This window comes from Amaranthus tricolor, chromosome 14, assembly GCF_026212465.1.
Source record: "Amaranthus tricolor cultivar Red isolate AtriRed21 chromosome 14, ASM2621246v1, whole genome shotgun sequence".
NCBI classification, from domain to species: Eukaryota; Viridiplantae; Streptophyta; class Magnoliopsida; order Caryophyllales; family Amaranthaceae; genus Amaranthus; species Amaranthus tricolor.
Window position 1 is genome coordinate 25,511,026 of NC_080060.1, and position 60,000 is coordinate 25,571,025.

At 35.1% G+C, this 60,000-nt stretch overlaps 4 protein-coding genes across 15 annotated transcripts; 2 read left to right on the top strand and 2 right to left on the bottom strand.

Moving 5' to 3' along the window:
* Positions 1 to 704: 704 nt before the first annotated feature.
* Positions 705 to 13,070, bottom strand: LOC130799742 (uncharacterized). Of its 2 annotated transcripts, none has more exons than XM_057662954.1 (4): positions 12,912 to 13,070; positions 12,620 to 12,726; positions 11,234 to 12,323; positions 705 to 1,274 (listed from the first exon to the last, which is right to left on the bottom strand). In XM_057662954.1, exon 3 carries the CDS (start codon positions 12,317 to 12,319, stop codon positions 11,237 to 11,239), a length of 1,083 nt encoding a protein of 360 aa, XP_057518937.1. In that variant the 5' UTR covers positions 12,320 to 12,323; positions 12,620 to 12,726; positions 12,912 to 13,070; the 3' UTR covers positions 705 to 1,274; positions 11,234 to 11,236. The 2 variants fall into 2 exon arrangements, with proteins under 2 accessions (XP_057518937.1, XP_057518935.1); XM_057662952.1 differs by lacking the exon at positions 705 to 1,274 and adding an exon at positions 6,964 to 8,227.
* A 9,826-nt stretch (positions 13,071 to 22,896) lies between these two features.
* Positions 22,897 to 53,716, top strand: LOC130799743 (uncharacterized). Of its 8 annotated transcripts, XM_057662960.1 has the most exons (19): positions 22,897 to 23,154; positions 25,062 to 25,211; positions 25,411 to 25,522; positions 25,846 to 25,922; positions 26,493 to 26,567; positions 28,074 to 28,219; positions 36,288 to 36,652; positions 36,731 to 36,803; positions 37,132 to 37,394; positions 38,637 to 38,839; positions 38,926 to 39,263; positions 39,363 to 39,620; positions 39,729 to 40,039; positions 40,121 to 40,221; positions 40,300 to 40,349; positions 40,430 to 42,458; positions 47,290 to 47,408; positions 47,594 to 47,700; positions 52,757 to 53,454. In XM_057662960.1, the coding sequence occupies exons 7-13, from the start codon at positions 36,292 to 36,294 to the stop codon at positions 39,913 to 39,915; spliced, it is 1,683 nt and encodes a 560-aa protein (XP_057518943.1). In that variant the 5' UTR covers positions 22,897 to 23,154; positions 25,062 to 25,211; positions 25,411 to 25,522; positions 25,846 to 25,922; positions 26,493 to 26,567; positions 28,074 to 28,219; positions 36,288 to 36,291; the 3' UTR covers positions 39,916 to 40,039; positions 40,121 to 40,221; positions 40,300 to 40,349; positions 40,430 to 42,458; positions 47,290 to 47,408; positions 47,594 to 47,700; positions 52,757 to 53,454. The 8 variants fall into 8 exon arrangements, with proteins under 8 accessions (XP_057518943.1, XP_057518941.1, XP_057518938.1 ...); XM_057662958.1 differs by having other exon boundaries at positions 40,121 to 40,217; positions 40,300 to 42,458; positions 52,757 to 53,449; XM_057662955.1 differs by having other exon boundaries at positions 40,300 to 42,458; positions 52,757 to 53,445.
* Positions 28,704 to 32,468, bottom strand: LOC130799745 (uncharacterized). Of its 4 annotated transcripts, XR_009039333.1 has the most exons (7): positions 31,726 to 32,468; positions 30,293 to 30,483; positions 29,869 to 30,206; positions 29,512 to 29,769; positions 29,093 to 29,403; positions 28,910 to 29,010; positions 28,717 to 28,831 (listed from the first exon to the last, which is right to left on the bottom strand). XR_009039333.1 is itself a non-coding variant. In XM_057662963.1 (5 exons), exons 1-5 carry the CDS (start codon positions 31,976 to 31,978, stop codon positions 29,217 to 29,219), a joined length of 1,227 nt encoding a protein of 408 aa, XP_057518946.1. In that variant the 5' UTR covers positions 31,979 to 32,468; the 3' UTR covers positions 28,704 to 29,216. The 4 variants fall into 4 exon arrangements, 1 of the variants encoding a protein (XP_057518946.1); XR_009039332.1 differs by having other exon boundaries at positions 28,704 to 29,010; XR_009039331.1 differs by having other exon boundaries at positions 28,910 to 29,403.
* LOC130799440 (uncharacterized) lies at positions 33,145 to 34,458 on the top strand. The gene is made up of 3 exons (XM_057662532.1): positions 33,145 to 34,023; positions 34,109 to 34,358; positions 34,406 to 34,458. The coding sequence occupies exons 1-3, from the start codon at positions 33,145 to 33,147 to the stop codon at positions 34,456 to 34,458; spliced, it is 1,182 nt and encodes a 393-aa protein (XP_057518515.1).
* Positions 53,717 to 60,000: the final 6,284 nt, after the last annotated feature.

A 60,000-nucleotide genomic window follows, 5' to 3' on the forward strand; every position in this document is an offset into this window, starting at 1 on the left:
TGAATGGTTTGAATGCTTGACTATTAGTTCTTGAGTTACTATTGAAGTGTTGAGGTGTTTCACAAATATATACCACTAATAAGAACAAGAGGAGCAAATGAATTCTGAAAAGTTCAATGCAAACGAACTGTCACAGAAATAGTAAAGAACATGAATGTGGCATAACAAGATATTGAAACACCACGCATCGATGCAAAGCTGATTAAACACACACACACGCATGCACGCACGCACGCACACACACACACACACACACACACACACACACACATACACACACACACACACACACACACACACACACACACACACACACACACACACATATATATATATATATATATATATATATATATATATATATATATATATATATATATATATATATATATAACCAAATGAACCCTCAGATAAGAAGATTAGAACAAAGTTCAAATGACATACCATATTCTGCAAAATTGGCATGAAGCATCAAGATTATGACATATCAACCAAACAAAATGATCAACTCTTTATGGTCTACAAACACGACGATTATTGATCTCGAGTACTCGTACAATGCATACAATTTAACAAAGAAATGGTAAACTTTTGTGGCATATCAAAATTATCATTGACTTATATGTCACACATAGATTAGCATATAACAATAACATTGACTCTCACAAAATTAACCTTTACTACTGAACAGACTCAAAGATTGTGTGATAACTAAAGTTTTTTTTTTTTAAGCAAACTGTGCACCCTATCATTACTCAATATCCATATCCGCTAGCCTTTGGAAGCTTTTCGGGAATGGAGCAAAACGTACAAGTTCGGAGACATTATTCATCTCTTATCTGGCAACCCAATGGCCACCGTATTCCCTTCCCGCTTAACATGACTACATATAAAAGAATTAAAAGAGGATCCCAACTAGTAATACGATTAATAAGTAAGTGCAAATAAGTGAAGCCTTCTTGTTTCGAGTGCACCTTTTGTACTATTCCGAGAGCGTCACTTTCAATCCATACACATTGTAGCCAAGTCGTTTTGCTAGCTCCAGCCCGTACACCTTTGTAGCAGCTTTAGCTATCCCTAGATCCCAATAACCCCTTACACATTTCGTACCAGTAAACATAAGGCAGCCTGTACTATCCTTGGCAGCAACTCCTAGACCCACCTCTCCTCCATGCAAAATAGCAGCGTCGGTATTCAACTTTAATACTCCAGCAGGTGGCGTGACCCAACAATTGACACTCCCAAAGCTTCTTTCTCTCCCTCGTTCATGTACTCTAGCAGAATACAGTTTACAATCCCGGACATAAATGATAAGTAAACTTTTCATAATTGTCAATTAATAAAGTGCTAAATACTCGGGAAAAAATAAACATATAAATAAATTAAAAACTCGAATATTATTTAGCTAATGATAGATTAAAAATCCATATAATAACAAGCAAATGCTTATTTGTGAATTATGATTACCAACTTAAATGCCTATGAAATTCAATGATGGTAGCAAGGTTATCACGATCAGGATTTTACTTTGAAGGATCGGATCGTAAAATCGATCGATCCTACCAAAATCATATATAAAAAGCTTCATTTAAGTAAACTATATCTATTGTATACTCATATTTGAACTAAAATAATGTATACGAATTCAATCTTTTCAATAACTAGTTAAAAAGATGATACGATATACATGCGTATCAATCTTACTTTCTTAGTACTTCCCAGATTTCTTGTATATATACATGTCAAAGTACAAGAGGACGATTTTTATATTACAACACAGTGTCAAGTACAAAATACACTAATTTATCTATATCTATATATCTATTACTAGAACGATGATGGTTGTAGTATTTTTCCCCCACCTAAAATTATTAACTTTCTTATCCTGATTTTTTCCCCTGTTTTCAATCCACCCTCAACAATTTTCTACTACTTCCTCCGTTTTTGACTTCTTGCAACACTTATCATAAACGGAAATTCCCAAATACTTGTAACAAACAAAAAATTTCCTTATACGGTAAATTTTTAAACTACAAAATTACAATTTTACCTCTACTTAAACACATTAAAAATCATTAACACAAACTAATTTTACCTAACCAACTGTATATAACAAAATCATAATCTAGTTAAACAAATCAAAACTCACAACAACCGGCACCTTCCCACTTAATCAATCATCAAACATGCATCTCTATCATCTTCCCCATCTTCATCATCTCCATCTCTCTCCTTGCACCATGTTTGACATGGCGCAGGTTTTCAACACTTCGGCATGAGTGCACACGCTTGAATACGGCTAAGGATAAGGATATCAATACAACTTACAAAAGAGGACAAATAATAGCTTATAATTAGAAGTAATTAGATTGTTCTTGTATTTGTAAAAATAGGCATGTGAGTTTTTAATTAGTCACATGGCTATTTGTGTTTTTAAAAGCCATGTGCTAGGCATGTGTTTCTATTGTCTTGTGCCTATATAAAGGGCCATTTACTCATTGTAATATTCAGATTTTTTATGATTAATAAACCATGTTTTAGAGAGAACAAGTGTTCTTGTTTTTAGGAAGTATTGTGTGTGCAATCCTTCCTGGATGTGTGAGTGAAACACCTTTCTTTTTTAGGGCCTAGGAATTGTGGAGCAATTCTGAATTCTCCAAGAACCTATACAAGACAAGGGAGAGAAACCTTGTATTGTTTAGGAGGATAGGAGCTTGTTTTGGTGAGTGAAGCCAACAAGATCACATCCAAGATCAGAGAAATCTGATCATATCCTTGTTGTTTTAGTAGTTTCTTGAAGGGCCTTTATAATTCTGCAAACACGCAAGTTTGGTCTAATCTTTCGGGCCATACTAGCATCAAATTGGTATCAGAGCCTAAAAGTCCTTGTGGAGTGTAGAATTCACGTGGTTTTGATGTAAAGAATAGCCAAAATGCGAACACGTTGAAGGTGTAAAAAATTTCAGATTCTGTCAGTTTTTTGGGTATGAAACTGATCGTTTTGGAGGACTTTTTGTGGGATTTTTTGAAAAATGTTTTTACACGGTATTTTACATTGAGTTGGAAAACTTTTGGATTTGGAATTATTGGATTTGGTTGAGTAGTGAAGGAGATATGCATGTTTCTTTACAGACTAAAATTGATCAAATCCGGGTAGCTTGGTAAGTTTTCTTCGAAAACCTATCAAGATTCTTTTATTTTGCTCTCATATTTCACCAAATTATCAATACCTATCCTATATTCATTAAACCATATAATTTGTGCACAATTACTTACGTTTCATAGGTTTCTTGATTGAGCCATTTCATTGTTGTTTTGCAAAAAGTACAAGAGGGTTCATTTTTTGCGTCTTCTGTATTTTCTTCATTTCTCTTTCATTTTTGAGCCTTTTTCATCGTTTCTTTTTTTCACATTGGTTCTTTTTGAGTCTAGTTTTTGTTGGGTCTTGTTGTGTAGTCATTGGAGTTGTGGGAAAAAAGATGCGCAGGTGTTTTTGACCAAAGGTCACAGAAACAGTTCAGACTGTATGTGTGTAGTAAATTTTGATTTGTGATTAAACCACACAATATTTTTGAGTGTTTCCACTTGGAGGTGTTTGTAGAAATCTTGGAGTTTATTTTCTCCATATTCCATCAATAATGGAGGTGGTTTGGTCGGTTTTACAGTAGCAAACATTTCATACAATTTTCTGAAATTAAGCTGTATGTTTCTGTTTCTTTCTGTTTTTTGTGCACAAAAATTTACAGAACTTCGTTTCTTTTTATTTCTTTCTTTTCACTATTTTTTTTTACTCTCACACATCATTTTTTTGAGAGAATCTTGAGTCTTAGGAGATAAAATCATCATGCGCAAAAATGAACAAGGCATTTGATAAAACAAAAAAAAGAGACTCTAGCTTGTGAAGTCTATAAAATTGAACTTGAATCATTGTGGAATGAGGAAAAAAGACTTAGAAGGGAACACGTGGAGAGTATATATGAGGATGATTAGTTCTCATATGAGCTTTATAATGAGCAATTGATGGAGGTTTATTGTCAACTAAGACACTTGAGTAAAGCAATTTCTCTTTTTGAAGAGAAAATGAAATTTCAACAAAAATTGCAAGAACAATATGGTGACTCGAGGTTGGTGGTTGTTCATGAATACATTCCTGATATTGATCCAATTAGGGTTAAATTTCAGATTAAAAATAAGCATGTTGCTTCACAAAATCAGATCACACCAATGGTTCCTTCTTATGATGACATTCAAGAACAATGCAAAGAGGGTAATGAAGAATTTGTTCATGATCTTGAAGAGGTAGTTGCGACATCTTGTATGGAGAAGGTTGGTTCTACAATTGAATGCTTAGAAGTGGTTGATTCTCATCCAAGATTGGAGTAAGATTTACAAGTGGAGCAAGCTAGGAAGCATGGGTTTATCAAGGTGAATTTTGCACTTGAAAATCACCTTTAATGAATTTTGTTCATGTAAGTAGATTTGTTGAATTTAATTCTATAAAGATTCGAGGTAGAGTTTTTGCTAAGAAGGGTAAAATGCAGCAAGTTAGTTGGAGTTGTGGCAACACAAGCAAGCTAATCAACTTGGTTAGTTTGTTTAATATATGGGTTTGGTTCATCATGCAAGTGAGGGCATTCATCCTTACATGCTTGATGATTTTGGGAAACATGGTTTCTAAATTAAGTCAAAAGCATGGTAGTGTAGTTGTGGAACATGTTGGGCGGCAGTGCAGTACTAGACAGTAGCATTGGTTGCTGTTTTTGGCAACTATCAACTGAGCAACAGCAACAGCAGTTCTACATGTGCACATTTGGGCAGAAAGGACAGTAGGTTTGAATATGGTTCAGTTGGGTGTGCAGCTTTCTGGTGTACAGTATGATTCAACATGAATGGTTAGAACAGTTGACCATTATAGTGGTCCAGCAGCAGGTTCATCAGCAGCATTCTGTCCTCAACAACAGAACAGCTGGTGTAGTTTGGGGTGGAGTGTGCAGATCAGTACAGCATGTAGCAGCAGATCAGAACAGATCTACACCTTTAGAAGTGGATCTGAGTTCTAGCAGCAGCACCAGATGTTAGTGCACGTCATAATAGCAATTGTGTTCAATGTGCAACTGAGTAGATTAGTAGGTCAGCAGGGGTGTTGGTCCAGCAGGTTCAGCAGCAGTGTGTGTGCAGAAGTTGATCAAGACACCTAACCAGTACAGCAACAGCCTAGGTGATGGTTCAATATGAGTGTTCAACAAGCTTGTAGTGCAGCAGCAGAACAAGTGCATTAGAGAAGCAGCAGCAACACAGATCAAGTGTGTGCATTTCTGCAGGTTTGAACCAGCAGCAGTTTCAGTTGGGTTGTTCAGCTCCTTCTGAATATGGCCTGTGCTGACAGCAACGTTTGAAGATCAGAATGTGCAGCTCTGAACAGTGGTGGAAGACTGAGATCAGTATATGCAATTGGTCATTAGAATATGCGTGGTACTGTGGGGATGAAGGGGTTGTTAGGTCAACAACACCACGTACAGATCAGAATACAGCAGCAGCATTATATGGGCCTATGTGCAAATCAATGTACAGGTGAAGATCAGTAGATCAGTGTATACTCTTGAAGACATATCAGCAGCAGGAGCTGTGTGTAGCAAACAATTGAATGAGCTCATGGAGGACTTAGAATTGAGGACAATTCTTTTCTAAGAAGGGGAGTTTGCACCATGTTTGACATGGCGCAGGTTTTCAACACTTTGGTATGAGTGCACACGCTTGAATACGGCTAAGGATAAGGATATCAATACAACTTACAAAAGAGGACAAATAATAGCTTATAATTAGAAGTAATTAGATTGTTCTTGTATTTGTAAAAATAGGCATGTGAGTTTTTAATTAATCACATGGCTATTTGTGTTTTTAAAAGCCATGTGCTAGGCATGTGTTTCTATTGTCTTGTGCCTATATAAAGGGCCATTTACTCATTGTAATATTCAGATTTTTGATGATTAATAAACCATGTTTTAGAGAGAACAAGTGTTCTTGTTTTTAGGAAGTATTGTGTGTGCAATCCTTCTTGGAGGTGTGAGTGAAACACCTTTCTTTTTTGGGGCCTAGTAATTGTGGAGCAATTCTGAATTCTCCAAGAACTTATACAAGAAAAGGGGGAGAAACCTTGTATTGTTTAGGAGGATAGGAGCTTTTTTTGGTGAGTGAAGCCAACAAGATCACATCCAAGATCAGAGAAATCTGATCATATCCTTGTTGTTTTAGTAGTTTCTTGAAGGGCCTTTATAATTCCGCAAACACGCAAGTTTGGTCAAATCTTTCGGGTCATACTCAGCATCACTCCTCCACCTCCAACACCACAACTCATTTCTCTCTCTCTCCTCCAAACCAACCCAACAACTCATTTCACTCTCTTTCCTCTACAACCACTACTTGCCTTTTTCCCACCACCATCATCGTTTGAATGGTGGTGGATTGCGTTCAAATTGGATGGTCGAATGGGATTGTGTTGGAATGACTTCAATGTGGAATGTAGATCTACATGGTTCAAATGGGATTGCATTCGACTGGGTTCGAATGTAGATCTACATGGTGGTGGAATTGCGTTTGAATGGGTTACATTGTGGTGGTGAATGGGTTGGATTAGTGGTGATCGATTGAAAAATGGGTTAGTTGGACGGTCGATTGGGGTGGTATTATGGTGGTCGAGTGGGTTGGAATTGTGGTAGCGGAGTGGTTGTGGTGGCAACGAAACTGTTGACGGGGTTGTTTGACGTTTCCAATGGTTGGTGGTGGCTGGGGTGTAGTTGTGGTAGGCGGTTTCATCAGTACGTGCTTGTAAGTTGGTGTGGTGGTAGCTGGTGTTTGGCAGTTGGTGTGGTGGTGGCTAGTGATTAATTAAACTAAAAAAATAATAATTTTCTCTTTAATGAGTTACTATAAAAAAAGATGGCTCTGGGAATTGTGCAACCCTCATTGTTGCATGTAATACGGAGCAAGTATAATTTAGTAAGTTGTTAAAGAAGATGATACAAAGGGTTTTCTTGGAAAATTCTAGAGGCTTTTTTTTTATCTTTTTATTTTTTTGAAATTACATCCATAATTGAAATTATCAAATTTGACTTTAAACTATTATAAAAATTACTATGTCGTATAGAATACAGAGTAAATAGATCATTCTTTTTGCGATATTGATGAAGAGCCAAGCAATACTCGAGAATTAACTAGCAACTTAATAAGTCTACAGTCTACCCTAATGAAGTACAAATTACACCACCATCACCTAAAAACAGTTCCATAAATTAATCAATTCTTAGCAACACATTCAAGCTCATCAATGCAAATGTTTTGCAATTACTCCAGCTCTTCTAGCTCATTAATTTTGCTGCATAAGCAAGTTGCTGCGTGATTGTCATCATATGTTGCATAATGGCAATGTCCATTGCAGCTAAAAACATCACCATCATCACCCCAAGCCCTCCTCATGTGATATGTGCATGAGAAACTTAAGTCTGAACTATGAAGCAGAGTATTGAACCACATAGAGTGACGCCTAAATTATTACTTCTACAGACCTTGTAGACCAAATGTGTATCACTACTTCTACAGACCTTGTAGACCAAATAAGAGAATGGTTTGTAGTTTAACTAAAGAATCAGCAAGATCAATTGCTGAAGAATGTGGCGGTTTGCCACTTGCAATTGCTACAATGGCTTGCAGTTTGACTGAAGTGGTTGGTGTTTTAAGAGCGGAGATATGCTTTAATAGAGCTAACATCTACTCATGATCAAGTTGACATGAAATGTGATGTTTTTCGAATATTGGAGTTTAGTTACGCTGCATATTATATCAAAAACATTAGAAACTGAGAAGAATAAGATTGATACATCTTTGGATTTATGAGTGGATGTTAGATGAAATAGAAAATTGGGAAACCCAAGTAACCAAAGGACATGTTATTTTGAATTAACTAGAAATTTGTTGTTCATTGGAATCAGAGTTTTTATCATAAACAACCATCCTTATATTTAGGCTTTTAGTTCACATAAAAGAGCTAATTAAAGTATTTCCACAAAATGGTAAACCAAATACGACACTATAAAACAGTCATCAGTCATCACAAGACTAAATGGCAAAACATCCAGAATCCGAAATTGGATGACGATGAGCAAGCAATAGGAGCAAGTAATCATCCTCAGGACCAACACTATTGCCATACTCTTCCTCAGCAGCAGCTACCCTGTGAAAAGTAAAAATAATTGAGGAACCCGTATCATTAATTGTCTCAATATCACGTCTCTATGATAAAAGACCAAAAAAGAATATACAAGTATGATTCGAGCAGCTCTTCTTGATATTATATATTGACAATAGGACTCATAATTCATAACTTTAACAGCCATTGTCTGAAGAAACTAAGCCTTAAATACAACACAACTATCCTAAATAAGTTTCTAGGCGTAGCAGAAGCATCCAACATGTAGGCATGTAGCACAAGTAAATAATTTTAGAAAAGTGATGATAAACACTAGTTGTCCTATCCTATCTATGAAGGATCACCAAATGGTTGTCGTTAAAACTATTTGGCATCCAAAAAACAAAATGAAGATATCTACATGACTTAAGCACGAAACAACCACCAATTTTTACCATTACACGGCTATGCACGAATACATCTCAACTCTGACTTAAGTACTCAACTAAACATAGAACCACAAAATCGTCAAACAAATTTCAGCATGAGCCAAGCAACATGGTTTTACAGCTGCTACCAGTGCTATGCACAAATAACATAGCATGGCATTTTGGTGATAATCATTTTAATGGTTATTCACAACCAACAACAATAAAGCCTTAGTCCCAAAATAATTTGGGGTTTAGTGGTTATTGACATTCCAAAATACATACTACATAAAAACAAATCGTACGGAAAAAACCCTCCTCAGTACAAGGATTAGTGTCCATTTATCGACAGCTAAAAGTTCTCAATATTCAATGGAAATAGCATTTGATGAAGATGAATGACACCAACCTGAAGTTCTCATCTAAAGCACGGTGTGTCGGTGTATACAATACACCTATTACACAAATTTTTAACTATGAAATGATAGAGGAAAAAAAAACCAGAATTCTGGACATTTAGACATCACCTGTGGATGTGAAGTCATAGTTACCCCTTAGGACAAGTTTTACCATGTGTTGACAGTATATTAACAAGCTAACCTGTTGTCTATTTACTAATCCTAACTTTCACTCTCTTATCATAAGATCACACGTTACTCTCCCCAACTACACTCCATTTGTTTCCTATCCCATGCTCTCTGCTCCAGCCTCATATTTTCTCCAACAAATCATCCTCGTTTGGTAGTGGTTAACCTGGATGGCGAGCATGGTGGCTATTGTCTGTGATAGGCTGCAATTATTAAGTTAATCACTTCTGCCTTATTGTGGATCCTTAATGACCCTAAACCTTAAGGTGGAACAGAGGGAGCAGTACTTTTACAGTCCCTAGAACATTTTATATTCAGTGCCCAAATTACAAAAGTTACTTGAGAGCTATATACACATTTTAGCAATCCAAATCTAAAATCTAATATTCAGACGGGAATACAATGTTGACAGAAGAAAACATGGCAGCACTAAACACTTACTATATTAAAAGGTTTTACCCTACATAGAAAGTAATCACAAGTTAAAAACTTACAGAGGAAGGGGGAAAAAATGTGTTTTACATATTCAAGAACATCTCTATATGAGGAAAGCTAGAGCATTGTATTCAACAAAATGATTCATGAAAATGAACATTTTGGCATTTCCCAATTAGTGCCCTGGTGTTTGGTTTATTTCCAATTTGGTATTCATGAACTTTGGTGATTTGCTTTGGTCAACACAAGTATATAGTGCAAATTTCAACCAGATCACAGGCGTTTTAAACCGTCACAATAATGAAATTCTTGCAAATTTATATGAAAATCCAATATTATGTTCACAGTCATTCTCACACTTTGTTACACACTTGCACCTATAAAATTATCAAATTAGATGGAATTTCAACCATTGTACCTCATGTGTCATGGACTCATAGTATTAAAGTGGGAATATCTCAAACCTCTAGTTAAGAGAAGTGACAAGGCCCTAAAGTGCAATTTAACTAATCATCAATGCATTAAAACTCAAGAGAATACCTTTTTTTTTACCTTACAGAAACCATTAACTACCTTTGCAGAGAGATTAACTACCTCTTCCTCTGTGGAGAGAATATGAAATTAAAAGAATTCAGCTTAATCACATGCTTAGTTTGAAAGGCAAGAGGCGCACCTAGGCGCAACAGGGGTGTGCGCCTCTAGTGGGTTAGGCTCAAAAGGATAAAAAATGAAAAACACACAAAAATAAAGCCCACAAAGTCTGCGCCTTTGCGCTTCTCGAAGGGGTATGTGCCTCAGCCTCCAGAGGCGTTTTTCTTGGCGCCCTAGTGCACCTTGCGCTCAGTGTCACGCCTAGGCGGGCGCTTTTAAAACTAAGATCACATGTCAGTTTTTCATTCAGCTGAATTCACTCCACAAGCAAGAGCACTTTTTTAAAGTGGTCAACCTGCATGACTTTTGCTGATCATGCAGGAGCATCCAATGGCCTAAACCTGGCACCCAAGTTTATACTTCAATTCATTTCAACAAATTTCCTATTGCTTCTTGGCACATCTATGAGAAGATTATAATCATTATTATATTTGGTTTAAGGCTTGCCGTATCTTGGTGATCTTGAAATTTTTTATAAAAGGACTCAAACTTCGTTTCATCATGTGTTCTTTTCAGATTCACATCTTTCACACTTGTCTAATAAATTCTGCATAATATTTTCCTTTAACGTACCGTCGAAATACAATCACTCCAATCATCAAAGAGCATTAAACAACCACAGGTTCTAGACTACGAGGCACGATGAATGTGAGATTTGAACACAATAGCACATTAGAAAACAGCCGAACACCATCAAGAACTTCATAATTAAATATGAAAACTCTACTCCTTCGTAGAGTTATCAAACAACAAAAAGAAACGAGACTCGGAAACTAATCACTAGTGCAAATTTTTGGGAGTGAAAATTTATCCATCAATGCCTCTTTCAACTAAGTTGATGAACAAATTTAGCATTGTAAATCGAATCCACATAAAAAGAGGCAATAAAATACCTTGATAGTAAGTAGAATAATAGCAAGAATAAGAGATGGTAAGATGGAGAAGAGTACCTGCTAAACGGGGAGGAAATGAAACACATTGGTACTTCCCGGAAGTTCATATGAGTAGGAATCACAGACCTTGACGGTTACAGTTTCACCGGTGACCAGCACTTGGAACTTGTAAAAGATGACTTCGAGGGTAAAATCAGTAGGCCGGGAATATATGGGTGTCCAACCAGCAAAGCACAAAATATTGTGGCCCAAATGAAGCATTGCATCGAAATTAAAAGTTTCAACATTCATATCAATATTGTCTTTAAAGCACGAATCCCACCAGACTTTCAACCATATTTTCTTGGTTATATGAAAAGCACAAAGAAGAGATGGAACTCTATGGCAGTGAAAATATATGACCCCATTAACAACAGCAGCAGCATGAGCCCAAAGTTGGAAATCAGAGGTGAGACATTCCCATGTCCCAATAGCATCAGCATCAGGATCGGGAGTGAAAGCATAGAGGGAAGGCAACGAAAGGGGACCACCATAGAGGCGCATAAGAATGCGTTTGTTGGAAGGGTCGGGAAGTACAGGAACAGACACACTACAACCGGCAAGGCTTTGAGGGATAGGGAGAGAGTGAATTGACTTACAGTGGCCAAGGGCACCACAGTCAAGAACCTGGGGCGCAAGGCAAACAGATTCGAAGTTGTAAATATTGCCAAGAAAGCTAACATAGTTGGGAGAAGTATTATCCTCAACGAAGACAGGAGCTGGACACCACACTGGAGCCTCATCAGACATGTCAAGAAATAAACCGCCGGAGTAGAATGTGTGGTTGGAACAAGAACACTCATCAGATGATTGGACGTCAGGTGACCGCGCTCCTCCCACTCCCACTAAGTAGATAAATTTATTCAAAGATGACACCATGGCAGATGAGAAGAACTTAGCCATGATAATTGAAGGAAAGCAAGAATGAGTAAATATATTGTGCTTCAGATCCACCGAGTGACATTCTGCACGAATGTGATATAATTGAGTACCACCTTGTAGTCTTTCTGAAGGCAAGCCTTCATTGCTTTGTGCCAGCATCACAATCCTTTTTTCCTCTCTTTCGGCTTCGAATGTGCTACTCTGCTCTCTCTCTGTCCCCATATCCCTACACACAAAAGCGGCTAATCAAACAAACTAGGAACTTCTAATACCATGGATAGAGATTGTTTTCCTCCGATAAAAAACTAGGATTTACCCAACTGAACATGCAAATTAATCAAACAATTCCCCACCTGACCCAGCCCGACAGCCACTCCCCAGGCCCCAGCCTAAACCCGACAGCCACCCCCTCCCTCTGCACGACTGCACCACCACCGAAACCACCCTAAATTGAGTATATACTGACAGTCTGACAATTAAATACACGATTAACACAATAACTCTAGGCTGTCAAAATCTAACCTTAGAGACTGCTTCAAATCCTTCAATGGAAGAGAGAAAGCTCAGAAAGTCAGAAGCCGCTTCAATGGCGAATTTCGAGTACGCTCCACAAGACCACAAACCAAACCCTGCAACACATTAGCAACCAAAATGGACTCAATTATTAAACTAGACTCCAAAAATTATGTTAAACTCTTCGAGTATCTATAACCAATAGTTCAAGTATCCAACTTCGAAGAACCCTAAATTGAGTATATACTGACAATTAATTAATTAAATTAGGTCAATGATTAAAGAAAAAGAAGCATCTAACCTTTGAGACTGCTTCAGTGGAGGAGAGAAAGCTCAGAATCCCCTTCAATGGAGAATTTCGAGTACGCTTCAATAGAGGAGAGGGAGAGGAACTCGTGGTCTGCGTCTGTGTTCTGGCCTTCCGAGAGGAAAGATAAGGGAAGGAGTCAAGGAGTACCGTGAAAAGATCTAAATTTTTTTAAAAACAGAATGAAATAAAAAGGAAAAAAAAAAGTAGGTTGTCGTGAGTAGGGGTGTAACTTCGGTCAACCATTTGGACTTTCATCAAAACCAAATCAAACCATATTTTATTCGATTTTCATATTTTTAGACCAAATCCAAACCAAATTTATTTATAGACCGAACCGCAACGAACCTTTTTTGAATTCACAGACCGAATCCAAGTCGCATACCAAATAAATTTAGGCCGAATTTTTACAGTGAAACCGAATAGCAAATTCCAAACACATAATACCAAATTTCACTCAACCAAATTACTTTATCAAATTTTTCCACCAAATAACAAATACAAGTACCAATCAGACATTAGACAAAAGAAAATACAATTACTTTATCATCATTGTCAAAGTCTAATAATACATGAAAACAGAGAAACACAATACAAACGATTTTTCTGATACAGTTTAGGTATGGATTACAATAAACACAATTAATTCCCCTCAAAATTACTCTATCATCATCGGCATACATTAATTTATGGCGATTTTTCAGCAGTTCGGGTATGGATTAAAAACGAAAGACAACAAAACAGATAAAAAGTAAAAAACGAAACACATATAAACAAAGGAAAAAAAAAACAAGTAAATACATAGATTAAACAAAAATAAGACTTAGATTAAACGAAAAAAAAAAAACAGAAAAAAGTATATAGATTAAACGAAATTAGGGACTAACCTTGAAGATATTGGACTTTAGAGGGAAAAGGGAAGGTTGAGAGAAAGATGGAGATGGGATGGCAGAAGATTCAATATCCAAGTGGGACAGCACTTAGGGTTACTGGGTTAGGGAAGAGAGAATGAAAGGCAATTAGGTTTCCAAGGAGAAGGGACGACGCTTTAGGGGGTGGGGATTAGGCACTTAAGTTTTGGGCCTGGGCTAGTGGTAGTGGGCTATACTAAAGTACTAAACTATTACAAATTTTGATGTTCGGTCTTGTAAATCGATTTTCGGTTTTCTAAAATTCCAAACCTAATTATTTCGGTTTTTGAATTTTCAAATCTAATCCAAACCTAATTTAAAAAATCACCAAACCATATTTTTTATTCGGTTTGGTCTGGTTCGATTTGCGGTTTTAATCCGAATAAGTTTCACCCCTAGTCGTGGGATCCACAATGACTACATGTGGGTCCGCCACTGGTAGCGATTTAAAGACGTCGAGCCGAGCCGAGCCAACCAACGCCGGTCCGCCGTGGAGCCAGGGAGGCAACACCGCAAGGAGCGAATAATTAGGGTTTGGGGTTTGAGGTGAGAGAAGAGAGAAGAGAGAGTGTGAGTTGTTTTGTGAATTGGGATATCGTGAAAACAGGGGGGAAAAAAAAGTTTTCGGGTTTTTGTTACTCACCAGATTTGATCCTTGTTCTGCGTCCGAAAACGAGGAGCACCAACCACTCCGCCATCTCCCAATATAAAATTTATTATCGCGCATTTTATATATAACCCTTATTTAAGTATTTTTTTTAAATAAAACAATAAAAACTTCTACTTCATCCGTTTTGAATTACTCGATACGCTTTCTATTTAAGGAAGTTTCAAATTACTTGCTACACTTTCATTTTCAGCAAAAAAAACTCTTTCTAACTCTCCCCTCTTACATGGTCCCCTTTTTTCTTTCTTTCTATCTCTCTCTTCTCTAAAAGATTGCCTAGGACCAGTTGAGCCCACTAAACCCACGCTGAATCCGCCACTGACAAGGGCGGTGCAGAAAAATCGGCCAAACATACTAATACATATGCATGGAAATATTAACTGAGTTGCTACACCCATTATACCATGAAACTAATATGATTAAAGTTTGAAACATTGACATGAATGATTGAAACTTTCACTTCAAATATTGAATTTTTCAATGGAAAGATTGAAACTTTAGGGTGAAAATGGAAATTTTTTAGAGCTAAAAGATAAACCTGAAATTTGCCAAGACAAAAATTTCTTTTATATTCGCTAAAAAAATCGCTCTGAAATTTTCAACGTATAAATAATAATCGACAAACACTGGAAAATCCTAATTATTGAAATAACAAAGCTAATCAAATTATATTACAGCAAAAAAAAAAAATTAATATCACATTAATATAGCTCAAAATCAGAATAAACATATCAATTATACCGAAAAAACGAAGAAGTAATTAAAAAAATCACATAATATGTTAGATCGCGCATGAAATTAATTATTATTCAGAAAAGACAAGATGAAATTACTTATTCCGTAAAACGAATGCCGGTAATTGCTTGGAAGAAGAGAAGATAAGGCAAAACTTGAAAGCGTATTAATGTAAACCCAAGATTGATTGATTGATTGATGTAGTAATAATCTACGAAGTAATAATAATAGGGAAGAAGAAGATAATGAAAGAGCGGGTGGGTGGTGGGTAGCTTAAGGCCCAAAATGCATAACCCATACTACGTATAAATTAATTAAGGATACGGGTCTTATCTCCCAAAACGGCCCGTATTCGATTTTTCAAAACTATCTCCTACTTGATGCATGATCTGAACATTCTTGTTCTCGTCAACTTATTCTAATAAGTTTTAGTAAAAATAAGTTTAGTTCAGCTGAAATAAGTTCAGTTCGATAATAATAAGTTCATCTCAGTAAGTATAAGTTTAGTAAAGTAAAAAATTTGTTCAGGTTTTAACAAAAATAAGTTCATTCAGTAAAAATATGTTCAGTTCAGCAAAAGAGAACACGAACTTACTTACTGGAGCTTCAAATATGTCAAACAATTGACCTACTTCAACTCAAAGAAAATCTAACCGGACCCGATGATAACTGTATCTAATGTAATATTGATTATTTTACCATTGTCATTTATTTAAAATGCACTACAAATTCTAATGTAATATGTTGCATAATGGCAATGTCCATTGCAGCTAAAAACATCACCATCATCACCCAAGCCCTCCTCATGTGATATGTGCATGAGAAACTTAAGTCTGAACTATGAAGTAGAGTATTGAACTACACAGACTGATACCTAAAATATTAGTTGCTCGCAACATGATTAATATAAGAAAAAGGAAAATGTTTATCACTGTTGCAGACCAAATATTAAGAGAATGGCTTGCAGTTTGATTGAAGAATCAACAAGATCAGTTGCTGAAGAATGTGGTGGTTTGCCACTTGCAATTGCTACAATGGCTTGCAGTTTGACTGAAGTGGTTGCTGTTTTAAGAGCCGAGATATGCTTTAATAGAGCTGACATGTGCTCATGATAAAGTTGACATGAAACATGATATTTTCCGAATATTGGAGTTTATTAGTTACGTTGCATATTATATAAAAAACATGAGAAACTGAGAAGAATAAGATTGATAGATCTTTGGATTGATGCGGCCGTAAGGATGGCAATGGGTCGGACTCGGCTCGGACTATCCACCCTCCGACTTTGCTCCAGATAAATCTCGAACTATTTTTTTCAGTCCACCTCCACTCGGAGTCGGATTATGCATACTCCAACATTACTCCGACTCGGACTCTCGGACCTCCGGCGGAGTTCGGATTATCATCAAGATTTATTCTTATCGATATCACATTAATGATTTTAAAGAGCGAAAAAATTAATATAGATTAGTCTTTAAATACAACCTATTTACTTCTATAAATCTATCAACATGACATTAGTATACAATTATTCTAATAAGGTATTTACTTCCATACATCAAGTTTCAAAGCAATTTTGATGAGCATATGGTAATGAACTACCATCATTCAATGAAAACAAATACAAATTACCCATGAATACTTGCTCTCAATTATATCATCCAACATCATACAAATACAAATTAGTATACAATTATTCTAATAATGGCAGATTGGAATAATAGCAGTTTTTAATTTGAACAAAAGAAAACAAATACAAATTACCCAGGAAAAATACAAATTAGTGTACAAATTTGAACATCATACAAATACAAATTAGTATAAAACATCATTCAAAGAAAATTGTGATTTTTTTGAATCAGATTATAAAATGGTTAGTTCATGTTTCATCTATCATATTTTGACTCGCATTTTCGAAATTTATTGTCATGTTTTGTTTTTTTTCGGATTTTTTTGTGATTTATTTTGAATAGGCTCTGCCCAATTAGCAAACTGTTGATTACCCTAGTTTCAAACTTGTTTTTGTTGGTGACGATGGTACAGGTAATTTTTTTTAGTGAGTTTTAGGCTTCAGATTTGCGTGGGCTACAGGTATAAATTTTTTGAATCAGTTTATAAAGAAAACAAATACAAATTACCCAGGAAAAATATGAACAAAAGTGTTATCCAGATGAATTTTTCAATTGGGAGTCGAGTTCAGTGAGACGAAGGCACGAAGCTGCGTCAATGGATAATGGCAGATTGGAATTTGGAAGGGATGAAGCTACAGTGCTACACCTACACGGCTGCGGGCTGCTACGATGAAGCTTCGTCAGTGGCAGATTATGTCAATTTGGAAGGGATGAAGCTGCGGGCTGCTACTATGAAGCTTCGTCAATGGCAGATTAGGTCAATTTGGAAGGGATGAAGGCATGAAGCTGCGGGCTGTTAGGTCAGAAATAAGAATTAGAAATGTGAAGTATTGTTTAGGTCTAGTTTTTAGTTTTTTTTACTCTTATGTCAAGGGCTAACCATTTTGAAATCAATGGTTAAAATCCAAAATTGTATGTAATTGGTTATTGAAAATTTTTAAGGATTGATGAGGTGGACATTATCAAAATCATTCATTCATCCACATTACATATCATCAATAGCTTAAATTCAATTAATGGTAAATACAATTTTAATGAATATTTTCTTAAAAAAACCTAATTAGCAATAAAACTGAATAAGAATTATTTAGAATTATGAGGTTATTAGTTAACTTATATATAAATATGATTAAATAAAATTTTAATTCGTTATTAGTGGTTTAATTTCGTTTAATCATAATAATTGACAACTTACAATTAAATCTTTAATATACTATCGATTAAGTATCTAATTGATTATCATATAAACTAATAGTTTAATTTAGTTAGTTTTAGGTTTCATTATACTTAAATAGCTTAAAAACTATGTAAGACTATAAGTCTATAATAGTCTAATCGATTGTTTTGATTAGTTTCGTTCATTCAACTTGATTAAACTTACAATATTCAATCTCACTTACAATTTAACGACATAGCTTCAAGTCTATATTAGACAAGTTCCAATTAAATCTTTATTAAACGATCGATTAAGTATCTAATTGATTAATTTTAATTAATATATAGACTAATACTATATTTCTAATAGCTTATTTTAGTTAGTTTTAGGTTTAATTATACTTAAATAACTTCAAAACTATGTAAGACTGTAAGTCTATAATAGTCTAATCGATTGTGTTGATAAGTTTCATTCATTCAACTTGATTAAACTTACAATATTTAATCTCACTTACAATGTAATTAGTCACTCAGATAGTCAGATATCAAGTTTGCAATTTTGGTTAGAATAAACTTGTTTTCAATATAAAGTTCAAATTTTTCAAAATATAAAAATGCCTTAAATTAAAATTTGAGTCGGATGTCGGGTCGAGTCAGAGTCGGAGTCGGATCAGAGTCGGAGTTGGTCGGATTATCGGATTTTTTATGAGGTCAACCTCCGGTCCGACTCTAAATCGGACTCGGATTATACAATCGGATTCGGAGTCGGATATTTTGCACCTCGGACTCGAATCGGATTAAAATCCTCGGATCGAGTCGGATCAGGGTGGATTCGGACTGAATTGCCATCCCTAAATGCGGGGTTGTTAGATGAAATAGCAAATTGGGAAACCCAAGTAACCAAAGGACATGTTATTTTGAAATAACTAGAAAATTGTTGTTCATCGGAATCAAGGTTTTTATCATAAACAACCATCCTTGTATTTAGGCTTTTAGTTCACGTAAAAGATCTAATTAAAGTATTTCCACAAACTGGTAAACCAAATACGACACTATAAAACAGTCATCAGTTATCACAAGACTAAAAGGAAAAACATCCAAAATCTGAAATTAGATGACAATGTGCAAGCAATAGGAGCAAGTAATCATCCTCATGACCAAGCCGTACTCTTCCTCAGCAGCATCTGAGGAACCCGTGTCATTAATTGCCTCAATATCACGTCTCTGTGATAAAAGACCAAAAAAGAATACACAAGTATGATTCGAGCAGCTCTTCTTGATATTATATATTTGACAATAGGACTCATAATTCATAACTTCAACTACCATTGTCTGAAGAAGCTAAGCCTTAAAATACAACACAACTATCCTAAATAAGTTTCTAGGTGTAGCAGAAGCATCCAACATGTAGGCATGTAGCACGAGTAAATAACTTTAGAAAAATAATGATAAACACGAGTTGTCCTATCCTATCTGTGAAGGATCACAAAATGGCTGTCATTAAGTACTATTTGGCATCCAAAAAACAAAATGAAGAGATCTACATGACTTAAGCACGAAACAACCACCAATGTTTACCATTACATGGCTCTGCAAGAATGCATCTCAACTCTGACTTAAGTACTCAACTAAACATAAAACCACAAAATCGTCAAACAAATTTCAGCATGAGCCAAGCAACATGGCAAAGCCTACAAGCAACAGAGCTCAAAATAAATTCCAAACACCTAGCACCTTAAGGTAAAAATTAAGAAACAACAGGGTTTAAGGTGTAACAAATAACATAGGCTTGATATGTTAAATAGCTCAGCATATCATTTTACAGCTGCTATCAGTGCTACGCACAAATAACACAGCATGGCATTTTGGTGATAATCATTTTAGTGGTTATTGACAACCAACTACAACAAAGCCTTAGTCCCAAAATAATTTGGGGTTTAGTGGTTATTGACATTCCAAAGAAAATACTACATAAAAACAAATTGTACGGAAAAAAAACCTCCTCAGTACAAGGATTTGTGTCCATTTTATATCGACTGGGAAGAGGGGCGGTTTCATCGACCTGAGAAGGGAGGGGCTATTTTGGGGATAGGGGAAGGGGGTGGTTTCGATGGTGTAGGTGGGTCACCCGAGTGGTTTTAGGGGTAGGGAGGGGCCGACGGGCTGTTATCGGATGTTAGCGGAGGCGGGCGGTCGAATTTCGATCGAGCTGGGGGTTGGGGCTAAGGGGAGGAAGGATGGTGGCTGGGAAGGGTTTTTAATAATTTTGTTCCTTTTTTTACAAAAAAATTTGGACCAATTATGTTGCGACACATCACACATGGCTTTTACAAAATAAAAATCACCCTTTCCTTATGTTACTGGTAAAATCGACCTAGTGGAAGAAAATCAACCCAAAAGTTCATAGTGCTCCCTAATAAACGTAAGTTGGGATTATTAAAAGTAAATCGTTGAAAGTTTGGATTAATAAATTAAAGTGAATTTTTCTAAAACAATAAAAAACTTAAATTTAGGAAGCACCCAATATAATAGATTGAAAAGCGAAGACAAGTCGAATTCAGGGTTAATTGGAGGATGAAATAGAGTCGTTTGACTCTTGGAATTGCCCTTTTTAATCTCTTTAGTTTTAATAAAAATGTGTTCCTTTAATGGAGGTGGTGTTACTTATGTTTGTTGGGAGATGTAGCAAAATTTCAATTTTATATTTACATAAACCCTTATTGAAGGAGGATGATAGTAGGTGTTGTTAAACCCATTTGTATATGATAATGGTAAAAGTCATTACAACATCATGACCTTGCATGAGAATATATACTCCATCCGTCCCGCAATTTAGTTTTTTTTTTTCCTTATTTTAGAGATCCAAAATGTTGTTCATGTGTTTCTATTTTTGAATAGTGTATAAAGACCATTATACCCTTATTTTTTGACTTTATTCATTGAACTTCTTAATTTACCCTTAACTTATCCACTTGCATTGTACTTTTTCACTTTCTCTCTCTAACTTTTGTCTATAATTGTACTTTTCACTTTTTTCCCCTTAAATTATCCACTTGCCTTGTACTTTTGTCTAGTTTTTTTTCCACTTCTCCTCCCATTTCTTAAATACCGTGAAAAAAACACAATATGGACTATATTATGGACGGAGGGAGTATAAGATAAGGTTTTGTCAGATCGCAAAGAATTGTGATTGACATGTATGAAGCATAGATCTCAAGAAAATTTTATCCATTTGAATTTTTGGGGTCCCTTAGGGTAAGACATACTAATTTTGGGTTGTCTCCGTCATTTCAGCAACATTAATAGACTTTTAATTGTATGTTAGAAAATACATTGCACAACACGAAACATCATCACCAACTTCCCTTGTTTTATCTATAGTCCCATCGCATGTAAATGTATATTAGTAAGCCTTATATGCGTTGTCCTCACTCGTTGTAATATCTTAAAGGTAAATATCATTAATGACCATAATTGGCATTGTGTCAGGGCTTCTTATGCCAATAGTAACTTATAACTTTACTGTCCTTTTGTTTGTTGTAAACTCAGTTAATTAATTAATGTAATTTCAGCTATTTTTTTTTAAATCTAAAAAACTTACAAAGAATTGATACAAGCTTTGGTGTATGGAAATATTAAAAACTAGGTTAGGTCTCGTGCCATGCACGACAATTTTAAAAAATTAATATCAACTTTTCAATATAATTGGTTATTTTACAACAATAAAACAAAAAATCTAAAAACACTATGGACAATCTTTGATTAAAATGTGAAAGATAAGTGGATATATCTAATAGGTATAAACTTAATAATTTGATATTCTTAAATACAAAGTAATAAAATCATCTATTAAGTAATTGAAATATTGACGTGTAGATATTGTATTCAAATATATAATTATATATAGTATTAACATGTTTTGAATGAGGGCAATAAATAATACTATAATATTGATCTTCATGAGATTTTTGTGTGTGTTTATATTAATATTATGAAGTATAGTGTAACTAATTTTTATATATTAAGAGAGTAAATAGTAATATTTCTATAAATAAAATAAAATAATTTAATATAATAACTCATTTTCACTTAGAAAAGGGCACTACTCTATTGTGAATTCTAATCAATAATTAAACAACATTAAGGGAAAAAAATATAAATACTCCATGTAGTATATCATTATATGTCGCAAATCATATTAATATTTTCTATACGTTAATATCTACTACAAAATGTGAAGAACTCTTCAACACTATTCACAATTAGAATGTGAATAGTGTTTTAGCCTTGTAAGCTGCCACGTCATACTTAATCTATTTCATGCCATCTTCATGCTGCTCTTTCCCATTTTAAAGCTATAAAACCCTAATTTCTGAACTTCTTGATATTGGCAGCCGCTGATAAGTGAAAAACCTCCCTATTCTCATTTTGGCTCCTTGCCAAGCTCTCTAATCAATCGTAGTAATGGTTTCCTCCAAGAAGACGATAAATTTTTGGTTCTGTTTCCTACATTGTTCTCCTACTGATTATCTGTTGATAAATTTTGGCGTTTTGAAACATAAATCAAATATTATAAGTAGGGATGACAATGGGTATTGGACCCGACCCGGATTCGTGGATCCGTATCCGTTTTCACGGATCTGGGTCCTAAAAAATTGAACCCGTCGGATCCGGGTTCGGATCCGGATCTGAGAAAAATACCCAGGCATGGACCCGCGGATCTGGAGGACCCGTTTTTTATTTTTTTAATTTTTATTATATATTATATATATATATCTGCACAAGTAAAGCGCACAATAGCAATCTGAGAAGGAAGATGCATTCTTCGTCCAATATATATATATATATATATATATATATATATATATTAAAATATATAATAAAAATAACTCAATGTTGCCTGCTTGCCTCAAACCCTTTCCCTCCCTTCCCTCACTTCACTACTCACCGCCTCCTTCTCCCTCACGAGAATCATCACGACTCACTCACAGTCACTGCTCACTCCTTCTCCCTCACGCAGCACGGCAGCAGTAGCCCGGTAGCAGTCATCAGCATCACTCATCACTCGAATTTTCACAGTGACACTCGACAGCCGGCCACCGCATACTCCTCCCCTCTCCTCACTGGCGGATTTGAGGGTAATAAACCCTAATTTTGATTTTTTTTTTCTACAATACTTTTGATTTGTGTTGAATTGTTGAGTAGTTTTTAATGTGGATCTAAACCTTGGATTTGTTACTGTTAATTGTCTGTTCCCATATAAAATTTTATATATTCTATAATGAGGAAATGGTTATCTCAAAAAAAAAAAAAAAAAAAAAAAGAGGAAATGGGGTGTTGCCAGATCCAATGGCGTAAAGTCTCCCATGCTTTTTTGCTAATATTTTTTCATGTCAAATAATTTGCTATCAAGATTATAAAAGTTTTGCTAATTTGTATTACCTGTTAGGCTGTAGCCTGTTACCTAGACTTATTAATTCTAGTAGTCGGATGTCATGTTTATTGGGATATTTTGAAGACAATTTTAAGTTGTATAATGTTTTTTTTTTGGGTGATTCATTGTGAAATTATATATATTATTAACATTAGTCTATAAATATCGCTTTATTGCAATCTAACATATTTAAAAATAAAAAAAAAGCAAAAACAAATCAGACCCGTTTTGGACCCGGATCCGGTACCGGACCCGCGGATCCGGTTCTTGAAAACGGATCTGGATCCGGTTCCACCTGGACCCGGTCCAGATCCGACCCGTTGACATCCCTAAAATTTATAAGTAAGTATTATAAGTTACGCGAATTCACATTTGTGGGTATTAATAAATTATTTTGGTATGTAACTTAGTTGTGTAGTTACTCTGAATGGTTTACTTGTATTTGAATGATATGATTAAGCTTCATGCCTTGCAATTTTTCTGATGATTAGATCTGTGTTAGTGTTTGTCCCTAATGAATCATTTCTTTTTCTTGAATTGAACAATATATAGTGTATATTTTTAAATTTTTAATATTTAATATTTGAAGTTGAAGAAAATTGATAACTCTACAACTCATCTTGTGTGTACTGTGCAACCTAAAGTAAATTCTATCTCTATAACTTGCGAATACTCGAAATTTCTTAATTGATTAGACTATGGAAATGTAGCTTGTTCACTGAATTGATGTCTTGTAGGTAGGTGTGTCTTCAATGGAAATGGGAAGATATTGGAGGACTTGGTCCTTGCCGCTGAGAGTAGTGTATTTGTGAACATTGACAGTGAGTTTGACTTGGAAAACATTGTATCTGCTTCTAAAATTGCCGGGAAAAGGGTGAACGTTTTGCTTCGCATAAACCCTGATGTTGATCCTCAAGTATGTGTGTTTCATGATGAAACTTTCATGATTTCATCGATATCCTTTCTTGTTGTTACTCTTTGAAACTTACATGTTTAATGTGCTTTAGCTCAACTTAAAAATTGGATGGTTAATGATTGTATTATGTATAGATGCTCATAAAATTCTGAATGGTGAAACCTTTTCTTATTTTAGTGTCAATATGATGCCTGCCAGCAGTAGTGTCATGTTCATTTGATTCTGGTTTATATTTCAATCAACTGTATCAATTATTTTTGACACATTCTTCTAAATTTCTGAATGGTGAAACCTTGTCTTTTTTTTACTTTATCTAAATTCATTTTTGAAAACAAATCTTTAGTATATTGGTGAATCCACACATTCTTCTTGGAGAGTCCAGATAGAAGTCTGAGAGCAGTGATTGTCTTTACAAGTGATTGTAGACTTAGCTTCTCAATCGGTGTCATGCTCTTACCATGAGTGGGCTGAATTGCGTCGTTACTATTTTTTTGTAATTTACAAATCAAGGAAGTTTAAACCTTTGAAAGTTCTTGCTGCATCTCACGATTGTGCTACCGTTATTACTGGTGACTGAGTTTTGGGGCTGGAAGGATGACTTATTATTGTTGTTGTGAATGAGACGTGTGTTTTTGTGTTCATATCTTGTTTTTCTTGTATATCTATATGGCTTATCTTTTGTCTGTCATTTCTAGGTACATCCTTATGTTGCAACAGGGAACAAGAACTCCAAATTTGGCATCAGAAATATGAAATTACAATGGTTTATAGAAGCTGTAAAAGCACATCCTAATGAGCTGAAGTTGGTTGGAGCTCATTGCCATCTTGGGTCGACAATTACCAAGGTATTTAAGGATTTTCGAAATTGATCTCATGTGTTTGTGTTTTCGTCATTTCTTTTCCTTTTTGGTTCAATGTTGTCTTTCTGAGGATTCGAACAAACAAAGCTGTTGCTGTGATTTTCTGATATGTCCGACCTCTTGCTTTGCTGTGTTTACATCTGATATGTTCGGGTTTTGTTCGCTATTCTTCCTCATTCTGGAGTTGATAAGGTGCTACTAATATGGAAATCAGGATTGCTCTTGAGCTTGCTAATGTAGCAAACTTTGTCAACATGCTGCCGAAGGTTAAGCTTGCTAATCGCCATTGGTTCTGGGTACTCTTTTCCTCTTCATTTTTCACTTTCTATAATTTTCTTTTGATAAAAGATTTGATTTTTATCATATGGGTATTATGATTAATTGTTTTTCTTTGTCATTTATAGGTTATTTTGGTAGAAATTTAACTTATTTTTGTTGGATTTTATCGTTTTAAATTGATGTAATTTTGATAAAGATTGGATTTTTATCATATGGGTATTATGATTAATTGTTTATTTTGTCATTTTTTGGTTATTTTGGTAGAAATTTAACTTATTTTTGTTGAATTTTTATATTTTGTAATTGGGTGTTTGTTTTATTTGACTATTTTTTTTGCAAGTGTCATTCGCGAGGTATGGTACATACTGAGAATAAAGCTATGGAGAAGAATTGTACTTTTAAAGAAATATCTGACAAGTAATTTTTTTATTCTTCTCTTTTATTAAAACTTTGGTTGATTTTGTTTTGTTTAAATTAACTCTGTGATTGGTGATCTTGGAGAATGAAATCTTTGGGGTTGTATTGTTTGATTTTGCTGAGGAAATTTGAGTGTGATTGCTGTTTCAAATTATATGTATATTTTTTTTGTCTGTGGAACTGTGGCTTATAGAAGTATTAAGGAACAAAGAACTTAAGTTGATTGTATTTTTCTGTTTAAATTTAATTAAATCAGCACCCTTGGATGAAACCTAGCTGCACACGCTTGATAAAGGTTAGGAGATTTGAAATTAAAAAAAAAAAAAAGAGACGCAATGAAAATGTTAGGAGTATTAAGAAAATAAATAGCATATTTTAAGGTGATGATGACTATTAATTAGGAATAAGCTTCTTCAACAACCTATGTATGCACTAGAAAGTATGATGAATCAATTAATATCACTCAAAAATTGAAGGCAGAAGAGCAATAACGCTTCACTACCAAGTACCAACACCTAGGCAACTTTACCAAAGTTGTATTTAATTATTTATTTGTTTGTGGTTGTATAGGTTGAATAATTATTTATTTGGCAATGTATGAAATGGCTTTTGTGGAGAGCATACCCGAATCATATGATCCACGAGGTAAGGTTTCTTCATTTTGGTTTTCATGTTATTTGGGCACATATTTTAAACCCTTGTAGTCATGGAATGGCTTTTCATTTGTGTAGATTCACCAACAATTCTACTCTATTTTCCCAATTAGTCTCTTTTTTTTTTTGGATTTTTATGATTTATGTAGATTTCTTTGTTCATCAACTTTTTGGCTTGATTTTTTTGATGATGCATATTGCCGTTTTTCTTTGATGTTTGGTTTTTGGGGCTGAAAATTAGGGATTGTCTATATATTCCAATGAAAAATAGGTTTTTTTATTCATTTTTGATATTAACATTTCATGATGCGCTTCAACATGAAATTAAATTCACAAGGCTCTTTGCGTTGGGAAGTTCTCAAATTGGACAAAGGTTCAATTGTTTAGTTTTTAATTGTATTTTGATATGCTGAGATTGGTCAGGTGTAATGGCTGATTGTGTTCTTCTTACTCTCTTAGTCTCGACTCTTGAGTTAAGCAAAATGGATTTTGGGAGTAAAACATGTTGAGTTATTCATTTCACTAAGACATATTTGAGTCATTTTCACATAAAACTTCTGTTTCATAAAGGGACATCTAAAGAAAATAACATTAGTTTAAGCCTCATGTCCAAGCCTCAACACTGGGTAGTGTCTCCAAAAAGCTCAATTGAGGCAATTCCATGGGGCAAGGTTAGGCTATTAAGGTGAAGCTGTGCTATTTTGTTTTCCAAAAGTCATGTTTGTTGCTTTGTGCCTTATTCCAGGAAGTGTGTTGAGGTGAGGTGCAACCCCAGTGCTGCCTCAGGGTGTGTTGTGCAATTTTTCTTTCTTTTCTTTTTTTGTAAACTAAGCAACTTGCTGAAAATAGTTAAATTGCTCCTCAGATGCTTCCATGTGATTAAAGCAAGCTGCTTCGTGATAGTCATTTATCCATCCTTTTTTCTATCTACGTGTTCTGTTAATTGTGTAGAAATTTAGCTTTCATCAACAAAAACAAACCATTACTCCGACGCCATTAAGTGGCTCCTGCCGAGGGTGGGATTCAAGGGTATCAGTTATACACAAACATACCCCTGTTGGTGATAAAATTAACAAAAAGGTTGTTTTTCAATTGACCCTTGGTAAGCTGGTAGCAAACACCATGTACAACTTCAAATTAATAAAAAGTGCATATGATTTACTGGGTCATTTTACTATAGTACATTATAATCCAAAACCAGAGAACTATATAATTTTGGCCCCATCGAAATAAGGGACATTAAAGTTTTAGCTTTCATCTGAAGCTTATTTTGATTAGAAAGCATGGATTGCTACAAGTCGATGTTTTGTCAATATTGGTCTGCAAAGCAAGCACAAAATGCTGCCTTATCAATTTTCCTCTCTAGATTGCTATTTAGCTATGGTTTCTATGAAAGTATTACATTAAATTTTTCTGAATATTTCCTTCGTTATGGACGTTTCATATCCGCCATTTTATTTGTTCAAATTTGAAATTGTGACTTTTGTTTTGAATTTAGGTTATCACTAAGATTTCTAAAGTGTTTACGAAAGACACGGAAGCCCCACCTGCAGGAGTTGATGACATGACATGAATCGTATTTACATGAACCTGGGGTTTTACAAAACCTGGCTACAAGAAGTGAATTAAATAAAATATATGCAAGTAAGACTACTCTTGTGTTTTCTGTCTATGTTTTTGGTTGAAAAAGTGGAACAAATTATGCCCATATTTAGCTCGAAATTATTGCAAATGACAAACATTTAGCTCGAAATTTTTAACAACAATCAAAGAAAATACTAATACTAATACTTTTGATACATTGCTTACATTTGTTAACAAGAATCTTCATGCTAAATTATTGCAAATGACAAACATATTTAGCTCAAAATTTTTAATTAAAGACAGCTTCATCAAATACATTAGATGTCCGACACTGTTCTACTTTCAATCATAGAAAATTTAGAACTAATATTAATCAAAGAATAAAACCGGTGAAAAACACATAAATAATTGTGCATTAAACTATAGCTATACCCGCACTTGCTAACTATCCATACTCTTATCATCAACTATCAATTCAAATAACCTTGGGAGTACAAGAATTACTCCTCGCGGCAGAGTCCTACTCCTTTTACTTCCCTCCTGCAAGAGACAGACAGAAAAAGAAAGGTGAGAGAGAGGCAAAATAGGCTTTTGCTGATAGTGACTATATTTAAAAACTCACTGAAAGAATGAACCGTGGATAAACCCCTCATACAGTCATTGGTTATGCCCCTAACACAAGATGTAAAAAGTACAAATTAGAATCAGTCAACTGTGGAACTTTTTAAACAAAATCAAGTTGTCACTTACATACTATTCTGGTTGCACAAGCACAAGACCGAAAACATGTCTACATAAAAATCTGGAAAAAAACCTGCCAAATCTGACTCGATCTTTTCATCACTAATTCTCTACCAGAAAAAAAAATAAAAATGTCATAGATGAAAGGTAAAGGTATTGGGATGTATAGCAAATTAAAACAAAAGTTCAAACCTTGTTATTTCGATCTTTTTTGTACTCCAACTCATTTATATGAGTATAGAATGCTCCATAAAATCGGACAATATCAACAGATTTCCGGTAACCTTTGATATTCCTATTGCGCTTCATCGCATTGTTAAAAAGTATTCTGTATATGTTGAAGCTTCTGCCACCAATTTTGGTATAATTGACGTTGATCAAGGAAAAATAAAATAGGATTACGTTTCTCTTCAACTAACTCTCTCAATTTGAAAGTAAAACTGATTTTTTCCGTCGTATTCCAAAAATACGGTTGATTAATAACAAACTCCAATGGACAGGACCTGTGGAAAAAGAGTACATTATAAAGAGATACAAATCTTAAACCAAAATGCAGAAAAAAGACTGACAAACTACAAGGATTTTAAGCTTCTATATGCATAAAAACTTACCCATGAAATTGTGTGACATTGTCAAAAAAATATTTCAAATGACATGGAAGAAAAGACATATCACTTTGTCTGAGAAAAGCAAGTTTGATGACACTCCACATTAAATCTACCAAATCTTTTAAGTCCTCTTTTTGTTTCCCCGCTGCCATACATGGCAGAATTCTGCCTTCTCCTTCAGAATTGACAAAAGAATTGAAAACTAAATTCCCGCAGGATTTGTCTTTGTCGAACAAATACATCAGCCCCCAAATCACGTCTCTAGTTTTTAAAAAACAAAAGAAAATAAGGTTAAGTTGTAAAACACCCATAACAAACAGAATATCCCAAAAAACAATTTAATACAATATTACTTAATACCTGAATACTTTCCAAAATAAATCTTTTATAGCATCCCACCAAACTTCATTTGAATTAGGAGAAATTTTGCTAATTTTACGCTTAAAAAAGCAGTAAAGGGTGCATACATCCTCACTTGTCACAAGAAAACAACTATCTTCATCCATCATCTTAAAACTTTGGTCAACTTTCAACAGAGTCTCATGCCTGAGACATAGACGAACAAGATCTTGAAAGTTGTTTATCTGTGCTTGGTGAGCTGCAATAAATGATTTTTGGACTTCAGTGGTGTTAGTCCTTGTAGACCCCATAAAAGAATCTTCATCTAACTCCATAGTAACAAAAAGAGTAATCTCAAACTGCAAACAGAGTTGTTCAAAAACATGTTAGTTCTAACTAGTTTAATTTTCCTAAACTAAAATATTGCCAAATAAAACCAACTTACGTTCCGAGGTCGTCTTTCCTCGACCAAAGATATGCTTCCCCTTCTACCCCCCTCATCTTTTGTCTCCACAGCTTTCTTTGACCCTTCTGCAATTTGTATCCCTTTACTCTTTTCTTGTTTCTTTTCTCGTTTCTTCTCCCTTTTTCTCACCTCCGCCGCGATGCTGGCCTCTTCATCCAAGAGTTCTCTTTCTATTTTCACGATCACAAAACAAACAAGATTAGTATTCTCGAAAATTTTAGATAGTGTTCATTTAAAATGTCTAAAATACCATTGTTATTTAAATATGAAACTTGTACAACCTCTTTTGAAAAGGGATTCACGTTCAACCAACATTCACAACTTCATACAGCACATATGAAATAAAATTAGTACTTCACATGGGCCAAAAGAAATAATAAGAAATATTCCGATCAAATTATATGAAAAAGTAGCTCCATTTCATAGCAATTAAGTGAATTCACATTACTATTTTAGCCCATCTACATGAATTGACACAACATGATTTAACTCAATTATATGAAGTAGAACAAGTGACTTTATCACAACTACAAACACAAAGAAATCTGCAATGCCAAGATTTGAATCCCCTAAATTTGAATCTTTGATTCCTAAATCCGAACAAGGTTACCCAATTCGATTACCATAACAAAAAATAGTAGTATTTCACAAATTCAAAAACTTCAATGGGCAAGATTCAACGCAAATTAGGATCCCCAACTCACCCTTTTTTAATTAAAACAAGTGCAAATTGATAATAAGGGAATAAAATTTATTGTTGAAAGATGAGAATTGACGTTTAAATTTGATGAAAGTTAACACCAAAGAAAAGGGTTTGGCAGAGGGATAGAGAAAAAAAGTCGAACAAAATCCTTATTACAGGGGTAATTGAAATTTTGGATTACACTTAAAGTAAAGTAAGGTCACATTAGAAACCGCGAAGAAATGAGAAAGCAACTAGTACTATTAATCATAGAAGTTGAAGCAAAAACAAGGAGCGACATCTTTAAACATACAACTTCCAAATTCAAGACACGAGCATCAGAAATTCGATGGTGCACGACTAGTGATTTGGAAGTTTGCCACCCAACTTTATTCAGGGTTTCACCCAAATTGGGGATTTTTAATTGAGGCTTCAATGCAATTAAGTTGGGGGTTCTGCATGAAATAAATATGTAAAGCCACGATAGAAATCTTGATAATTTTTCACTTTATCGCTCAAATCTAGCAACATTCAGAAAAAGTGTAGAAAACGACACACTAAATTCCTACGCTTTGTCTAGGTATCTTCACCTTGTGCCTAGGCGCACGCTTTTAGAACTACGAGTTGATTTTCAGTTCGGTGAGTTACAGTTTCAGTCAAATCAAGAAATTTTGAATGAGATAAAACTGACAGCTCTATTGTTGTTTATTTTCATAGATTGAGATAGTACCATGTCTATTTGCTTCCTCGAAAGCTTGCTGAATTTTAAGTGCTGCTTCTTGCGATGTAACTGTTGCAATCTGTACAGGTTTAGCTTCCTTTGGTGCAGGCTGTGTTTCACCCTTCTTCTTTTTTTCTGCCTCACATAGCTGATGTTCCAATTTTTCTAACAAAGATTGTTGTTCATGACTTTTAGCCATAGAAATCCCTTTGCTAAAATAGTCAATAGATTTCTCCAGATATCCTTCATCTTCTAAATTCATAAGTTTGGGAATCAATCAATCAAAGCCTTAGTCCTATAAGTGCGGTCGACTAACATGAACCAAAAGTAGAATCATCATTTATATTAGTGTAACTTTCCAATTTAAAACAAAGATCATAAACTTTTTTTTTCTTAATTTTTTTCATTGATGTCGTGAATGCATATGCTGACTAAAGATTTCAAGAAAGCTTAATTCAAGAAACAAAAAAAAAGTCCTTGACCCCATAAAGAATATCGTAGAGGGAGGGGGAAATATTACCCCAAAATAAAAGTAGTTTCTGCATATGCATACATGTTGTGGACTTCCCAAGCCCGAAAAATCTTCCAAATCTCTATAAAATAAAATAAACAATTCAAAAAATCAATAATAATTTAGAAAAATAAATAAAAAAAATAGTAATAGTAATTACCCTCCATATTTTGTTCATGAAAAAATATTCTCAGCTTGAGCTCCAAGACAGGAACACATAACGAAAACGGATACGGTGCACTAGTGAGCTTTAGGGCATCTACTACCATGCCATTTGAAAGCAGGTTGTTGACCAAACACTCTAGTCTATGCAACAGATTTGAGAGTAGGTTCACTTTGGAAAATCAAAGGCAACAGTATTCAGGAAATTAACAAGACTTGTTCCCTTAGTTGCCTCACCATTTTCTTCCATGCATCGAACAATGTGCTTTACGACAAGCTGTAGAGCACCATTAAAATTATGTTTATTTAAGAAGGCTTTAAGAAACCTTTTGAAACGAAGAGTGTCTGCAGAGCATAGACCTGAATTGTAAAAATTAATTAAATAAGTTGTAACCCATGGATAACTCATAATTTAATACAATGGATTTCACATTGAAAAGAATAAGTCACATCATTGGTTTTATTAGTTAGTGTAAAAATTTACAATTGAAACAAACGCAAATCATGAGCAACACTAAACTGCCATAAGCCAAAGCTTGTCATGAATGTATGAATGACACTACTAACATAATGTGTTGGCTGCATGTGGTTCATTAATCCTTGATCTTAACATTCATTAATCTAATATTAATCTACAAGATCCATCTAATTTAGGTTTCATCAACATGTGGGTCTTTTATTCTTATAGAAACAAGTATATTTTATGAATCTTGAAATCCCAAAAAAGGCCTTAATCCAATCTACTTTGTAAGAAAATGTTATTGGATGCTGAAACAAGATATTCCATGATTGAAAAGGCAGTGTTCGCTATCATAGTTGCCGCCAGAAAATTGAGGCCGTATTTTGATGCTCACCCTGTGGTGGTCTTAACAGACTTACCATTAGAGAAGAGCATAGAAAAAATAGAAAGATCTGGAAGATTGGCAAAATGGGCTGTCGAGCTTAATGGTTTGGGAATACAATTTCAGTCAAGAAAAGCCATAAAAGGTCAAGCATTGGCAGCTATTTTTGTTGAATGGGAAACTCAAGATAAAATCGAGGAACCTATCTGGCAACTGTTGACTGATGGGTCGTCAAGGCTTGTTGGGGCAGGGGCTGGATTAGTGTTAATCTCCCCAGAAGGTAAAATTATTGAGTATGCTTTAAAGTTTCAATTTAAAGCTACTAATAATGAAGCCGAGTACGAAGCTGTCATTGCTAGACTACAACTATGTAAAGCATTAGAAGCCAGAAAAGTCAATCTAAAAACTGATTCACAACTGGTTGTGAATCAGATCAAGGGAGAATATGAAGCCAGGGATGTCATTATGCAGAAATATTTGAAAAAAGCTCAAGAATTGATCTCTTGGTTTGAAGTTGTTCACATTGAAAGACTACCCAGATCACAAAATGAGCAAGCTGATGCACTTTCTAAATTAGGAAGTTTCAGTATGCAGAATTTAAAAAGGTCAGTCTTAGTAGAAGTCAAACCAGTAAGTTCAATTCATGAAGATGATACATCAATCTTCAACATTGAAGACAGAAATCTTCCAGATTGGATGAAAAACCTCATCCAATATAAAAAGAATGGAGAACTTCCAGCAGATCCAGTTCTTGCCAGAAGGATGAAAATGAAGTCACTACAATTTTGTATGGTAGATGGCTAATTATATAAAAAGGCAAAAAATGGTCCTTTGCTGAAATGTGTAAACTCCATCCGATGCTGACTACATCCTTAAGGAAGTCCATGAAGGGTGTTGTGGTCATCATCTGGGAGCAAAGGCCTTGGCTCATAAAACTTTCAAGGTTGGTTATTATTGGCCTACAGCGATTGAAGATGCCACAAATTTAGTCCAAAAGTGTGAAAAGTGCCAAAAATTTGCACCAAACATTATCCAACCAGCATTTGAGTTGAAGTACATCCACAATCCGATACCATTCGCTCAGTGGGGCTTAGATCTTCTGGGACCATTCAAAACAGCAACTGGAGGTAAAAATTTTTGATTGTTGCAATTGATTACTTTACAAAATGGATAGAAGCAGAATCACTTGCAACAATCACTTCCAGAAAAGTAGAAAAATTCATCTGACAGAATATCATCACTAGATATGGTCTTCCCAGGGTCTTAACGGTGGATAATGGCACACAGTTTGAATGTGCAACATTAAGAAAATATCTGGAAGTTCTTCTATTTGTCTTTTGTCAACCTCTTAGACTCATTCGAACACTTTATTTATCTTTTATATCTTCTATATCTAACATGTGTCTTGCCTCCATATACAGCCTCTGTATGAGGGACAAGTGTTCGTATAACTCACGTGAACCTCTCATGCATAATACGCTTCCCAGATGACTAAAGAACTATCATGTATTGCCTGATGAAAGTTCACAGATGACAGGCTAATATAGTTTATTCCTGCCAGATTTTAAAGGATTTGACTTCCTTTGACCATCTTTTACCTTAATAACCTTTGATTAATATTTTTACCCAAAGTGTTCGAATGAGTCTAAGAGGTTGACACATTCAAAAAGGGGATAGATACATGCAGAGAATGTTTCTAGGGATTGAGAAAAGGAATATTTGTGTCACAATCATCAGCTATAAATACAGATCCAAAACGCCATAAATAAGGTAATGAATCTTACATGCAAGAAAATATTAAGCATTAAAAGTAATTTATTACATTCAAACTTGACTGAATCTCATAATTTCACATTAATTTTCAGAGCAACGTTTATAAAAGATAGATCATTAATTGTGATTTACTAAATTTTAAAGACCTCACGTCTAAATAAAACTTGAGCAATAATCCACTTGATAGCCAGTGACCATCTGATTAAATAACTAATGAGGAGATTAACTTCATATTGCAAATTAACTTCAAGAATTCAGATTTTTGCTTCCATTCCACTATTCATCATCTCTTTCAATTTTCCTAAAACCCAATTCATTCTCGCGCCTTCTCCTCCTCAAAAACCTGAAAAAAGAAACACAAGATCCTTCCTTTTCGACTCATGATCCAGCATCTGACATTTTCTTACCCAATATCTTCTGAGCTTTAAGGGGTACAATCCGCCATTTTGTTCGCCTGAAATTCCCGAATGCAGCAACCTAGGTTTGTTCCTTTTCATGAAATTTTTGAAGCCTTCTTCATCAATTGTTTAGTAGATTCCGTTTGCTCTTCGAATTTCAAATAAAAATCAGTCCATTTTCGTCACCATCAACAAGCTTCCTTCCACTGATTCTTTTTCGAAATCGAAACTTTAATCCTTCTTTGCTATGATTTTAAAAGACAACAACAGTGAATCCTTCTCAAATTCTCAGAATTCGGTTCGACATTAGCAAACCCTTTTTGTCTTGTTTTGGTTCGAAATTCCCCAGCTTCTCAGTTACATTATGTTCGTCTAATCTTGAAAGAAGGTAACAATGCTTCGATTAATCTACCCTTTTTGTTAATTCTTACATTATTATACTTGTCCATACTCCTTTCTTGTGTTATTTTATTATTCGATTATTTTGTTCACATCTAAGAATCATTTCAACCATGAGAATTATTTAGTGATTTCAAGATTCATAAAATACACTTATTTCTATAAGAATAAAAGACCCACATGTTGATAAAACCTAAATTAGATGGATCTTGTAGATTGATATTAGATTAATGAATGTTAAGATCAAGGATTAATGAACCACATGCAGCCAACACATTATGTTAGTAGTGTCATTCATGCATTCATGACAAGCTTTGGCTTATGGCAGTTTAGTGTTGCTCATGATTTGCGTTTGTTTCAATTGTAAATTTTTACACTAACTGATAAAACCAATGATGTGACTCCTTCTTTTCAATGTGAAATCCATTGTATTAAATTATGAGTTATCCTGGGTTACAACTTATTTAATTAATTTTTACAATTCAGGTCTATGGATTCTGCAGACACTCCTCGTTTCAAAAGGTTTCTTAAAGCCTTCTTAAATAAAGATAATTTTAATGGTGCTCTACAGCTTGTCGTAAAGCACATTGTTCGATGCATGGAAGAAAATGGTGAGGCGACTAAGGGAACAAGTCTTGTTAATTTCCTGAATACTGTTGCCTCTGATTTTCCAAAGTTGAACCTACCCTCAAATCTGTTGCATAGACTAGAGTGTTTGGTTAACATCCTGCTTTCAAATGGCATGGTAGTAGATGCCCTAAAGCTCACTAGTGCACCGTATCCGTTTTCGTTATGCGTTCCTGTCTTGGAGCTCAAGCTGAGAATATTTTTTCATGAACAAAATATGGAGGGTAATTACTATTACTATTTTTTTTATTTATTTTTCTAAATTATTATTGATTTTTTGAATTGTTTATTTTATTTTATAGAGATTTGGAAGATTTTTCGGGCTTGGGAAGTCCACAACATGTATGCATATGCAGAAACTACTTTTATTTTGGGGTAATATTTCCCCCTCCCTCTACGATATTCTTTATGGGGTCAAGGACTTTTTTTTTGTTTCTTGAATTAAGCTTTCTTGAAATCTTTAGTCAGCATATGCATTCACGACATCAATGAAAAAAATTAAGAAAAAAAAAGTTTATGATCTTTGTTTTAAATTGGAAAGTTACACTAATATAAATGATGATTCTACTTTTGGTTCATGTTAGTCGACCGCACTTATGGGACTAAGGCTTTGATTGATTGATTCCCAAACTTGTCCTTCACCCCACTTTTCAGCTCCTAGATTGTGTTTTCTGTTTTATTTAATTTTTTTTTATTTCTTTAGGATGAGCTTTATGAATTTAGAAGATGAAGGATATCTGGAGAAATCTATTGACTATTTTAGCAAAGGGATTTCTATGGCTAAAAGTCATGAACAACAATCTTTGTTAGAAAAATTGGAACATCAGCTATGTGAGGCAGAAAAAAAGAAGAAGGGTGAAACACTGCCTGCACCAAAGGAAGCTAAACCTGTACAGATTGCAACAGTTACATCGCAAGAAGCAGCACTTAAAATTCAGCAAGCTTTCGAGGAAGCAAATAGACATGGTACTATCTCAATCTATGAAAATAAACAACAACAGAGCTGTCAGTTTTATCTCATTCAAAATTTCTTGATTTGATTGAAACTGTAACTCACCGAACTGAAAATCAACTCGTAGTTCTAAAAGCGTGCGCCTAGGCACAAGGTGAAGATACCTAGACAAAGCGTAGGAATTTAGTGTGTCGTTTTCTACACTTTTTCTGAATGTTGCTAGATTTGAGCGATAAAGTGAAAAATTATCAAGATTTCTATCGTGGCTTTACATATTTATTTCATGCAGAACCCCCAACTTAATTGCATTGAAGCCTCAATTAAAAATCCCCAATTTGGGTGAAACCCTGAATAAAGTTGGGTGGCAAACTTCCAAATCAATAGTCGTGCACCATCGAATTTCTGATGCTCGTGTCTTGAATTTGGAAGTTGTATGTTTAAAGATGTCGCTCCTTGTTTTTGCTTCAACTTCTATGATTAATAGTACTAGTTGCTTTCTCATTTCTTCGCGGTTTCTAATGTAACCTTACTTTACTTTAAGTGTAATCCAAAATTTCAATTACCCCTGTAATAAGGATTTTGTTCGACTTTTTCTCTCTATCCCTCTGCCAAACCCTTTTCTTTGGTGTTAACTTTCATCAAATTTAAACGTCAATTCTCATCTTTCAACAATAAATCTTATTCCCTTATTATCAATTTGCACTTGTTTTAATTAAAAAAGGGTGAGTTGGGGATCCTAATTTGCGTTGAATCTTGCCCATTGAAGTTTTTGAATTTGTGAAATACTACTATTTTTTGTTATGGTAATCGAATTGGGTAACCTTGTTCGGATTTAGGAATCAAAGATTCAAATTTAGGGGATTCAAATTTTGGCATTGCAGATTTCTTTGTGTTCGTAGTTGTGATAAAGTCACTTGTTCTACTTCATATAATTGAGTTAAATCATGTTGTGTCAATTCATGTACATGGGCTAAAATAGTAATGTGAATTCACTTAATTGCTATGAAATGAAGCTACTTTTTCATATAATTTGATCGGAATATTTCTTGCTATTTCTTTTGGCCCATGTGAAGTACTAATTTTATTTCATATGTGCTGTATGAAGTTGTGAATGTTGGTTGAACGTGAATCCCTTTTCAAAAGAGGTTGTACAAGTTTCATATTTAAATAACAATTGTATTTTAGACATTTTAAATGAACACTATCTAAAATTTTCGAGAATACTAATCTTGTTTGTTTTGTGATCGTGAAAATAGAAAAAGAACTCTTGGATGAAGAGGCCAGCATCGCGGCGGAGGTGAGAAAAAGGGAGAAGAAACGAGAAAAGAAACGAGAAAAGAAACAAGAAAAGAGTAAAGGGATACAAATTGCAGAAGGGTCAAAGAAAGCTGTGGAGACAAAAGATGAGGGGGGTAGAAGGGGAAGCATATCTTTGGTCGAGGAAAGACGACCTCGGAACGTAAGTTGGTTTTATTTGGCAATATTTTAGTTTAGGAAAATTAAACTAGTTAGAACTAACATGTTTTTGAACAACTCTGTTTGCAGTTTGAGATTACTCTTTTTGTTACTATGGAGTTAGATGAAGATTCTTTTATGGGGTCTACAAGGACTAACACCACTGAAGTCCAAAAATCATTTATTGCAGCTCACCAAGCACAGATAAACAACTTTCAAGATCTTGTTCGTCTATGTCTCAGGCATGAGACTCTGTTGAAAGTTGACCAAAGTTTTAAGATGATGGATGAAGATAGTTGTTTTCTTGTGACAAGTGAGGATGTATGCACCCTTTATTGCTTTTTTAAGCGTAAAATTAGCAAAATTTCTCCTAATTCAAATGAAGTTTGGTGGGATGCTATAAAAGATTTATTTTGGAAAGTATTCAGGTATTAAGTAATATTGTATTAAATTGTTTTTTGGGATATTCTGTTTGTTATGGGTGTTTTACAGCTTAACCTTATTTTCTTTTGTTTTTTAAAAACTAGAGACGTGATTTGGGGGCTGATGTATTTGTTCGACAAAGACAAATCCTGCGGGAATTTAGTTTTCAATTCTTTTGTCAATTCTGAAGGAGAAGGCAGAATTCTGCCATGTATGGCAGCGGGGAAACAAAAAGAGGACTTAAAAGATTTGGTAGATTTAATGTGGAGTGTCATCAAACTTGCTTTTCTCAGACAAAGTGATATGTCTTTTCTTCCATGTCATTTGAAATATTTTTTTGACAATGTCACACAATTTCATGGGTAAGTTTTTATGCATATAGAAGCTTAAAATCCTTGTAGTTTGTCAGTCTTTTTTCTGCATTTTGGTTTAAGATTTGTATCTCTTTATAATGTACTCTTTTTCCACAGGTCCTGTCCATTGGAGTTTGTTATTAATCAACCGTATTTTTGGAATACGACGGAAAAAATCAGTTTTACTTTCAAATTGAGAGAGTTAGTTGAAGAGAAACGTAATCCTATTTTATTTTTCCTTGATCAACGTCAATTATACCAAAATTGGTGGCAGAAGCTTCAACATATACAGAATACTTTTTAACAATGCGATGAAGCGCAATAGGAATATCAAAGGTTACCGGAAATCTGTTGATATTGTCCGATTTTATGGAGCAGTCTATACTCATATAAATGAGTTGGAGTACAAAAAAGATCGAAATAACAAGGTTTGAACTTTTGTTTTAATTTGCTATACATCCCAATGCCTTTACCTTTCCTCTATGACATTTTTATTTTTTTTTTGGTAGAGAATTAGTGATGAAAAGATCGAGTCAGATTTGGCAGGTTTTTTTCCAGATTTTTATGTAGACATGTTTTCGGTCTTGTGCTTGTGCAACCAGAATAGTATGTAAGTGACAACTTGATTTTGTTTAAAAAGTTCCACAGTTGACAGATTCTAATTTGTACTTTTTACATCGTGTGTTAGGGGCATAACCAATGACTGTATGAGGGGTTTATCCACGGTTCATTCTTTCAGTGAGTTTTTAAATATAGTCACTATCAGCAAAAGCCTATTTTGCCTCTCCCACCTTTCTTTTTCTGTCTGTCTCTTGCAGGAGGGAAGTAAAAAGATCAGGACTCTGCCATGAGGAGTAATTCTTGTACTCCCAAGGTTATTTGAATTGATAGTTGATGATAAGAGGATGGATTGTTAGCAAGTGCGGGTATAGCTATAGTTTAATGCACAATTATTTATGTGTTTTTCACCGGTTTTATTCTTTGATTAATATTAGTTCTAAATTTTCTATGATTGAAAGTAGAACAGTGTCGGACATCTAATGTATTTGATGAAGCTGTCTTTAATTAAAAATTTCGAGCTAAATATGTTTGTCATTTGCAATAATTTAGCATGAAGATTGTTGTTTACAAATGTAAGCAGTGTATGAAAAGTATTAGTATTAGTATTTTCTTTGATTGTTTTTAAAAATTTCGAGCTAAATATGTTTGTCATTTTTGCATTGGGCGCGTTGGGCAGTTATATTTGTAATTTGCAACAAAGCTGTAGTTTATGTTTGCATACACTCCTTCTGTAAGAGGAGAGATAGTGGAGTCTATGATTATTAAAGAATCTGGAAAATTAAGTCCTTATCTTGGATTTCCATTGCTTGATGCCTTGATGGTAGACCTACCAAATCTAAAGTGCTGTTCATTGTTGATAAGGTTACACAGAAGCTGGGTTGGAAAGCTGCTTGTCTTTCTAAGGCCGGTAGACTTACTCTTCTCAAGTCTATTTTAAACACCATTCCCAACTATTTCATGCAGCTACTGTAGCTATTGTGGCATCCTGCTTCTTCCAAAAAAGAGATTAATAGATTAATGGCTGACTTTTTGTGGGGGAAGAATGAGGAAAAACAGAGAAGCACTTAGTTGGAAGAGATTAGTACCCCCACTACTAGAAGAGGTTTGGGTGTGAGATGTTTGGATTCATGGAAAGAGGGGACAAGTTGGCAGCTAAATTCCTGAGAGATAAATATTTGAAATCTGATTGGTCTTTCAAGGCCTTTTCACATGGCTCACATATTTGGAGAGGTATAGGTAGAATGTGGGAGAGCTACCTGTTGGCTCTTAAGGTTTTGATGATGACTTCACTTTTAGATAAACAAACATATTTTAGAGATGGTTTTGTAGGTGAATATCCGATTCTGTTAATCGTTGATGAAGCCTATGACTTGGTTCGTGGAAGTTGTACATGTCTCAAATATCCAAGAAGTTGGACAATTGCTTTAGAAGTCAGTTTACTGTTCCTAAAGTTAAAGTCCTGACGAAAATTGTAGATGGAGACAGTGCGCTGTTTCCCACGATACAGGTCTGGAGAAGACATTGACTGGAAGTTACGAAAATTACGTTTTCTATTTTTGGTTAATGTAAAAGGTTAAAAGTTTAATTAGTTGCTTAATTAAATTAATGTCACTAGGTTTATTAGGTTCGTCATGGAACCTAGGGAGAACATTCAAGAGATGTTCACTAGGTTCACAAATATCACGAACGAATTAGTCTCTTTTGGTAAGATCATTCCCGTTGATGAACAAGTCAGGAAAGTACTTAGGAGTCTTCCTCAAGACGAACGCTGGAGAGCTAAGGTCACAGCCATTCAGGAATCGAAAGATTTCACCAAGTTTAATTTGGAAGAGTTGGCTGGTTCCCTCATGACTCACGAATTGTATTTGGGAACAGCCGATAGTTCTCGAAACAAAGGACTAGCTCTGGCAGCAGATGATAGTGAAGAATCAGAAGCTGGTGAAGAGGAAGCTGCTATGTTGGCACGTAAATTCAAAAAATTCTTCAGGAACAGCTGATATAGAAACCAAAGAAATAATAAGGAAAGAGGAACTGCTAACTTGAAGACAAATTTTGAATGCCACAAATGTCAAGGATTGCCCTCAATGGAAGAATGAGAAGGGCAAAGGGAAGACAAGGGAAGCTAGAAGAATGCCAAAGAAGGGAAACTTCAAAACAAATTTTCGTAAAGCACTGATCGCAGCTTGGGGTGACACTGAAAGCGAAGTTGAAACTGAAGTTCCTGTAGAGGAAGAAACTGCAAATCTGTGTCTCTTGGCATCTCATGAAGAAACTAAAGAAAGAGAGGTAATGTCTTCTAGTTCTTCTCCTAAACATCTATTCAGTTTAAGTAAGGATAAATTAATTAAGTTATTTTTGGAAACACAAGAGTTGGAAGAAAAAACAGCTAAGTGTCTCCAATTAGAGAAAGACTTTAAGTTGAATAAATATCATATTTCATATCTAATTACCTTTAGGATTGATGTGCAAAGTAGATTTTTTGATTTGTTAGATCAGAATATCATGTTAAAAGAGCAATTGGAGAAAATAAAGCAGGAATTCATCACTCTTAATAATTAAATGAATCTAAACAAATTGCTAGGATTAAAATGGCATGAAAATGATAAATCTACTCATTTGTTTAGCACGAAATTTCAGGAAATGAAATTAAAATTAGAATCATGTGAAAGAGAAAATAAGCATCTAAAAGATCAACTTAATTTAAAAGGAAAAGGGAAAATCAATGAAGTTCTCAAATGGATTCTAAATGCTAAACCGAAAGGTAAAGAAGGTCTAGGTTACGTTAAAAATGATAAAAAGAAAAAGGTCTATGTTGATCTCCCTAGTAGTAAAATCTGTTCCTTTTGTGTTTGTCATAGTTGATGACTATAGTAGATTTACCTAGACTATATTTTTAGTAAGCAAAGATGAAGGTTTTGATGAGTTTGTTTCTTTTGCTAACAAAACTCAAAAATCTACCAACAATCTAATTGTTCACATAAGATCAGATCATGACAAAGAATTTGAAAATTCAAACTTTATGAATTATTGCAATGAACATGGTATAAATCACAATTTTTCCGCTCCTAGAACACCACAACAAAATGGAGTGGTAGAAAGGAAAAATAGAACCCTAGAAGAAATGGCTAGAACTATGTTGATTGCTAGTGGTCTACCTAGAAATTTTTGGGCCGAAGCCGTTAATACTGCATGCTATATTTTGAATCGTGTGTTAATAAGACCAATCACTTCTAAGACACCCTATGAATTGATCAAAGGTGTCAAACCCAATATTTCCTATTTTAGTGTGTTTGGATGCAAATGTTTTGTTCATGTGAATGGAAAACGAAATATAGGTAAATTTGATGAAAGAAGTGATGAAGCAGTGTTTCTTGGTTATTCATCACATAGCAAAGCTTACAGAGTTTACAATAAGAGAACAATGTGCGTAGAGAAATCTTTGTCTCCTTTTTATCTTTTGCTTTTTACGTTTAAACTTTATTTTGTTTGTTAAAATTCCGCAAATTAGAAGAAAAACAAAGTAAAGTTAGATACACAACAATTCACCCCCCCTCTTGTTGCATTCAACCATCTTCGTGTATTTCAACACTACCTTTCAACAATCTGCTGGAAAGTAGGTAAAATGACAAACAATCTTAGCTCGAAATTATTGCAAATGACAAACATATTTAGCTCGAAATTTTTAACAACAATCAAAGAAAATACTAATACTAATACTTTTGATACACTGCTTACATTTGTTAACAACAATCTTCATGCTAAATTATTGCAAATGACAAACATATTTAGCTCGAAATTTTTGATTAAAGACAGCTTCATCAAATACATTAGATGTCCGACACTGTTCTACTTTCAATCAAAGAAAATTTAGAACTAATATTAATCAAAGAATAAAACCGGTGAAAAACACATAAATAATTGTGCATTAAACTATAGCTATACCCGCACTTGCTAACAATCCATCCTCTTATTATCAACTATCAATTCAAATAACCTTAGGAGTACAAGAATTACTCCTCACGGCAGAGTCCTGATCTTTTTACTTCCTTCCTGCAAGAGACAGACGGAAAAAGAAAGGTGGGAGAGGCAAAATAGGCTTTTGTTGATAGTGACTATATTTAAAAACTCACTGAAAGAATGAACCGTGGATAAACCCCTCATACTGTCATTGGTTATGCCCCTAACACAAGATGTAAAAAGTACAAATTAGAATCAGTCAACTGTGGAACTTTTTAAACAAAATCAAGTTGTCACTTACATACTATTCTGGTTGCACAAGCACAAGACCGAAAACATGTCTACATAAAAATCTGGAAAAAAACCTGCCAAATCTGAGTCGATCTTTTCATCACTAATTCTCTACCAAAAAAAAAAAAAATGTCATAGATGAAAGGTAAAGGCATTGGGATGTATAGCAAATTAAAACAAAAGTTCAAACCTTGTTATTTCGATCTTTTTTGTACTCCAACTCATTTATATGAGTATAGACTGCTCCATAAAATCGGATAATATCAACAGATTTCCGGTAACCTTTGATAGTCCTCTTGCGCTTCATCGCATTGTTAAAAAGTATTCTGTATACATGTTGAAGCTTCTGCCACCAATTTTGGTATAATTGACGTTGATCAAGGAAAAATAAAATAGGATTACGTTTCTCTTTAACCAACTCTCTCAATTTGAAGGTAAAACTGATTTTTTCCGTCGTATTCCAAAAATACGGTTGATTAATAACAAACTCCAATGGACAAGACCTGTGGAAAAAAAGAGTACATTATAAAGAGATACAAATCTTAAACCAAAATGCAGAAAAAAGACTGACAAACTACAAGGATTTTAAGCTTCTAGATGCATAAAAACTTACCCATGAAATTGTGTGACATTGTCAAAAAAATGTTTCAAATGACATGGAAGAAAAGACATATCACTTTGTCTGGGAACAGCAAGTTTGATGACACTCCACATTAAATCTACCAAATCTTTTAAGTTCTCTTTTTGTTTCCCCGCTGCCATACATGGCAGAATTCTGCCTTCTCCTTCAGAATTGACAAAAGAATTGAAAACTAAATTCCCGCAGGATTTGTCTTTGTCGAACAAATACATCAGCCCCCAAATCACGTCTCTAGTTTTTAAAAAACAAAAGAAAATAAGGTTAAGCTGTAAAACACCAATAACAAATAGAATATCCCAAAAAGCAATTTAATACAATATTACTTAATACCTGAATACTTTCCTTAATAAATCTTTTATAGCATCCCACCAAACTTTATTTGAATTAGGAGAAATTTTGCTAATTTTACACTTAAAAAAGCAGTAAAGGGTGCATACATCCTCACTTGTCACAAGAAAACAACTATCTTCATCCATCATCTTAAAACTTTGGTCAACTTTCAACAGAGTCTCATGCCTGAGACATAGACGAACAAGATCTTAAAAGTTTTTTATCTGTGGTTGGTGAGCTGCAATAAATGATTTTTGGACTTCAGTGGTGTTAGTCTTTGTAGACCCCATAAAAGAATCTTCATCTAACTCCATAGTAACAAAAAGAGTAATCTCAAACTGCAAATAGAGTTGTTCAAAAACATGTTAGTTTTAACTAGTTTAATTTTCCTAAACTAAAATATTGCCAAATAAAACCAACTTACGTTCCGAGGTCTTCTTTCCTCGACCAAAGATATGCTTCCCCTTCTACCCCCCTCATCTTTTGTCTCCACAGCTTTTTTGGACCCTTCTGCAATTTGTATCCCTTTACTCTTTTCTGCAATTTCTACACAATTAACAGAACACATAGATAGTAAAAAGGATGGATAAATGACTCACGAAGCAGCTTGCTTTAATCACATGGAAGCATCTGAGGAGCAATTTAACTATTTTCAGCAATTTAACTATCTGAGGAGCAAAAAAAGAAAAGAAAAAAAAATTGCACAACACACCCTGAGGCAGCACTGGGGTTGCACCTCACCTCAACACACTTCCTGGAATAAGGCACAAAGCAACAAACATGACTTTTGGAAAACAAAATAGCACAGCTTCACCTTAATAGCCTAACCTTGCCCCATGGAATTGCCTCAATTGAGCTTTTTGGAGACACTACCCAGTGTTGAGGCTTGGACATGAGGCTTAAACTAATGTTATTTTCTTTAGATGTCCCTTTATGAAACAGAAGTTTTATGTGAAAATGACTCAAATATGTCTTAGTGAAATGAATAACTCAACATGTTTTACTCCCAAAATCCATTTTGCTTAACTCAAGAGTCGAGACTAAGAGAGTAAGAAGAACACAATCAGCCATTACACCTGACCAATCTCAGCATATCAAAATACAATTAAAAACTAAACAATTGAACCTTTGTCCAATTTGAGAACTTCCCAACGCAAAGAGCCTTGTGAATTTAATTTCATGTTGAAGCGCATCATGAAATGTTAATATCAAAAATGAATAAAAAACCTATTTTTCATTGGAATATATATTGACAATCCCTACTTTTTATCTGTTTTGTTGTCTTTCGTTTTTAATCCATACCCGAACTGCTGAAAAATCGCCATAAATTAATGTATGCCGATGATGATAGAGTAATTTTGAGGGGAATTAATTGTTTTTATTGTAATCCATACCTAAACTGTATCAGAAAAATCGTTTGTATTGTGTTTCTCTGTTTTCATGTATTATTAGACTTTGACAATGATGATAAAGTAATTGTATTTTCTTTTGTCTAATGTCTGATTTGGTACTTGTATTTGTTATTTGGTGGAAAAATTTGATAAAGTAATTTGGTTGAGTGAAATTTGGTATTATGTGTTTGGAATTTGCTATTCGGTTTCACTGTAAAAATTCGGCCTATATTTATTTGGTATGCGGCTTGGATTCGGTCTGTGAATTCAAAAAAGGTTCGTTGCGGTTCGGTCTATAAATGAATTTGGTTTGGATTTGGTCTAAAAATATGAAAATCGAATAAAATATGGTTTGATTTGGTTTTGATGAAAGTCCAAACGGTTGATCGAAGTTTCACCCCTACCCACGACAACCTACTTTTTTTTTTCCTTTTTTTTCATTTTGTTTTTAAAAAAATTTAGATCTTTTTTACTCCTTGACTCCTTCCCTTATCTCTCCTCCCGGAAGGCCAGAACACAGACGTAGACCACGAGTTCCTCTCTCTCTCTCCTCTATTGAAGCGTACTCGAAATTCTTCATTGAAGGGGATTCTGAGCTTTCTCTCCTCCACTGAAGCAGTCTCAAAGGTTAGATGCTTCTTTTTCTTTAATCATTGACCTAATTTAATTAATTAATTGTCAGTATATACTCAATTTAGGGTTCTTCGAAGTTGGATAATTGAACTATTGGTTATAGATACTCGAAGAGTTTAACATAATTTTTGGAAACTAGTTTAATAATTGAGTCCATTTTGGTTGCTAATGTGTTGCAGGGTTTGGTTTGTGGTCTTGTGGAGCGTACTTGAAATTCGCCATTGAAGCGGCTTCTGACTTTCTGAGCTTTCTCTCCTCCATTGAAGGATTTGAAGCAGTCTCTAAGGTTAGATTTTGACAACCTAGAGTTATTGTGTTAATCGTGTATTTAATTATCAGACTGTCAGTATATACTCAATTCAGGGTGGTTTCGATGGTGGTGCAGTCGTTTAGAGGGAGGGGGTGGCTGTCGGGTTTAGGCTGGGGCCTGGGGAGTGGCTGTCGGGCTGGGTCTGGTGGGGAATTGTTTGATTAATTTGCATGTTCAGTTGGGTAAATCCTAGTTTTTTATCGGAGGAAAACAATCTCTATCCTTGGTATTAGAAGTTCCTAGTTTGTTTGATTAACCGCTTTTGTGTGTAGGGATATGGGGATAGAGAGAGAGCAGAGTAGCACATCCGGAGCCGAAAGAGAGGAAAAAAGGATTGTGATGCTGGCACAAAGCAGTGAAGGCTTGCCTTCAGAAAGACTACAAGGTGGTACTCAATTATATCACATTCGTGCAGAATGTCACTCGGTGGATCTGAAGCACAATATATTTACTCATTCTTGCTTTCCTTCAATTATCATGGCTAAGTTCTTCTCATCTGCCATGGTGTCATCTTTGAATAAATTTATCTACTTAGTGGGAGTGGGAGGAGCGCGGTCACCTGACGTCCAATCATCTGATGAGTGTTCTTGTTCCAACCACACATTCTACTCCGACGGTTTATTTCTTGACATGTCTGATGAGGCTCCAGTGTGGTGTCCAGCTCCTGTCTTCGTTGAGGATAACACTTCTCCCAACTATGTTAGCTTTCTTGGCAATATTTACAACTTTGGATCTGTTTGCCTTGCGCCCCTGGTTCTTGACTGTGGTGCCCTTGGCCACTGTAAGTCAATTCGCTCTCTCCCTATCCCTCAAAGCCTTGCCGGTTGTAGTGTGTCTGTTCCTGTACTTCCCGACCCTTCCAACAAATGCATTCTTATGCGCCTCTATGGTGGTCCCCTTTCGTCGCCTTCCCTCTATGCTTTCACTCCCGATCCTGATGCTGATGCTATTGGGACATGGGAATGTCTCACCTCTGATTTCCAAATTTGGGCTCATGCTGCTACTGCTGTTGTTAATGGGGTCATATATTTTCACTGCCATAGAGTTCCATCTCTTCTTTGCGCTTTTCATATAACCAAGAAAATATGGTTGAAAGTCTGGTGGGATTCGTGCTTTAAAGACAATGTTGATATGAATGTTGAAACTTTTAATTTCGATGCAATGCTTCATTTGGGCCACAATATTTTTTGCTTTGCTGGTTGGACACCCATATATTCCCGGCCTACTGATTTTACCCTCGAAGTCATCTTTTACAAGTTCCAAGTGCTGGTCACCGGTGAAACTGTAACCGTCAAGGTCTGTGACTCCTACTCATATGAACTTCCGGGAAGTACCAATGTGTTTCATTTCCTCCCCGTTTAGTAGGTACTCTTCTCCATCTTACCATCTCTTATTCTTGCTATTTTTCTACTTACTATCAAGGCATTTTATTGCCTCTTTTTATGTGGATTCGATTTACAATGCTAAATTTGTTCATCAACTTAGTTGAAAGAGGCATTGATGGATAAATTTTCACTCCCAAAAATTTGCACTAGTGATTAGTTTCCGAGTCTCGTTTCCTTTTTTTATTTGATAACTCTACGAAGGAGTAGAGTTTTCATATTTAATTATGAAGTTCTTGATGGTGTTCGGCTGTTTTCTAATGTGCTATTGTGTTCAAATATCACATTCATCGTGCCTCGTAGTCTAAAACCTGTGGTTGTTTAATGCTCTTTGATGATTGGAGTGATTGTATTTCGACGGTACGTTAAAGGAAAATATTATGAAGAATTTATTAGACAAGTGTGAAAGATGTGAATCTAAAAAGAACACAATATGACACGAAGTTTAAGTCCTTTTATAAAAAATTTCAAGATCACCAAGATACGGCAAGCCTTAAACCAAATATAATAATGATTATAATCTTCTCATAGCTGTGCCAAGAAGCAACAGGAAATTTGTTGAAATGAATTGAAGTATAAACTAGGGTGCCAGGTGTAGGCCATTGGATGCTCCTGCATGATCAGCAAAAGTCATGCAGGTTGACCACTTCAAAAAAGCGCTCTTGCTTGTGGAGTGAATTCAGCTGAATGAAAAACTGACATGTGATCTTAGTTTTAAAAGCGCCCGCCTAGGCGTGACACTGAGCGCAAGGTGCACTAGGGCGCCAAGAAAAACGCCTCTGGAGGCTGAGGCACATACCCCTTCGAGAAGCGCAAAGGCGCAGACTTTGTGGGCTTTATTTTTGTGTGTTTTTCATTTTTTATCCTTTTGAGCCTAACCCATTAGAGGCGCACACCCCTGTTGCGCCTAGGTGCGCCTCTTGCCTTTCAAACTAAGCATGTGATTAAGCTGAATTCTTTTAATTTCATATTCTCTCCACAGAGGAAGAGGTAGTTAATCTCTCTGCAAAGGTAGTTAATGGTTTTTGTAAGGTAAAAAAAAAAAAGGTATTCTCTTGAGTTTTAATGCATTGATGATTAGTTAAATTGCACTTTAGGGCCTTGTTACTTCTCTTAACTAGAGGTTTGAGATATTCCCACTTTAATACTATGAGTCCATGACCCATGAGGTACAATGGTTGAAATTCCATCTAATTTGATAATTTTATAGGTGCAAGTGTGTAACAAAGTGTGAGAATGACTGTGAACATAATATTGGATTTTCATATAAATTTGCAAGAATTTCATTATTATGACGGTTTAAAACTCCTGTGATCTGGTTGAAATTTGCACTATATACTTGTGTTGACCAAAGCAAATCACCAAAGTTCATGAATACCAAATTGGAAATAAACCAAACACCAGGGCACTAATTGGGAAATGCCAAAATGTTCATTTTCATAAATCATTTTGTTGAATACAATGCTCTAGCTTTCCTCATATAGAGATGTTCTTGAATATGTAAAACACATTTTTTTCCCCTTCCTCTGTAAGTTTTTAACTTGTGATTACTTCCTATGTAGGGTAAAACCTTATAATATAGTAAGTGCTTATATTATGTTGATTCCTGGGATGTTAAATGTTAGATGAGCATTTAATAAGCAGTGTGTCATGGTAATCATTCTTTCCAGTTACCTACGCTAGGAAGATGACAAAGTAGGTTTGCATCTACATTGACACCATAATTCTGAAATGCTTTTGTCTCTTTCTTATTTACTAGGAGGTTGTTTGGTTGCAACCTATTTCCCTTGGAAATACAATTTCATAGGAAATAGATTGTGTTTGGTTTGCAAAAACATTGGAAATGAGAATTCCGAGGAAATGGAAATTCCTACAAAGGGGGAGTGATTGGGTGACACTAAGGGTTGCCAACCCTCTCCATATTGAGTTTTCATTGGTGACTAAAGTATTAATTAAAACATTAATTTTATATAACCCTCTTCCAATTTATTACACATATAATACTATTTTATTATATTATACTTCGTATCTAATAGGGTTGGCAACCTAAGGGTTGCTAAATCATTTTCTTGTAGGAAATTATTAATCGACTCCCCCTTTGGTAAATGCAAATTCCTGTGTCAATTACAAATACCCATGCTCAACTAAACACACATACTTATTTCCTAGGAAATGGAAGAATGGAATTTATTTCCAATTGGAATTAACTTCCCATGGTAACCAAACGGAACCTAGATTTCAATAAGCTTGGTGTTGCCATGTTTTCTTCTGTCAACATTGTATTCCCGTCTGAATATTAGATTTTAGATTTGGATTGCTAAAATGTGTATATAGCTCTCAAGTTACTTTTGTAATTTGGGCACTGAATATAAAATGTTCTAAGGACTGTAAAAGTACTGCTCCCTCTGTTCCACCTTAAGGTTTAGGGTCATTAAGGATCCACAATAAGGCAGAAGTGATTAACTTAATAATTGCAGCCTATCACAGACAATAGCCACCATGCTCGCCATCCAGGTTAACCACTACCAAACGAGGATGATTTGTTGGAGAAAATATGAGGTTGGTGCAGAGAGCATGGGATAGGAAACAAATGGAGTGTAGTTGGGGAGAGTAACGTGAGATCTTATGATAAGAGAGTGAAAGTTAGGATTAGTAAATAGACAACAGGTTAGCTTGTTAATATACTGTCAACACATGGTAAAACTTGTCTTAAGGGGTAACTATGACTTCACATCCACGGGTGATGTCTAAATGTCCAGAATTCTGGTTTTTTTTTCCTCTATCATTTCATAGTTAAAAATTTGTGTAATAGGTGTATTGTATACACCGACACACCGTGCTTTAAATGAGAACTTCAGGTTGGTGTCATTCATCTTCATCAAATGCTATTTCCATTGAATATTGAGAACTTTTAGCTGTCGATAAATGGACACTAATCCTTGTACTGAGGAGGGTTTTTTCCGTACGATTTGTTTTTATGTAGTATGTATTTTGGAATGTCAATAACCACTAAACCCCAAATTATTTTGGGACTAAGGCTTTATTGTTGTTGGTTGTGAATAACCACTAAAATGATTATCACCAAAATGCCATGCTATGTTATTTGTGCATAGCACTGGTAGCAGCTGTAAAACCATGTTGCTTGGCTCATGCTAAAATTTGTTTGACGATTTTGTGGTTCTATGTTTAGTTGAGTACTTAAGTCAGAGTTGAGATGTATTCGTGCATAGCCGTGTAATGGTAAAAATTGGTGGTTTTTTCGTGCTTAAGTCATGTAGATATCTTCATTTTGTTTTTTGGATGCCAAATAGTTTTAACGACAACCATTTGGTGATCCTTCATAGATAGGATAGGACAACTCGTGTTTATCATCACTTTTCTAAAGTTATTTACTTGTGCTACATGCCTACATGTTGGATGCTTCTGCTACGCCTAGAAACTTATTTAGGATAGTTGTGTTGTATTTAAGGCTTAGTTTCTTCAGACAATGGTTGTTGAAGTTATGAATTATGAGTCCTATTGTCAATATATAATATCAAGAAGAGCTGCTCGAATCATACTTGTATATTCTTTTTTGGTCTTTTATCATAGAGACGTGATATTGAGGCAATTAATGATATGGGTTCCTCAATTATTTTTACTTTTCACAGGGTAGCTGCTGTTGAGGAAGAGTATGGCAATAGTGTTGGTCCTGAGGATGATTACTTGCTCCTATTGCTTGCTCATCATCATCCAATTTCGGATTCTGAATGTTTTGCCATTTAGTCTTGTGATGACTGATGACTGTTTTATAGTGTCGTATTTGGTTTACCATTTTGTGGAAATACTTTAATTAGCTCTTTTAGGTGAACTAAAAGCCTAAATATAAGGATGGTTGTTTATGATAAAAAATCTGATTCCAATGAACAACAAATTTCTAGTTAATTCAAAATAACATGTCCTTTGGTTACTTGGGTTTCCCAATTTGCTATTTCATCTAACATCCACTCATAAATCCAAAGATGTATCAATCTTATTCTTCTTAGTTTATAATGTTTTTGATATAATATGCAGCGTAACTAAACTCCAATATTCGAAAAATATCACATTTCATGTCAACTTGATCATGAGCAGATGTTAGCTCTATTAAAGCATATCTCCGCTCTTAAAACACCAACCACTTCAGTCAAACTGCAAGCCATTGTAGCAATTGCAAGTGGCAAACCGCCACATTCTTCAGCAATTGATCTTGCTGATTCTTTAGTTAAACTACAAACCATTCTCTTATTTGGTCTACAAGGTCTGTAGAAGTAGTGATACACATTTGGTCTACAAGGTCTACAAAGTCTGTAGAAGTAATAATTTAGGTGTCACTCTATGTGGTTCAATACTCTGCTTCATAGTTCAGACTTAAGTTTCTCATGCACATATCACATGAGGAGGGCTTGGGGTGATGATGGTGATGTTTTTCGCTGTAATGGACATTGCCATTATGCAACATATGATGAAAATCACGCAGCAACTTGCTTATGCAGCAAAATTAATGAGCTAGAAGAACTGGAGTAATTGCAAAACATTTGCATTGATGAGCTTGAATGTGTTGCTAAGAATTAATTAATTTATGGAACTGTTTTTAGGTGATGGTGGTGTAATTTGTACTTCATTAGGGTAGACTATAGACTTATTAAGTTGCTAGTTAATTCTCGAGTATTGCTTGGCTCTTCATCAATATCGCAAAAAGAATGATCTATTTACTTTGTATTCTATACGACATATATAGTAATTTTTATAATAGTTTAAAGTCAAATTTGATAATTTCAATTATGGATGTAATTTCAAAAAAATAAAAAGATAAAAAAAGCCTCTAGAATTTTCCAAGAAAACCCTTTGTATCATCTTCTTTAACAACTTACTAAATTATACTTGCTTCGTATTACATGCAACAATGAGGGTTGCACAATTCCCAGAGCCATCTTTTTTTATAGTAACTCATTAAAGAGAAAATTATTATTTTTTTAGTTTAATTAATCACTAGCCACCACCACACCAACTGCCAAACACCAGCTACCACCACACCAACTTACAAGCACGTACTGACGAAACCGCCTACCACAACCACACCCCAGCCACCACCAACCATTGGAAACGTCAAACAACCCCGTCAACAGTTTCGTTGCCACCACAACCACTCCGCTACCACAATTCCAACCCACTCGACCACCATAATACCACCCCAATCGACCGTCCAACTAACCCATTTTTCAATCGATCACCACTAATCCAACCCATTCACCAGGCCACCACAATGTCACCCATTCAAACGCAATTCCACCACCATGTAGATCTACATTCGAACCCAGTCGAATGCAATCCCATTTGAACCATGTAGATCTACATTCCACATCGAAGTCATTCCAACACAATCCCATTCGACCATCCAATTTGAACGCAATCCACCACCATTCAAACGATGATGGTGGTGGGAAAAAGGCAAGTAGTGGTTGTAGAGGAAAGAGAGTGAAATGAGTTGTTGGGTTGGTTTGGAGGAGAGAGAGTGAAATGAGTTGTGGTGTTGGAGGTGGAGGAGTGATGCTGAGTATGACCCGAAAGATTAGACCAAACTTGCGTGTTTGCGGAATTATGAAGGCCCTTCAAGAAACTACTAAAACAACAAGGATATGATCAGATTTCTCTGATCTTGGATGTGATCTTGTTGGCTTCACTAACCAAAACAAGCTCCAATCCTCCTAAACAATACAAGGTTTCTCTCCCTTGTCTTGTATAGGTTCTTGGAGAATTCAGAATTGCTCCACAATTACTAGGCCCCAAAAAAGAAAGGTGTTTCACTCACACCTCCAAGAAGGATTGCACACACAATACTTCCTAAAAACAAGAACACTTGTTCTCTCTAAAACATGGTTTATTAATCATCAAAAATCTGAATATTACAATGAGTAGATGGCCCTTTATATAGGCTCAAGACAATAGAAACACATGCCTAGCACATGGCTTTTAAAAACACAAATAGCCATGTGACTAATTAAAAACTCACATGCCTATTTTTACAAATACAAGAACAATCTAATTACTTCTAATTATAAGCTATTATTTGTCCTCTTTAGTAAGTTGTATTGATCTCCTTATCCTTAGCCGTATTCAAGCGTATGCACTCATACCAAAGTGTTGAAAACCTACGCCATGTCAAACATGGTGCAAACTCCCCTTCTTAGAAAAGAATTGTCCTCAATTCTAAGTCCTCCATGAGCTCATTCTATTGTTTGCTACACACAGCTCCTGCTGCTGATATGTCCTCAAGAGTATACACTGATCTACTGATCTTCACCTGTACATTGATTTGCACAGAGGCCCATATAATGCTGCTGCTGTATTCTGATCTGTACGTGGTGTTGTTGACCTAACAACCCCTTCATCCCCACAGTACCACGCATATTCTAATGACCAATTGCATATACTGATCTCAGTCTTCCACCACTGTTCAGAGCTGCACATTCTGATCTTCAAACGTTGCTGTCAGCACAGGCCATATTCAGAAGGAGCTGAACAACCCAACTGAAATTGCTGCTGGTTCAAACCTGCAGAAATGCACACACTTGATCTGTGTTGCTGCTGCTTCTCTAATGCACTTGTTCTGCTGCTGCACTACAAGCTTGTTGAACACTCATATTGAACCATCACCTAGGCTGTTGCTGTACTGGTTAGGTGTCTTGATCAGCTTCTGCACACACACTGCTGCTGAACCTGCTGGACCAACACCCCTGCTGACCTACTGATCTACTCAGTTGCACATTGAACACAATTGCTATTATGACGTGCACTAACATCTGGTGCTGCTGCTAGAACTCAGATCCACTTCTAAAGGTGTAGATCTGTTCTGATCTGCTGCTACATGCTGTACTGATCTGCACACTCCACCCCAAACTACACCCGCTGTTCTGTTGTTGAGGACAGAATGCTGCTGATGAACCTGCTGCTGGACCACTATAATGGTCTACTGTTCTGACCATTCATGTTGAATCATAGTGTACACCAGAAAGATTAGACCAAACTTGCGTGTTTGCGGAATTATAAAGGCCCTTCAAGAAACTACTAAAACAACAAGGATATGATCAGATTTCTCTGATCTTGGATGTGATCTTGTTGGCTTCACTCACCAAAACAAGCTCCTATCCTCCTAAAAAAATACAAGGTTTCTCTCCCTTGTCTTGTATAGGTTCTTGGAGAATTCAGAATTGCTCCACAATTCCTAGGCCCCAAAAAAGAAAGGTGTTTCACTCACACCTCCAGGAAGGATTGCACACACAATACTTCCTAAAAACAAGAACACTTGTTCTCTCTAAAACATTGTTTATTAATCATCAAAAATCTGAATATTACAATGAGTAAATGGCCCTTTATATAGGCACAAGACAATAGAAACACATGCCTAGCACATGGCTTTTAAAAACACAAATAGCCATTTGACTATTTAAAACCTCACATGCCTATTTTTACAAATACAAGAACAATCTAATTACTTCTAATTATAAGCTATTATTTGTCCTCTTTTGTAAGTTGTATTGATATCCTTATCCTTAGCCGTATTCAAGCGTGTGCACTCATGCCAAAGTGTTAAAAACCTGCGCCATGTCAAACATGGTGCAAGGAGAGAGAGGGAGATGATGAAGATGGGGAAGATGATAGAGATGCATGTTTGATGATTGATTTAGTGGGAAGGTGCCGGTTGTTGTGAGTTTTGATTTGATAAGAATTGTTTAACTAGATTATGATTTTGTTATATACCATTGGTTAGGTAAAATTAGTTTGTGTTAATGATTTTTAATGTGTTTAAGTAGAGGTAAAATTGTAATTTTGTAGTTTAAAATTTTACCGTATAAGGAAATTTTTTGTTTGTTACAAGTATTTGGGAATTTTCGTTTATGATAAGTGTTGCAAGAAGTCAAAAACGGAGGAAGTAGTAGAAAATTGTTGAGGGTGGATTGAAAACAGGGGAAAAAATCAGGATAAGAAAGTTAATGATTTTAGGTGGGGGAAAAGATACTACAACCATCATCGTTCTAGTAATAGATATATAGATATAGATAAATTAGTGTATTTTGTACTTGACACTGTGTTGTAATATAAAAATCGTTCTCTTCTACTTTGACATGTATATATACAAGAAATCTGGGAAGTACTAAGATAGTAAGATTGATACGCATGTATATCGTATCATCTTTTTAACTAGTTATTAAAAAGATTGAATTCGTATACATTATTTTAGTTCAAATATGAGTATACAATAGATATAGTTTACTTAAATGAAGCTTTTTATACATGATTTTGGTAGGATCGATCGATTTTACGATCCGATCCTTCAAAGTAAAATCCTGATCTTGATAACCTTGCTACCATCATTGAATTTCATAGGCATTTAAGTTGGTAATCATAATTCACAAATACGCATTTGCTTGTTATTATATGGATTTTTAATCTATCATTAGCTAAATAATATTCGAGTTTTTAATTTATTTATATGTTTATTTTTTTCCCGAGTATTTAGCACTTTAGCAATTGACAATTATGAAAACTTTACTTATCAATTATGTTCGGGATTGTAAACTGTATTCTGCTAGAGTACATGAACGAGGGAGAGAAAGATGCTTTGGGAGTGTCAATTGTTGGGTCACGCCACCTGCTGGAGTATTAAAGTTGAATACCGACGCTGCTATTTTGCATGGAGGAGAGGTGGGTCTAGGAGCTGCTGCCAAGGATAGTACAGGCTGCCTTATGTTTACTGGTACGAAATGTGTAAGGGGTTATTGGGATCCAGGGATAGCTAAAGCTGCTGCAAAGGTGTACGGGCTGGAGCTAGCAAAACGACTTGGCTACAATGTGTATGGATTGAAAGTGACGCTCTCGGAACAGTACAAAAGGTGCACTCGAAACAAGAAGGCTTCACTTATTTGCACTTACTTATTAATCGTATTATTAGTTGGGATCCTCTTTTAATTCTTTTATATGTACTCATGTTAAGCGGGAAGGGAATACGGTGGCCCATTGGGTTGCCAGATCAGAGATGAATAATGTCTCCGAACTTGTACGTTTTGCTCCATTTCCGGAAAGCTCCCAAAGGCTAGCGGATATGGATATTGAGTAATGATAGGGTGCACAGTTTGCTTAAAAAAAAAAAAGCTTTACTTATCACACAATCTTTGAGTCTGTTCAGTAGTAAAGGTTAATTTTGTGAGAGTCAATGTTATTGTTATATGCTAATTTATGTGTGACATATAAGTCAATGATAATTTTGATATTCCACAAAATTTTCCCATTTCTTTGTTAAATTGTATGCATTGTACGAGTACTCGGGATCAATAATCGTCTTGTTTGTAGACCATAAAGAGTTGATCATTTTGTTTGGTTGATATGTCATAATCTTGATGCTTCATGCCAATTTTGCAGAATATGGTATGTCATTTGAACTTTGTTTTAATCTTCTTATCTGAGGGTTCATTTTGTTATATATATATATATATATATATATATATATATATATATATATATATATATATATATATATATATATATATATATACACATATATATATATATATATGTGTGTGTGTGTGTGTGTGTGTGTGTGTGTGTGTGTGTGTGTATGTGTGTGTGTGTGTGTGTGCGCGTGCGTGCATGCGTGTGTGTGTGTTTAATCAGCTTGCATCGATGCGTGGTGTTTCAATATCTTGTTATGCCACATTCATGTTCTTTACTATTTCTGTGACAGTTCGTTTGCATTGAACTTTTCAGATTTCATTTGCTCCTCTTGTTCTTATTAGTGGTAAATATTTGTGAAACACCTCAACACTTCAACAGTAACTCAAGAACTGATAGTCAAGCATTCAAACCATTCAAATAAACCTCCTCGATTGAGTACACTTATAACCAAAGCACAAACAACTAACTGTTATTCTGTAAGCAATAAAACAGAAATCACTTATCTCTTGATGCGTGAATTTCTGTTTTATTGCTTGCAGAATAACAAGCTAAAAGACGATTCCGCGCTACCTCCCGGTGCAGTAGACAAGAAGCGGTCGCCCTCCAGGATAAGCACGACGCCGGAGTTTGTGTGCACTCACAAACCTGACCAAAATTCAGAATACTTGTCCAAAAAAATAAAGAACATTGGTTAGATTTTAGAGAAGAGAGAGAAGTAAGAATTAATGTGTATTTCGGCTGAAGGAAAACCGAGTATATATATAGGCAGCAAAGGGAAAACGACTAGAAGAAAAGAAAGAAACTGCTCGGCCTAAAAACCTTCCAGATTAAGTCGATTAATATAGAGCAATAAAGAGACACATTCACAACAGCCAGTAGTCAAAACCGGAATAAATGTTAAGGAATATTCTAAAACCCTAAAACCCTAAACCCTAAACCCTAAACCCTAAACCCAATACCCTAAACACTAAACCCTAAACCTTAAACCGTAAATCGTAAACCGTAAACCGTAAACCCTAAACGGTAAACCTAAAACCCAAAACCTTAAACCCTAAACCCTAAACCCAAACCCTAAACCCTAAACCCTAAACCCAAACCCTAAACTCTAAACCCTAAACCCTAACCCCTAAAACCTAAACACTAAACTCTAAAGTCTAAACCCTAAACCCTAAACCCTAAAACCCTAAAACCCTAAATCCTAAATACTAAAACTCTAAACCCGAAACCCTAAACCCTAAACCCTAATACCCTAAACCCTCAACCCTATAACCCGAAACCCTAAACGCTAATCCTAAAACCCTAAAAGCCTAAACTTAAAACTCGAAAACCCTAAACCCTATACCCTAATCCCTAAACCCTAGACCCTCGACCCTAAACCCTAGACCCTAAAGCTTAAACTCTAAACCCTAAACCCTAAAATCCT

Excerpts from the sequence above, each read along its gene's own strand:
- LOC130799742 (XM_057662954.1), bottom strand. The coding sequence starts at position 12,319 with ATGGGGACAGAGAGAGAGCAGAGTAGCACATTCGAAGCCGAAAGAGAG.
- LOC130799745 (XM_057662963.1), bottom strand. The coding sequence starts at position 31,978 with ATGAATTTAGAAGATGAAGGATATCTGGAGAAATCTATTGACTATTTT. Across the intron at positions 29,770-29,868 it reads TTATTTTGGAAAGTATTCAG|AGACGTGATTTGGGGGCTGA; the intron begins GTATTAAGTAAT and ends TTTAAAAACTAG. Across the intron at positions 29,404-29,511 it reads AATGTCACACAATTTCATGG|GTCCTGTCCATTGGAGTTTG; the intron begins GTAAGTTTTTAT and ends CTTTTTCCACAG.
- LOC130799440 (XM_057662532.1), top strand. The coding sequence starts at position 33,145 with ATGTTATTGGATGCTGAAACAAGATATTCCATGATTGAAAAGGCAGTG. Across the intron at positions 34,024-34,108 it reads AGTCACTACAATTTTGTATG|GAAGTCCATGAAGGGTGTTG; the intron begins GTAGATGGCTAA and ends TACATCCTTAAG. Across the intron at positions 34,359-34,405 it reads ATTCAAAACAGCAACTGGAG|AAGCAGAATCACTTGCAACA; the intron begins GTAAAAATTTTT and ends CAAAATGGATAG.
- LOC130799743 (XM_057662959.1), top strand. The coding sequence starts at position 36,292 with ATGGATTCTGCAGACACTCCTCGTTTCAAAAGGTTTCTTAAAGCCTTC. Across the intron at positions 36,653-36,730 it reads TCATGAACAAAATATGGAGG|AGATTTGGAAGATTTTTCGG; the intron begins GTAATTACTATT and ends TTTATTTTATAG. Across the intron at positions 39,264-39,362 it reads TTATTTTGGAAAGTATTCAG|AGACGTGATTTGGGGGCTGA; the intron begins GTATTAAGTAAT and ends TTTAAAAACTAG.